The sequence below is a fragment of the Myotis daubentonii genome, chromosome 8 (genome assembly GCF_963259705.1).
Source record: "Myotis daubentonii chromosome 8, mMyoDau2.1, whole genome shotgun sequence".
NCBI lineage: Eukaryota > Metazoa > Chordata > Mammalia > Chiroptera > Vespertilionidae > Myotis > Myotis daubentonii.
In genome coordinates this window covers 9,481,430-9,534,415 of record NC_081847.1, presented here as the reverse complement: position 1 = coordinate 9,534,415, position 52,986 = coordinate 9,481,430, and the positions used below count along the sequence as shown (strand labels likewise).

Genomic DNA, 52,986 nt, shown 5'->3' with positions numbered 1-52,986 from the left:
TTGCTGGCCTGACCACCCCTAATTGCCTCTGCTTCACCCTGCACCCAGGACCCAGGATTCTCTCCCTCTGGCCAGCCGCAGGCACCCAGGACCTGGGCCGGCTTCACCCAGGGTGGCCACAGCCACAGGGGACCGTGGGTGGGTAGCTTCGCATGGGCCTCAGCTACAGGCAGCTGGGACCATGTGGTGGGTGGCTTGTCCCTCTCCTGGGCCACAGCCCCAGGTGCTGGCACCTGAGACTGTGGGGCGGGTGGCTTATCCCTCTCCTGGGTTGCAGGTGCAGACGTAACTGCTGGTGCCCGGGACCATGGGGCAGGCGGCTTGTTCCTCTCCCGGGCCACAGTCTGGCTGGTCCCCAATCCTCTCTCCCCAGTGTTAATGTCTGAGCCATTATGGCATGACAGCATGAGGGTGTGACAGCCATTTGCATATTAGCTCTTTATTATATAGGATTGGTTGATTAAAGGTTCAGTTGGGGTGAATTATTTAAGGGAAAAGCAGTCTTATCCCATGGAAACTGGATACATTCCTTTTAAGGAGATGTTTTGGGGTTTCAGTGCCCACATTTATTAGCCATGTGACAAAACTTCACAACACTCAGCCTCAGTTTGCTCAACAATGAAACGAAATAATTATTCCTCATAGAGGGTTTCTATGACCAAATTCACCAGGGTTAGCACATGGCGTGGCACAGGGTTTGGCCAATAGTGAGCGCTCATCTGCTGACAGCTGCCTGTCTTGGTTTGGACTGTGAGCCTAGGCTACTTCCTGAGCATCAGTCCACCTTGGGGACATGGGCTCTAGTTCATCAGGGAAGTTCCCCTTCACATTCTGAATGGGTTACTAAGAGGATGGTACGGAAGAGACTGGAAAATAATCCTGTGGTACAAATTCTCTGGCCACCGGCCTGCAAATAGCCGGGGCCGACCACCCAAACTGTGAGTGGACTTGGGAACAGTTTCTCTGGTCCCGTTAAGTCTTGAGGTAACTATAGTCCCTCTGACAATTTGACAACCACCTTGTGGGAGACCCAAAACCAGAACCCCCAGCTAAGCTGCTTGTGGGTTCCGAATTCTCAAGAACTGTGGGGAGTGATGGGTGCTTATTACGTAAGCAGCTGAGTTTGGGGGTAATTTGTTACGTAACACTAGATCAGTGATGGCGAACCTATGACACGCGTGTCAGAGGTGACATGCGAACTCATTTTTTGGGTTGATTTTTCTTTGATAAATGGCATTTAAATATATAAAATAAATATCAAAAATATACATCTGTGTTTTACTATGGTTGCAAATATCAAAAAATTTCTATATGTGACATGGGACCAGAGTTAAGTTAGGGTTTTTCAAAATGCTGACATGCCGAGCTCAAATGGTTCGCCATCACTGCTCTAGATAACTTTCTACCCGTTACAAACTGCACCCCTGCCTTTGCCCTCAATGTTCCTTCACTGCCTTCTCTGCCTCTCATTTTATAGCACCGACACCTTCTACCATTTATTCACTAATAGTGTTTATTGTCTACATTTTTCCTTCTAAAATGTAAGTTTTACAAAGGTAGAGGTTTCGATCTGTGTTGTTACTTGCCGTATCCTTAGTGTCTGGTAAATAGGAACTCAATAAACATCTGTTGAAAGAATCAATAAATGAACTTGAGAGAGTACAATGGTATTGCTCTATTATAGTTTAAAGGGAACTTTTAGGTTCAGCTTTTTTGTTTAGTTTTATCTGGGTCTCAGCTCAGGTCTACTGTAAAGTTGGGACATTTCAGAAGATTGGGTTCAGAGAGCTGAGAGGTAAAATTCCTGCCATTTGAAGAATTTTTTTTTAACATCATTAAAAATCTGACTCTTTTTCTAGCTGATTATAAACTTTAGTAAATTTGCCTGCTGGGAAAAGATAGGAGAAATAAACGGCCTGCTGCTCAGATGACTTTTACCTGAATTTAATTGCAGCCATGCGTAGCTGCAGTATGAAGTTGCTTTAAGATTCCCTCGATAAGAAGCGATGAAGAAAAAAGGGTAGCGATCACAATGGGGCTTGGAGGGGGCCCAGAAAACCTTGGCCTGCCTTTGGATTTTGTCTTTATTGGTTTCAGGCGGTTGTCCTCTCTGCATGTCCGATGAGAGGCTGAAATTTCCATCCCTCTTGGACACACGGAGTGTGCTCCAGTTGTCCTGTCTGCCTTACCACGAGAAATGTGCAATTCCTGTGGTTAAATATGCAGTGAAGACTTAAAGCACAAGGCATTTTGCAATTAGGATGAAGCTGCAACCTTGGTGTCAGATTTAAATGTCAACCCCTCCAATCAGGATCACAAGTGAGATTTTCCTCTTTCCGTTGGAGTCTGGCACACCTTCTGTGACATGGCACTAACCAGCATCAGTGGAAACCGGAACTCAGTGTCCTGACAGCGCTTCCTTTCAGGCCTATAATGGGTTCACCCAGGGTCGTTGGGGAATAACCTGTAGCCGCCAGTGCATGTGTGACGCAGTGCAGATGGTATTATTTTAGCTTCTCTCCTCGCTGGGCCCACTGCATGGTAAATCCGATGTCCAAGGTGAACTCTTTGAGCTCCCCCAGGTGCCTGGGGTGCAGTAGGGTTATGTGAATACATGCTCCTTCGTCTCCGTCTCTGCAGAGGATCCAAGGTGGCTGTATATTTTTTCAATCACGGTCTGTGTACCTAATCATATGGACATTGTTCAGCAAGAAAAAGGTCTCTTCCTCTCTCCCCCATTAGCACCATTCTTTCAGTCTGAAGAAATATAAATATTGGAGCATGCTCATGAAAATGCCAGCCAACGCTGATCTATTCACGCTCAAAAAGTGTGATTAAGGACGCTGTTAATGAACTCTGTTTGCCAGAATAACTGTAAATGCGGCCTCATATTTTAGAGCTATTTGAACTGCCAGGAAAAGGTTAGTAGACGGGCCTGAGAGAGTTAGAGGGCAGACATCATTAGGTTAATGAAATTCTATCAATATAACAAAAACAGAGTTGAGCCTTCAGTTTTGCAGAGGATCCTAACAGAGAGACTGCAGTAGTTACATAGCAGCCAGGAGCCATGAGAGCCCAGTGTTCTAACCCACCGCCCTCCCGTCTCCTGGGCACTTGCCGTCATTACCATCACTGGGCCATGCAGCAGATGTTACCAGAGCACATTCTAGGTTCTGGAGACCCAGCAATGAGGAACACATTAAAGGCCCCTCCTCACAGGGCACTCACCTGCTGGTGTGGGGACAGACTATAAAACAATAAACAGGATGATTGCAGGTGGTGATAAATGCTATGAAGGAAAAGAGGCAGGTGCTGAGATAAAGAGAGTGTGGGAGGTGTGGGAATAAACTTTAGATTGGGTGGTTGAATGCCCACTCTCTGAGGAGGTGACATTTAAGCTGAGACCCAAAGGATGAGCTGAATGAAGGGCGTGGCCGGGATGGAGTGAGAAAGGGCCTGGGCTGTGGACAGGATCCAGGTTTGAGGAAGAGAAAGATCAGGCCGGAGACTGGAGCCTGTTGACAAGGGTGGGTGTTGAAAGATGAAGGCGGCTGGTTAGCAGGAGTCTGGGCAGAGAGACGATGGTGAAGAATTTGGATTTTGTTCTAGGGAAATGGGAATCCCTTCCAGGGGAACAACAAGACTTGGTTTCTATTATTTAAGTTGACTTTGGTGCTAGTGTTTGGGGGATGGATGTAGAGGGTCAAGAGGCAAAGTGGGAGGACCATCTAAGAAGCTAATGCATTATCCTATCTAATAAAAGAGAAACATGGTAATTGGCGTACGACCGATACCCTTTTCATTGGCTAATCAGCGAGATATGCAAATTAACTGTCAGCCAAGATGGTGGCTGGCAGCCAGGCAGCTTGAAACTAACATGAGGCTTGGTTGCCTCAGTGACGGAGGAAACCAACGTTCCCCGCCTGCCTTGCTGGCCTCTGAGCTGGCAGTTTAAGAAACTCTGTAACAAATACGCCCAACTTCAGCCAGCAGATTTGCAACATTGTAAGCAAAGGCCAGAAACCTACTTTCAGCCTAGGCCTAAGAGCTGGAGCCAAGCCTCAAGCTAAAGCTGGCCCAGAATTAAAAAAAAAAAAAAAAAAAAAAAAAAAAAGGAAAAAAGGAGCGTTTGGGAGTTCAGTCACCCCCAGCCTGAAAACAGCCCTCAGCCCCTCACCCAGACTGGCCAGGCACCCCAGTGGGGACCCCCACCCTGATCCAGAACACCCTTCAGGGCAAACCAGCCGGCCCCACCTGTGCACCAGGCCTCTACCCTATATAGTAAAAGGGTAATATGCCTCCCAGCACTGGGATCAGCGGAGCCGTGAGGCCTCCCGGCACTGGAATCAGCGTGACAGGGGGCAGCACCCAAACCCCCTGATCGCCCTGCGGCTCTGTGTGTGACAGGGGGCAGGGCCACAACCTCCCTATCCACCCTGCTCTGTGCCTGATAGTGGGGAGCTCCCCCCCCCCCACGGGCCCTGCTCTGTGTGTGACGGGGTAGAGCCATAACCTCCCCCTCGACCCTGCCCTGAGTGTGACAGTGGCCGCGCCCCAACCCCCTGATCCGCCCTGCTCTGTGGGTGATAGAGGGCAGCACCCCAACCCCCTGATGGGCCCTGCTCTGTGCGTGACAGGGTACAGAGCCCCAACCCCCCTGATTGGCCCTGCTCTGTGTGTGACAGGGGTTGCTCCACAACCTCCCCATCGACCCTGCCTTGAGTGTGACAGGGGGCGGCGCCCCAACTCCCCAATCAGCCCTGCTCTGAGCCCGACCAGGGGCTGCACCTAGGGATTGGGCCTGCCCTCTACCACCCGGGAGCAGGCCTAAGCCAGCAGGTCGTTATCTCCTGAGGGGTCCCAGACTGCTAGAGGGCACAGGCCAGGCTGAGGGACCCTCCCTCCCCCCCCGAGTGCACAAATTTTTGTGCACCGGGCCCCTAGTCACAATAATAAAAGACTCAGTCCCCCGCTCCCGCCCCCCATATGGGAATGGCTGCCTGCAGGCTGAGTGTGGTTATAGCAGATTCACCTCATCGTGGCCTGAGGCCCTTCACGGTAGGACCCCTACCTGCTTGTCCAGACTTGTTTTCTGCTACTTCTTATCATTAGTCAATGAAGGCCACGCAGCACTCCCTGGGCCCCCACGTGCGTTTTTATCCCTCACCTTTGCTCAGGTTATTGGTCCTGCCTGAAATAGTCCGCCTATCCATTACCTAGGTCATTCCCACCATTCCAGTTGGAGTTGGGCACTGCTTCCCCCATTAAACCCCAAGCAACCAGGCAAACCTCTCACCTCAGATCTGAATCTGGATCAACAATCAAATTGCAAACCCTTTTCAACCAAAGCCCTGGGGTGCTCGCTCAGATTGTCCATTTCTGCGGCTCACTCATCATCTGTCCAGCCAGGTATGGGGCGGGGATTAGGGATTCATCAGTGAGGTACCCCAGGTGATTCAGACAGCCACTCAGCTCCAGAATACATGATGTCATGCTTCTTGTCTGCTGTCTGCAGCACTGGCTGTCACTGATGTCTGCCTGGGACACGTGGCTTCTTAGTGTTTCTATCTCTGGGTTTGTATCTCTGCTCTGTGTGATGTCAGGCAAGTCAGTGTCTCTGAGTAGGGCTAATGCCCTCCTCCTATGGTTAAGATGAAATGAAATGGTGCATGTGAAGTAACTGTCACTGAGTATGTCATAGCAACAACAACAACACTAAATAATAAGTACATACTATGTGTGGGCCGGCAATATTCTAGGCAACATGTTAATTGCTTTTATGGAGGAAATATTTAGCTCTCTCCATGACCCTACGAGGCCAACTCTATTGCTAGCTATATCCATTTTGCTGAGAAGGAAACTGAGGCACAGTGAAGTCAAGTAACTGGCCCAATGCACATAGCCAGTCAATAAACTGTGCATCACAATAACTAACAGCCCGTGTGCTCAGCTTCCTACGTTAGCCTGCCTTCTACGGCAACGGAAGCTTGCTGAGAGATTTGTTTACTTGTTTACTTGCAGCTTTTAATTAAGGTGGAGGAGCTATTATGTTATGTACCCAGCACACGGCAACTCTAGTTGTATCTCTTATGAATCCCTTTCCTCTTCTTTCCCCTTCTTATCCTATCCATGAGGTTCCATCTTCCAAAGCCTTTCTTTTCCAAAGCAACTTACATGGTCATCGTCCTCATGAAATGGAGTCAGCAGTACTCATTAAAAAAGAGGGTCTGAATGTACCTGAGGCACAATCCAGAGCCTGAGATGGGAAAGGCCCTCAATAAATCATTCCCAAGTGAGGGAGGGAAATTATCCTCTTTACCTCTCTTTACCCTGTTCTTCTTTAGGGTTGTTTCATCTCTGACCTTGGTACCATTGTCTGTGTAATCAATAGAAATTAACTGGACCTTGCATTGAATTTAACACACACACACACACACACACACACACACACACACACACACACACGAACATGTTATCTGTCCCCAAGTCTTTCATTTGCTCAACTCAAGCATCCAAATACCAGCATGTGTTTTGGGAAGTGACAGGCCTGTAGGGCAGTAGATTTTTATGAAGGCACGAAGATAGTTTTAATTCTCTCTCACACTGGCTGTATCTCCCAAGAAGAATTAATTTGGGTTGCTATGAAATTCTGAAATCCTGCCTAAAACATACAGCCTCTAGCAGATGGTGGCTGCTCTTTCCCTATAAAGAGAAATGGAATGCCGCTGACATACAGATGTATTTAATAGGAAATAATAGGACTGAGATTTCCAAGAGCTTGGGCATCTCTTTGTTTGTAAAGGACAGAAAGTTATTATAAATCAGCTTGAGCAAAATCTATAATAATAAAGATGTAACATGCTAATTAGACCGGACATCCTTCTGGACGTCCTTCCTTCTGGACAAAGCCACAACAGGCGGGGGCCAGGGCCAAGGCCCTTGCACGAATTTCATGCATTGGCCTTTAATAATGAAATAAAAGGAATTTATCGTAAGGATTCTGAGGTATCTCACACAAAATCAGGACAGGGATGTGGCCATCCTCTGGGGTAACTGGACCTGGAGACCCACACAGCATGGACATTATTATCTTGCTCTTCTGTCCTGCTTCTCTCTGTAATTCTGGCTCATTTACTTTAGTCTCATCTTCCCTTTCCCAGCTGGCCTCGGGAAGCTCCCCTGGGCTGGGCTGGGCAGCGTCTGGTCTAGAGCAAGTGCCCCCTTCTCTTTCTCATTTCTAGTCTCTTTCCCAAGAAGGCGCCTTGCAGGTGCAGTCTGGATCAGGAGCCCTCCCCTGACTGATGGACCGGGGTATGGGATACTGTGGCACCGTTGTGCCTGCCACCATCATACAGATGGTTGGCAGGAGAAATGGCTTTGGAAAGGGGCAGAGGGTCAGCCTGCAGATGGAGGCCAGAGCTGAAGTGTGACATCAGGCACATTAAACAGTTAAGTGTTTACCAAAAATGCACCAGAAAGACCTAATTTGTACTGCCATAGGGTCCAAACATACCAAAATGTTTGCCTCTGGCAGGAGAGGGCTGTTGTTTTTTTCTACCAAGAGAAATGAAATGGTACTGTGCTCCAGAGGCATTACATGGGAGCGTCAGGACTGAAGCTTTAGATGGCTAGAATGCCCAGATGCATTCTTTAGCTTGTTTCATGCAATACAGAGCCATCTTGATAATAAATTTTCTGGATAGAACAAAAAAATGTGAGCAGAGTGCTGATTATTTTATTTAATCTCTTCCACAGTCTGATAGAGTAATTTTTATTATGATTCCTATTCTACAGATGAGGAAACCGAGGCTCAGAGAGGTTAAGTTGCTCAGGGCAGGGAGCAGAGGAGTCAGGATTCAAAACTCAAATCTCTATCAGAACTTTCCAGCCACAGCAGCCTCAGGAGGACTCTAAATCCCTTGTGTGCCACGTTGTGAGGAGATTGGGAAAGACTTTCCATATATTTTTTAATGTAAAAAAAATGTCATTAAAACAAAAGAATTTTCAGGTGCTAGGATTTAAATATTTAAATGTAGCTTTGTTTTGTGCTCGCCCAGTTCAGGGTATGCAGGACTGCAGTTACTCACATCCAACTGTGATGATGAATGCCAAGTGCTGACAATTGCATTTGGTTTTTCACATTCTTGCCTTCTCTAATAAACTCTCTAATGAAAATTAGGAGCATGAGAAAATACACAACCAAAAATGACAGTCAGCGATTCCATGTAATGATAGAACTGACATGTGAGGAAATAGACATAATGGCTTGATTCCATAGGGCTTATTAATATAAGTGTGTTTGAAAACCATCCAAGAAGTTAAAGAGGGAATAACCCATTTAAAATGAGAGAGAAGTGTCAGGCACTTTCCTTTTTTCATTAGTAATGAAATCCCCTTTGATTCTATGCTTAGCACTGGGAAATAAACCAAGCCTTGGAAATTCGTTCTCTTCTTTCTGTGGTAGGTTGAGATGTCACAGAACACTAGGCTTGGCATGCAAGGTAAAAAGGCTTCTGAAAAACACTTTCCTTCCTGGGACAAGGAAAAAGAAATGTGAGGCGAGTCCAATCCTTGTCCACTCTTACACGCTACTTTGAACTTGGTCATTTGAGTGTTTGAAGCTTAGAGTTGTAGCAGCCACTTGTATGGATGAACAAAAGCCCAAGGTGAAAATCCCCAATGCTGAGGACAGAAAAGAGGGAGAGAGGCTGGGTGCTTGAAGGTATTTTTAGTCCACCCCCTACCCCCACAAACCCCAGAACCAGCTAGCTGCAAATTGCTTGTCATGTAAATAGATGATAGATGGAGAGGAGGAATGGAAGGTTTCCATTTAAGAAAACTATGCTCTTAGACACCGACAACAGAAGGGTGGGTACCAGACGGGAGGGGGAAGGGAGAGGACAAAGAGGGCAAAGGGCGTCAAACACCTGATGGAAGGCAACTAGTGAGCACACAGTAGAGTAGACAGATGTATTGTAAAGCTGTGCACCTCAAAATCTTATGAGGTCATTAGCCAGTGTTACCCCAATACATTTAATTTAAAAAAGAAACTAGGAAAGGAGTGAGACAAAATTGCTGCCTTAAAAAAAAGAAAGAAAGAAACCATTGGTGGGTATTTGCTATTTGGTGAAAGCATCATAGCTAAAACAAGTGGACTATTAAATAATAAAGATTATTGAAAATACAACTATTGAAACAAAAATACATAAGTGTCATATGAAATTCAAATACTGCTAAGATGAATAATGCAAAATGTGTTAGTTCCCTGTAAATCATTTCTGAAGGAAATTGTCATTAATAGTTTGGCACATATGCTTTCTTCCCCCCCCCCCATTATTATTACTATCAACTTTTAAATTTCTTCCAATACTTGTAACATACTATTCATAATGTTTTATGATGCCCTTTTCCACTTAATAGTATGTCTTTGTACAAACTGTGGGTCTCACTCAATCTTTTTAATGGCTATGCAATATTCTGTAGTACATACAACCTTCCGGGATAGCATTTGGCAGGAGCTGTTAAAACTAAAATGCTCAACATTAGTATCTTCAGGAGTTATCCTACAATATATGCCCCTAACAAAGCAAAACTGTCTGTAGCCTAGAATATTCATCGTAGCTTTGTGTTGCCTGTAACAATGACAACAAGTTAAGGACATTGAATATGACTCTATTTTAGTTCTTGATCTCATCTTTTAATTACATGTTAATATTTTCCTGATTGCAATAACATACAAATAGTTACTAACTTGAGTCTGCTTTTAAACTTTCTTTTAAAGCAATTATTCTGCGGCTGTATTTGTGGAATTTTTTGTCACTTTGAAAGCAAAATGCTTTCACCAAGAAAGTGAGATAAAATACTGATTCACCTAGACCTCCCTGAGTTTGTACTCTGTGATTATTGATGGGCTAATGGGCTGTACAGTTTTAATGAGTAGAACATAAATGCAGAGATAGAAAAAGATAGGAGCTTTCTCCTCAGAGTGATAAGCCTTAATTATACTTAACTCCTCAGGTTATTAGCTGCATAACTACCTGTGAAGAATCTATCATCATTCTCATAAAACTAATAAATTTGCTTTTACAGATTGAATATAATTTTATCACTTACTTCAGAGAAAAAAATGATTGAATTTGAAAATGATAAATTCATGTCATTTATTCAAGTATTAGAGCCTTGTCACATTATTCAGTAAGTATTTATTGAATGCTTTGTGCCAGGCACTGTTCTAGGTGCTGGGGTTATAGCAGGAAAGAGAATAGATAAGATCCTATCCTAAAGCAAATTGCACTCTAGTGACATAGGAGTTAAATGAAAATTCTATGTGGATTGCCCTAGCTGAAACTTAGGGGAAGGGGGAAAGTGGCTGCTTGGCACCAACCTGGACATGACTAAATACTTTATATTTTTATCGCAATGAGCATTCTTTCTTAAATAAGTGAGAAGAATTAGTTACAAAATAAAAATTCATAACTATTAGTTGAGTGTTCAATTAGATATTTAGTAATAGATGAGTATTTGAAACTTCCAGTGAGATGTGTAGAATTTGTAGTGGGGATATATTGAAATTTACTTAACATCTACTTTTTATCAGTTATCAACTTAGTGGCTTCAAACAGCAATCCATATTCTGTGGGCTAGCAATTACTGCTGGGCTCAGCTGGCATGGTTCTTCTCTCTCCCACATGGTGTTGGCTTGGCTCATTCAGGCATCTGCATTGAGTTGGCAGGTCAGTTGGGGGCAGCTTGCTCCCAGTTGGCCTCATTCACATTCTGGCTGGGGCTCCTCCATCTCGTCCATGTTTCCTCTCCAACAGGTTGTCTTGGGCTTGTTCAATAGCAACCATGTTCCAGGAAAATGAGAGAAGAGGCAAGCCATTCATTACACGTCGGCTGTATTTGTTGATTAAAGTAAGTCATGAAGCTAGCCAGCCAGATTCAAGAAGGAAAGAGACTCCATGGCTTGATGAGAGGATTTGCAAAGAATGCGTGGCCATTTTTAATCTACCACATTTTGTTATTCTGTTGTTGGATACCAAACAGGTAGGAACTAAATATAAAATAGAACCTACATGTGATGATGTTTTGATCATAATTTGGTATGGTTACATTTGTCTGACAGCCAAATTAGAGTTCTCCCACTTAGATGTCACTGCCATGGCACAGGGAATCAATTCTCCGGTCTCTTCACAGCCAGTTAACCACAACTTATCGTTTCTAATAAACTACACTCTCATTCTTCCTGGGTGAGTTCTGCTAGTCTGTTCTTGTCAGAAAGACACATGAGCAGCAGATCACCAGGTGGCTAGGTTAATTTTTAATTGTCATGTTTATTCCAGTGAAAAATAGATTTGCCTGTTGAGCTGAGAAAAATGGAGATGAGGTGAAAAACGGTGGCTTGAATTCGCTGGAATTCAATTTACTCTCATGGAGGTTGGGCAATTGTCATGTCAATGAGAGGTTGCAAAGCAGGTGGTCTTATACCGTGGTGGGGGGACTATAAATTGACACCCCATTTTCAGGGCACCTTGGATGTTTCTATGACAGCTAGCCATATATCATATTTTAATAGTCCTAACCTGTTTCCTCTCATTGGGCACAGTGAAGGGTCATTTCCCAAAATGCGTTCCAAAGAACACTCATTCCAGTAGAAGAAAGTGAACCAGCAGCTCCAACAGAAGGTTCTCATGTCCAACCTAGTCTGAAAATACTTGATGCCTTGGTCCTTCTTTGAGATTTGCACAATATTATCCTTTGAAAGGCCCTGGGGAGTTAAGCAGTAGAACAATCCACGTAACTGTGCATCACAAAGCTTTCCCAACTTAAGTATAAGGTCTTCTCCTTCGGTCTTCCCAATCCACACACCCCATACATAACACAATTACTCACTTCCCACGCCCAACCTCCTAAAGTGCTCATCTGGGAAACTGTAGAGGAATTTATGCATCAAAATAATGACTGGACTAGAAGATCTCTATAGGTCTATGATTCTGTTTCCTTAGCCAGAGTTAGAATTTTGAAATGTTTTCTCCTTAGCGTCTACCTCTTAAGTAACTAATTTTGGTCATATGTTTTAGTGACTAAATTGTTATAGTTTGTAAATTCCAGGACAGTATAAATTGGTATTTGTGTTGGCAAACATTTCTTATTTTCAATGTAAATATTGAGGTTAATTCATTACAGTTGGACCATGCAGATCTCATCTAAAATCTTGTATGAGGACAGTATTTACTAGTAGCTGTCCCCATCTGCTTCAGTTTGTGTTTAAATAGTTAATATGGTTATAAATGTGCTTGGGCTGGGTAATTTGTCACCTAGTTAGGCATTTTAAAATACTAATTACGAAATCTAATGACTGTGTCTAATGATGGGGTACTTAATAGGAAACACTACTGAGCAATGTCTGGGAAGGTTGAGAGCCTCCTGAATATTTGTTGTTCTTGTTCTAGTCTTGGGAGATCAATGATCTAGACACACATGACTCCTATGAGCCATAGTTGGTGTGTGCATTCTCTCTCCTTTCCCTTCCCCTCACTTCATATTTCCCAAAATAAGAATTTTTTTTTTTTTTTTGCTGGGGTGTCTGCAAGAAGCTGGCTTGATCAGATTTGGGAAGTGGGATAAAAATTCAGAGAATACATGGGAATAGATCCTTTCCTGCCCTCCTTCCAATCTACCATTTTTACCTCAATACCAAGAAAAAATGGAATCAGTATAGATATAGATGTAATCTGTGAGTATGTATGTATCCACTCACATCAATCTTTTTTTTCTTCCATAGGTAGCCAGCAAGAGTGAACACTATAAATGGTTGTCAGGGGCAATGTGCCTTTCCCAGATTTTGTTCTGTGAGTTGAAATCAATCTTGCTGCTATAAATACATCACTATGATCAGCCTGATTAGCCTGGCGGTTATGATTCCTACTCGGAGCCAAATACCTCCTAGCCAAGACCTCATAAACTTGCCAATTTTTTTCACCTCGTTTATTGTGAGAAGTCATTGGGTCTCCTTCCACTGTTGTGCTTTCCTATGATATTTTAGGTATATTAACCATAAACTGAGTATTGTTAATCGACAAAAAATTGAAGTCAGGAAGTCATGGAACAGTCATTCATCATGGGCCTTGACTCAGTGACTTGGAAGTATAACAACAATAAAAGCACTGGCTGTGCAGCTAAATGCCTGGAGGTTGAGTGAAACTGAACCAGAGAAAAAAGAACTTTTAGCTAATCTGGGAGGAACTTCAATATTTGATTTACCAAAAGATGCCTCTTCCCCATCAACATTTCTATTTTGGAAAATAATTTATAGATGCTTTTTTTGGTCTGATAATCTGCTAAATTATATTCATTTAACATTCATGAGACAGTGTTTGATGACATTAAGACCATTGCTTTCTCTGTCAGAGTTACTTTGATTTATGAGGATTCTATAAATGTGTTCTAATATTAGTATTTGGAGTTCGGGAGTGGGGTTATTAAAATAGTGGGTAAGATATAAACCTGGAACTTCTGACAAAGTTATTATTTCTAGACAGAAAGAGCCTTCTTGAGAATGAAGCTAATATAGGTGAGACTAGATGATGTAACTTAAGCCTCTGGATATAGCTATGGCTGGAGCTTATTGTTGCTTACTGCATGAGCCAATATATTCCAGTTTTTGCTTGGGTCATTTTGAACCAGATTTCTCTTTCTTGCCCTCAAGTGTTCTTATTGGTACATTTTCCCAGCACATAACCTGCTCCAGTAATTTTAAACACATCAGTTATCTAATTCAGTTTGAAAAGTAAAATTTCCAGGAAAAAAGTGTTGTATATGTGCTGCTGGAATGTATACTTTTATCATTAAAAAAATCCACCTGAGCCTGGCCGGTGTGCTCAGTGGTTGAGTGCTGACCTATGAACCAGGAGGTCATGGTTCACTTTCCAGTCAGGGAACATGCCTGGGTTGTGGGCTCCATCCCCAATAGGGGGCATGCAGGAGGCAGCCCATCAATGATTCTCTCGCATTGTCAATGTTTCTATCTCTCCCTCTTCCTTTCTCTCTCTGAAATCAATAAAAAAATATATTTTAAAAAATCCACCTGAAATTTTAATTTAAATAATAGAAAAAATCTTTCATTAATATTTAAAATACTGAAATATTATATGCTTTGCAGGATTATGTAATGCAAGCAAAATGAAGGTTATTACTTAACCTTGTGAATTTGTCAGTTTAAAAAATATTTTAACTCCCTCCCTCCCTGTTTTCCTTAGACATTGTCATATTACAGAAAAGATTCAACGTATAAGGGGAACAAAAATAGAAGGTAGCAAAACCTAAAAGTCTGTGGTGAAGGCTAAGCCAAGAAAAAAAGAAGCAAAAGATCGTAGAACATACTGATCTATACACTTATTCAATTATTATTGATCTGTACATTTATTCAAACTTGTAGCTGAGGTACACATTTGGCTTGGAGCTTCCAGCAGGTAATGAGAAAATGGAAACAAATTACTTACCTTAAAATAAAAATTACCCAATACTCAGGAATTTTTACATCTCTTTTATAGGAAGAGAATACAGAAAATTTCATGTAAATACCAGTGGTTCTTATAAAACAAGAGACTATGACATCATAAATCCAATTCAGTATAGCAATTTGGGGTTGGGGTAGAGGTCAAGGGAGTAAACAATTGAAGGAGGTGACATCACACTACAGGAACCTATGGTGACATGATTCAGGAGAAAGTCTTAAAGATTTTCCTGAGGACCCAGGAGAGCAGATGGACCAACTGTGATTCATGCTTTTTCTGGCTGAATATCTATATATATAAAAGCCAAGCAACTGGAATGACGGAACGACCAGAATGACCAGTCGCTATGGCAAACACTGTGGTGGCCAACCGACCTGATCGGGGCCCCAACTGGACCCCCCACAACCTCCTGCTGCCCCTCCCCCTGGTCAGCCTCACCCCTGATCAGGGTGGGGGGCAATCGTGGGTAGGGCCAGCCAGCTGACCTTCCATGGCACCTCCCCAAGGCCAATCGACCCCCATCAGAGCGGGCTGGCCAGACCCCACCCATGCATGAATTCATGCACCAGGCCTCTAGTTTTTAATAAATAGGTTTATTTTTAATAAATTGGTTTGCAAGTGAACTATAAGCTATTTTATTTTTTGTTGTTAATCCTCACCCAAGGACACTTTTCTATTGATTTTTAGAGAAAATGGGAGAGGAGGAGACAGAGAAAAATATCAATGTGAGAGAGATACATCAATTGGTTGCCTCCTGCACATATTCTGGCAGGGCCAGGGAACTTGCAACCAAGGTACGTGCTCTTGACCAGAATCGAACCTGGGACCCTTCAGTCCATGGGCCAACGCTCTATCCACTGAGCCAAACCAGCTAGAGCTAACCTACTATCTTCAGAAATTCTAGCAAAGATACTGTACTTGCAAAACATGTTAAAAAGTTACATGGGAGCCCAGCCATAGTGGCTCAGTGGTTGAGCACTGACGTATGAGCCAGGAGGTCATGGTTAGACTCCTGGTCAGAGCATATGCCCAGGTTGTTGGCTCGATCCCCAGTAGGGGCATGCAAGAGACAGCCAATCCATGATTCTCTCTCATCACTGATGTTTCTATCTCTCTCTCTCCCTCTCCCTTCCTTTCTGAAATAAAAAAAAAATATTTTAAAAGAAGTTACCATGGGAATTTTAATGTCTCTGGGGGCTAAGCCAACATCTGCTGCATGTCTAGGTGCCTCTGAAGTCATCTCTAAAAAGGTAAGACTTGAAATCATAATCCTTGCTGAGAAGGGTAATTTACATTTTGCAGATGCTGTTCAGGGGTGGCTGCCAAGAAGAGATACAAGGTCAGGTGATGACAAAACTGAGAGGTGGAATCTAATTATCAACATGTACTAAGCATATTTTATTCATCTTTTTTCCCTCTGAAAAGTAAGAAAAGAAAACGAGTGTTTGTAAACAACTTCTACACGACTCTCTCCCACCTACCTTCTGGTAGATGTAGGTATGCGTTTCTCTTAGGAGAGAGAAGGGGGAAGGGGGGGTGCCGTGTGGTCTCCGGTGTGGGTTGTGAGAAATGACAAAGTGTGGTAAGTAGGCATAAATGTTTTCTGTAAAGAGAATGCTGTAGAACTGTGGTGGCTTAGTTCTGTAATTTATCCTTAACAAATAGCAGATTAGCAATTGCTGTCTGGGTTGTTGGTGTGCTGGGTTATAGGATCAGCTATGTGGCTGTGGCGATTGGTGGAATTAACTCGAAAAGGTGGAAGTTGAAATTGGGTGACAGGCTGAATGTTTGTTTGGTAGCATATGATCCTATCGTGGAGGGTGTTTATGCGGTTAAAGAATAATGTTTTGAAAAGACAAAAATCTTCATTTTCATACAAGGAAAAAAATGAAGATGGACGAATGTTTTATTACTCCTATTAATTAATGATGGAACAAAGATGTTACCACTCATTCAAAGGAGAATCCAAAGAATGGACAATTATATATCCCATCAGAAATGCTGAAATGAAATTGCTTGATAGATACAGAAGTGATTAGTATCTACAGGGCAGTTATGATTGCATGCCACCAGACACCATGGACATTTCTGTGGGCAAGAATCATTTACGTTACTTTCAATGTTTAGCTCAAAGACAACAAAAGATGGCGATAACCCACATACTGTAGACTATTTGTTTTGGTTTCTACTTTAAAATCTTGCACTTTTCTTGACAATGACTCAGCATAACATGCAAGGTTTATGGAAAAACTTGGCTTGCTGTCAGACTCAGAATAAATGCTAACGCCTTAGCCTGGCCACCAAATCCTTATGATGTGCATCCTGCCTATCTCCCTGACCTTATTTCTAGCACCTTCCCTCTTCTTACTCTGCCCCAGCCCACCACTCACTTCTTTTCTTTTTCTTGAACTTGTCAGAAAACTCCCAAAGTAAAGCATTTGTGTTCCCACTATCATTGAGATATGATTGATGTATAAGCTTGTGTAAATATAAGGTATACAACATGATGATTTGACACATGAATTGCTAACTAATTACCACAATAGAAATAGTTAACATCTCCATCACTTCACATAATGACCGTGTGTGTGTGTATGTGTGTGTGTGTGTGTGTGTGTGTGTGTGTGTGCTGAGAACAGTTAAGATCTGCTCATTTAGCAGCTTTCAAATATATACTACAGCATTGCTAGCTATAGTCACCATGCTGTACGTTATATCCCCAGAACTCAGTCATCTTATAAGTGGAAGTTTGACCAACATCTATTCATTTTCCCTACCCCAAGCCCCTGGCAACCACCATTTTACTCTGTTTCTATGAGTTTGGCTTTTTAAGATTCCTATAAGTGCTATCCTGCAGTATTTGTCTTGCTCTGTCTGATTTATTTCACTTAGCATAATGCCCTCAAAGTCCATCCTTATTGTTGCAAATGGCAGGATTTCCCCTTTAGACCCCTCATGGCTAAATAATATTTCATTATTTACACATATACATATACATATCCCCACAGCTTTATCCATTTATCTGTTGGTGGGCTTAGATTGTTTCCATATCTTGGCTACTGTGAATAATGCTGTAATGAATAGAGGAGTGCAGCTATCTCTTCGGAATCCTGATTTGGTTACATTTCCTTTGGATATATACCCAGATATACACTGGTTTTCATAGTGGCTGTAAAATGTGACATTCCCACTGGCAGTGCCCAAGGGTTCCCGTTTCTCCACATCCTCGTCAACACTTGTTATCCCTTGTCCTTTTGATAATAGCCACTTCAACAGATTTGAGGTGACATCTCATTGTGGTTTTAGTTTGCATTTCCCCAATGAGCAGAGATGTTGAGCATCTTTTCATGTACTTGTTGGCTGTTTGTGTGCATTCTTTGAAAAATGTCTCTCCAGGTGCTCTGCCCATTTTAAAATTGCATTGTTTGCTTTTTTTTTTTTTTGCTACTCAGTTGGATAAGCTCCTTATGTATTTAAGATATTAACCCCTTATTCCTTTACAGATTGCACATATTTTTTCCCACTCCACAGTTGCTTTTTTCATTTTGTTGATTGTTGCTTGTGCTGTGCAGGAGCTTTTCAGTTTGGTGTTGTCCCACTTGTTTATTTTTGCTTTTGTTGCTTGTGCTTTTGATGTCATATTAAAAAAAATGTTGCCAATACCAATGTCAAGGAGCTTATTTTTCCTATGTTTTCTTCTAGGAGTTTTATGCTTCAGGTCTATGTTTAAGTTTTTAATTCATTTTGAGTATATTTTTGTGAGTGGTGTAAGATATGGGTCCAATTTCATTTTTCTACATGTAATTATACAGTTTTCCCAACACCATCATTTATTAGAGAGATACCCTTGCCCCACTGAATGTTCTTGGTTCCCTTGTCAAATATTAGGTGATTGTATATGTGTGAGTTTATTTCTGAGCCCTTGATTCAATCCTATTGGCCCATGTGTCAGTTTTTATGCCACCACCGTACTGTATTGGTTACTATAGTTTTGTAATATAGCTTGAAATCAGAACTTGTGATGCCCCCAGCCTTGTTCTTTTTTCTTAGGATTGCTTTTGTTATTTGGGGTCTTTTGTAGTTCCATAGGAATTTTAGGATTTTTTTTTCTATTTCTGTGGAAATGCTTTGGGAATATTGATAAGAATTTTAATAAATCTACAGATGGCTTTGAGTAGTATGGACATTGAAACAATATTAATTTTTTAAATCCATGAACACAGGATATTTTTCCATTTGTGACTTCTTCAATTTTTTAATTAAACTCTTATAGTTATCAGTGTATAGCTCTTTTACCTCGTTGGTTAAATTTATTCTTAAATATTTTATTTTTTAGGCTATTGGAAATAGAATTGTTTTATTTATTTTTTTAGACATTTCATTGTTTGTATAGAAACACATCTGATTTCTGTATTTTGATTTTGTATCTTGCAACTTTACTAAATTTTTCAATTAGCTTTATCAGTTTTTGCTTGAAAGTTTAAAATATTCTGTATATAAGATGTTATCTGCAAACAAACAATTTTATTTATTTATTTACAGATTGGATGCCTTTTTTTCCCTTCTTTTTCTTGCCTAATTGTGTCAGGCATTATACTGGGCCCAGGGACACAGTTGTGAACAAATACATCTTTTTCAGAATTATAGCTTTTGAGTATTAGGATACATTGTTTTGGACAATAAGTTATCAAAAGGTTTCAAAAAGGGGCTACACTTCGTTGAAAACTCAAAGGGGATATGGGACAAGGGATAGCAATTTCATATTTGAGAACAATATTTCCAGGCCAACCATAAACAAAGGATTTGAAAAGAGAGCATAAAAGAAGAGAATTTGAAAGCAGAAATTAATTGCATTAAAACAAGGCTTGGATCTAAAAGCTGAAATTAAATATAATATTTTTAAAAAGATGTTTTGGGAATGGTAAATTTTTAGATTTAAAATATCTGAATTATATAATTTTCCCTGTTTGTAGACTCTTGACTTCATTATATATTAAATTTGATGGGATGCAAATGCACATTTTAACTTACATGAAGTTGATTTTATAGACACAAGTTTTATTAGATTTTTCTGAGAATGATGACAGTTGAATTTCTGCTTTTGATTTTTAACACCTGTTTAGACAGACATAAATAAAGAATTTGTCAAAAGGAACATATTAACCCAATTAATTTCTAGTTCTGTAGCACATTTTTCCCCCAAGAGAAAATGCATATATCCATCAACACAGATCCACTCTGACAAATTAGCTTTGATCCTTTGTTCACAGCTAAGAAAATGTAATCAGATGTGAACCATGCTTGTTCTTCCAATAGAGTATAATTTTAATGTCTTACAATTTGAAGACTTTAAAAAGGAATCACACCAAAGAAAATTATTCCTTTCAGAATCCAGTAATAGAACTGCCACAAAGGTCAAAGTTATCTAGGAAAAAGAGAGCTAATTCATGTGTGTAAATGAAAGTGGACTCTGGGTTAACATTTAGGCTTAGTGAAACATTGACTTTTGGCTTCTAGGTTTTTATAGATTATTAAATAAACCAGCCCAGAGAATGATTTATTTTATTCAAACTATGCTTGGGAAGCAACACAGCAGCAAAGCCAAGCTCAACTTTTAACTGTTGGTCAAGCCTATAGTTTTTGGTTTGGCTGTCTTGAAATGCTGAAAAAAATATGCATAAGGACTGTGGGGATTGTAGCTACTTTGTAGTTAGCAACAAGAACTTGGCCCATGTCAAATAGGGAGTGATGGCATGTGCCTCTTTTTTAAGATGCTTACTGGGTATTGGTTATCTACTGCTACCTAAAAATTTCTCCAAAGCTGTAGCTGAAAACAGCAACAAATGTTTTTTATCTCACATGGTCTCTTGACTCAGGAATTCAGGAGCGGCTGAACTGGGGGATCTAGCTCAGGGTCTCTGTTGAGGTTGCAGTCAAGATATCAGCTGGGGCTGTGTCATCGGAAGGCTCAACTGGGGCTGGGGATCCACTTCCTAGAAGGCTCCTTGTTGGCAGGAGGCCTCAGTTCCTCAACAAGAGGAGCTCTCTACAGGCTACTTACCTTTTCTTGTGATATTACAGCTGGCTTCCCCCAGAGCAAGTGATCCAAGAAAGTAAAATGGTAGTCATGACATTTCTCATGACTTAGCTTGGGACATCACTGTTTTTGTTTTTTGTCCACACAATGTTTTTATTTTTATTCAACTATAAGCAAACAACAGAATTAACACAACATTTAGCAACTCCAGACTGGCTTTTGTTACACCAATGAAGAGTGATAAATTTAACAGGCACAGACTAACACATTTCAGAGAACCTCTCACCCAGCCCTGCAGCTCAACAGCAAAGGGACTCTCCAGACTGGGTTGTTATTCTTATATCAACAATCTGATGACTACATCATAGTACCGAAATAGGCCCCAAAATGGAGTTTAAATTTGATCAACACAAATCCAGGGTGTGTGACCCTGTACAATGATAAAGGACAGGCAGAAGGAAAAGTCACCCTACACCTCTGTCTGCTCAGGTCTCGCCTGTGAGAGTGGGAACAGGGAAGAGGGGAAATCAACATGCATCACTGACCTTGAGAACACTGCTTGGGCCCCCCAGGCCATGTCCGTCTCCTGGCTTTCCCCTACTTCCCAGCCAGCTGCTCATAGAGTCATTCCATTCCGCCTGGTAACACGTGCCGGCCACTGGGGACCCGAGGTCGTACTTCTTTGCGGAAAGATGCCATCTTGAGTTTGCCACGGTGGTCTCCAGTTGGGCTGCTGAGAATGGGCTTGTCCCATTTGGTGGCTTGGCCTGCCCGAACCAGCCAGACGTAGCGGTGAAGGCCCTTAGGAGGCCCTGAGCCCTCACAGTCAGAGAGGACGGTGCCACTGCTGATATCGTTGCCCTTCATGTTGACCACCAGGAAATGGTGCCATTCCCTGAATTTGGGGTCCTTTCTGCTTGGAGCATCTGGGTCTGTCAAGACCAGGGTGTAGAGTTTACTTGGATCCAGGCCATCCCGTGAAATACCACTGGGCCAGTTCTTAACCTGGGTGGGTGTCAGCACTTTGCCCAGCTCATCGACCTCCGCCCCAGAGTAATTGACCTGCAGCAGGTGCTTTGGCCTCTTGTCCGTTTCCTGCAGGCTCAAGGGCCAGGACCACCAGCATCGTGGGGCTGAGCAGGAGGACAACCGGAAAGATGCGGGGGAACCGGGGGCAGGTCAACAGCCCTGAATGAAGTCCGTGACTGTCTTTTCTGAAGTATCCTATGCAGCCCTATTTAAGGTCAGAGGGTGTGACACACTAGAAAGCGGGGACCACTGAGGACCGTATTGGAGGCTAGACACCACAAGTTTTCTGGAAAGTGGACGATAAGGCAGATCACAATTTTGAGGAATTTTATATTGGTTATAAAGAAACAAAGAAATGAATGCAACCCAGAAGAAATATAGCATTGAGGTATTTAAGAGTAAACTGGTTATTACCACCAGATAAGTTTTTAATTGACCTTGAGATGCACCAACCTTAGACCTCATAGAAACAGTTACCAGTTCTAAATAATTAATGTGCTGGCTCAGAAAAAACGAATATCTCATTCTGGCAGGAGAGTAAAAGAGAAAACAGTCCCTCAGTCTTCTCTGGAATGCATTGGCAAGTGTGTACTTTTCCCCATTCTCAAACGGTAAGCATCTACGAAACTATTCCATTTTCTAGAAAGATGGTAGATTACTGTTGGAGACCAGTTCCCTACACTGCTGTACGTGACTGGACTGTCACAAAATGTTCCTACATTTAACGTTTGAAAATCTATTTGCTGAAGCATTTACTATGCAGTTTGTTGAATTGTCTGCAGATAATTTGTGCAATCTGTACATGGAACCAAGAGGTGTGGATATGCGCAAAAGGTGCAATTATTTACGGACCATTAATCTTTCCATTTACCTTAGATTAATTAAACCTAGAGTCGTAAGGCTGTTTCAAATTACATGATCTTGGACAAATCATTTAAACCTCTCCGGGTCTGTTTTCCCATAGGTGATGTTCACTCACTCATAGGCAGTTCACAATTATTTATCTGTATCTATGTGCCTCCTACTCTTCTGGAAGGTAGGGACACAGAGAGGATCATGAGAGACATGGCCCTTATGTTCTAGTGGGAGACACATGAGATGAAGACAGACATGCTCCCAAGCAGATGTGAGAGTGCTCTGAGATGACAGATCGGCAGGGTCACAGGAGTTCAATGGAGATCAGAAGTTAGGGAGGGCCACCCTGGTCTGCAGGAAGAGATCTGCAGGAAGGCAGGGGTTGGGCCAGGCACAGAACGGCAGGAAGAGTGTTTAGGCAAAGGCATCGTAGGTGCCAGCTCCTGAGGCAGGAGTGTCCTCGATGTGTTTGGGGGCAAAGTGTGCCTTGAATTGAGTGAGCAATGGGAGGGAGATGGAAAGGGAACTGGGGTGAGCTCATGAGGGCCTGTTGTGTCTCACCATAAGGCTTTTGTGTTTGATTAAGAGTGACGCGAGAAGCCATTGGAGGATTTTGAGGAGAGAAGTGACTTAATCTGACATAGGACTTAAAAGGATCCCTGAGGATGCTTAGTGAAAAATGGGTAGTAGGGACTCAAGCAGGGATGGATTCAGCCCACCAGTACATGCAACAGTACTCTTGTGTTCATTGACCCAGGAGAAAGATGATGGTGGGTGGCTGATGGGGAGGAAGGTTTCCAAGTGGAAACCTTTGGAGATATGCCTGCTTGTCTTCCAGACCCGCCCAGACCATTGAATAAGGTCAGGTGTGTAATCCCACCCCTTGCGATGTGCTGCCAAGAAGAGCCATCTCCTGTCCTATTTACTTGACTGCTGCCTCAACCCACATCATGCTCATTTAGTCTTTACAGAACGAGTTTATGAACTATTGATATGTATTCAAGTGAACTTTAACCTGAGTGTGCACCCCTGATTGACAAGCAAACACTATCAGTTCCACCCCTTCCTTATTTGCCCCAGGGATCTTCTAGCTACCCTATAGGTGAAAGAATCCAGACAGCTGCAACAGGCCCTCTTGCTCTTTGAGCAAACGAATTACTATATGAGGAAGAGTGTATGTCTTACAGGTGATTTAATGGACAATTTAGGGCTATTTTTCTGTGCTTTAGATCAGTACTATCAAAATGAATATAATGCAAGACCTCTTCAATTTTATTACACATATTAAGAAAGTAAAAAGAGTCCAATCTTCTTCCATCACCATATATTTAACCCCCTTTTTTCCTTTACCACCCCTCCAACCCCTTTCCCTCTGGTAACCACAATGCTGTTGTCTGTGTCCATGAGTTTTTGTTTACTTGGTTTTCTTGTTTGTTCATTTGTTGCTTTCAGTTTTATATCCCACATGTGAGTGAAATCACATGGTTCTTATTTTTTTCATCTTATTAACCAATGCACCCTAATATATTTAATTAAAAATAAAGTCTTTTTCTTTTTTTACTAAAAAACAAAGATAAAATAGTAAAAAGAAATAAGTGGTGTTAATGACCTATTTTATTTAACCCAATATATTCAGAGTATAATTTCAACATGTAACAGTATAAATATTATTAATGTGGTAGTGTACATTCCTTTTATGCATATGAAGCATGTAGGGTTTAGCTTGTATGTATTTTACAGTCACAGCGCTTGCTTCTCAGGTTAGACTCACTAGGCACATGGTGGACCCCAGGTTAGACTAGGCACACAGTGGATAGTGCATTGGAAGACTTTAGCTGTAACCTCAGTTTATAAGAAAGGAAGGTTTTAGGCAAAGGTTCTCCACAATCATGTGAAGCTCATCTGGGAAAAATTTTTTAATCCTCGCCTCAGGATATTTTTTTATTGTTTATTAAGGAGAGAGAAAGAGGGAGGGAGAGAGAGAGAGAGAGAGAGAGAGAGAGAGAGAGAGAGAGAGAGAAACATCAGTTATCTCCTGTACTCACCCCAACTGGGAATCAAACCCAAAACCTGGCCATGTGCCCTGATCAGGAATCAAACCCATGACCCTTTGGTGTATGGGACAATGCTCCAACCAACTGAGCCACACTGGCCAGGTCTCTGGGAAATGTTTTATACCAAAGCGTGGGCCTCGCTCCTCATCTTTGGTGCTAGTGGGGGCCAGACAGCAATGCTTTAATTTCTCCAGGGGTTCGATGTAGGCAGACAGTGTTGAGAAACCTTCCAAAAGAATGAGGTCACTTAAAGGAAAAGGCCCAAGTAGGGGCTCCACAAGCAGTCTGTATGCAGGGCTCACTTTAAGAGAATCTGTCAAGAACCTCAACTTTCATTTGTTCTTCCTGCAGCCAAGCACGTGCCTTGATTAGAGATCATGCTTCTCTTTTATAAGTTGCCTTCTTCCCAGTTACCCAAGAAAGGCCTGCCTCATCCAGCACCGTACTCTTGTGTATTTCCCTGAAGAATAACATTTCCAGATTTTTTTTAAAAAAGCAAACAAAAAGGAACAAAGAAGAAATTGAAGAGAAGCAGCCTGTAATTGAGTCAGGGCAAGCCATCCTCGCCCTGCACTCAGCCATCCATCTCATTAAGGAGATGCCTGGTAATGAATTTCCTGCTAACCTTCGCCAGACATGTATGTTGTTTTGCTCAGTCGTGTGCTAATAGTAAGTGTAATTACAAATCAACCGAGTGCAACATCTTTATGCTGAGGGCTTATGGTCATAGGAAATCTAAACAAAAGTTTAACATTTTAGTTTCCCTACATATTTTTGTTGCAAAGAAGGAGGTTGATCAATAGTGCATTTTAAAGCAGCGGTTGCCAGCCTCATGGACCACCAGTGGTCTGAGGACCACCTGCTGGTGACCGCTGTTTTAAAGCACAAAAAATATCTTCTTTTAAAGTAAGATTCTGTGGTGGATGTGGAATAGCTGAACAATTTCAGGAGAAGAGACAAACTGTGTGAAATATCTGACTGCTGACAGAGCATTCTTGTTCTTGAGTGGTCTTGGAAATGGGTGATGGTGGATGTCAAATTGGGATGATAGTTTTATTCCTTCCAGTGAATATAAAAGATTGAGGTAACTTTCTAAAAAAGTCAATGCAATACTTTCAATATTACAGAAATGACGTTCTTTTCAAGTTATGATGAAAAGATGTAGTTGTCAATTTAATGTGTCAAGGTATATAAAGATTTAAAAAATTTTTTAGAGGATTAGGAACAAAAAGCAATTGCAGACCAAGATTTGGTATACCTGCCAACCAGCATTTGAGTCAAGTTCTTTCATTTCCTACTTAAATGCCCTTTGCCAAGTTGTTTATCCTCTTTAAACCTCAGTTTCTTTATCTGTAGAAAGGGAATAACAATACCCACCTTCATTAAGCTGAGGTGGGGATGAAATGTGATATAGTAAATTGACATATAATTAAGTACTGAAAGTTGGTATCCCTCATTATCAATTGGCAGAATAAGTGGAAGAAGTGATGCTGATTGTAGCAGTAAAACACATGAGAAACTCAAGCAAGCTTCCCAGGAGAAGTCCCTGCCCCCTCCAGCCTCAGGCAGGCTGGTGTATAATAAGTGTCTGAAAGAACAAGTTGGATTGACGAGGATGAGAAATAACTTGTCATAACTATTAATTCAACTGAAGAGCAGTCCACCATTGACTGTCCCTATCTCTTCTCCACACTCATAATATCCTATGTGGTTTGCAAATCTGGATAATTCTGATCACACACAGACACACACACACAGACACACACACACACACACACACACACACACACACACAATGCAACTGCCAGATCAGTTTCTTTTTTTAAATTAAATATGTTGAGATAACATTGGCTATTAGCAGAATACAAATTTCAGGTGCACAACTTTATCATATGAACTCTGTGTACTCTGTTGTGTGCTCACCACCCAAAGTCTAGTCTCCTTCTGTCCCCGTAGATTTGACCCCTTTCACCCTCTACGTCCTCTCCCCACCTCCCTTCCCCTCTGGTAACCACCATTCTGTCGTCTGTATCTATGAGTTTGTGTCTTTTGCTTGTTGCTTTCTGTTTTATCTCCCGCGTGTGAGTGAAATTACATGGTTCTCGTTCTTTTCCATCTGACTTACTGCACTTAGCATGATACCCTTGAGATCCACCCATGCTGTCGAAAATGGCAGTACTTCCCTTTTTCATCGCTGAGTACTATTCCACTGCCTATATGGACCACATCTTCTTTCTCCAGTCATGTGTTGAAGGACACTTAGGTTGTTCCCATGTCTTGGCTATTGTAAATAATGTGGCAGTGAGCGTGCGGGTGCACACACCTTTATGAATAAGTGTTCTGACAGATACAGGAGATGTTGCTCCTGTGGTCCTGAGGAGAGAGTCACGTAGCCACCAGGTGTCTGTTTCTGGCTGAGCTGTGGGTCTCTTCCTGGTGATTGAATTTTAGCGGGACTATGGGTCACTTCTCACTTCTTTGAATGTCTTGTAATTTGTAAAATAATGTTTAGGTTATGGGACCTGGAGGAAGAGTGGAGGGTGAAAGGGAGTGCTCTCTCCTCTTTCAGCCACATAATGAGTGTTTATCCATTTGAGCTGATCAGGGTTGGGAAGGGCTCTGGCTTTAAGGATTGAGCAGCTCCTGAGATTTTCAGCACCTGAAATCAAAGTACATTTACTTTTTAAAAAAATTGTGGTAAAATATACATAACGTACAATTTACCATCTTAACCTTTTTTTAAAATCCTCACTGGAGGATATTTTTTTCCATTGATTTTTAGAGAGTGGAAGGGAGGGAGGGCGAGAGAGAGACAGAGTCAGAGAGAGAGAGAGAGACAGAGTGAGAGAGAGAGAGAGAGAGAGAGAGAGAGAGAGAGAGAGAGAGAAGTAAGAGAGACATATCGATTGGTTGCCTCCTGCATGGGCTCCAACCAGGGCCAGGGATTGAACTTACAACAAAGGTACGTACTCTTGACCAGGAATCGAACCCATGACCCTTCATTCTGCAGGCCAATGCTGTAACCACTGAACAAAACTGGCCAGAATCATGGTAACCATCTTTAAGTGTGCAGGTCAGTAGTATTAAGAACATTCACCTTGTTGTGCAGTCTATCTCCAGAACTCTTCATCTTGCAAAACTGAAGCTCTGTCCCCATTAAGCAATGACTCCCCAGATCCCAGTAACCATCACTGTACCTTCTGCCTCTATGGATGTGACTGCTCCAGGTTCCTCCTTTAAGTGCAATCGTACAGTATTTGTCTTTCTGTGACTGGATTATTTCACTGAGCATAGCGTCCTCCAGTTTATCCACATTGTTGCAAATGGCAAGATTTCCTTCTTTTTAAGGATGAATAATATCCCATGGTATATATTACACCAAATTTTATCAATTTATAAGTAGATGGATGCTTACATAAATTCATCTTTAGGCTGTTATGAATAATGTTTCTATGGGGATGTGCAAATATCTTTCCAAGTCCCTGCTTTCAGTTCTTTTGGAGATATATCCAGAAGAGGAATTGCTGGATTACGTAGTCATTTCATTTTGAATTTTTTGAGAAAACGCCATACTGCTTTCCACGGTGGTTGTACCATTTTACATTTCCACCAACGGTGCACAAGAGTTCCAATTTCTTCACATCCGTGCTGATATTTATTATTTTCTGGTGTTTTGTTTGTTTGTTTGTTTTTATATTAACCATCCCAGCAGGTGTGAAGTGTCTCCTTTGCTTTTGAGCCTAATACTCAACCTCCTGGGCAACTCGAGTGCCGATATCTTTGATCTTGTCAGAAGTTGAGTAAGACTCAGTTTTTATTGGGGTTCAAGCACGTCAGCTGAGGCTGGGCACCTCTCTCCAGGAGAGCACAGACCAAACGGGGCAGGAATTCTGCACTGCGATCCTGGCAGCTGTCAAAACCACTAGACGTTCTGATGAGACTGCAGATGGTAGGACAGTGGATCCATGAATCTGCCACACTGCGAGGTTGTGAGAGTGTGCAGTCTGTGAGACCACAAGGCTGCAAGCCCCTGACGCTAGAGCTATTCCTATTTCGAGGTGCAAGAGACCCCAGGGCAAGAGCATGAAGTTTCTTCTTGAGTCCAGCCCTCTGTTGGCCTCTGTTTACTCAGCAACATTCCCAAGAGAATTTACTGGGTAAAAGGTCACCTGCAGTTGTGCTTCCTCCAGATTCAAATCCAAAGCCCCAGCCCTCAAGTTCATCCAAAGTTTCGCTGCTTTTTGTTGGTTCAAGAAACACGTGTCCACCTCCGGCATGATCGCTCTTCTCCCTGGCTGCCTGCGCCCGCGGCACCTGGCCCCGGTGTGGAAACACGCTTGTCCTCTCACAAGGAGCTTATCCTCGGTCTTTTCCTTCTGGTTTTCTTTGTAACCACAGCTCTTTGATGGCGTTCAATAAAAACCTGAGTTTTTTCCTTTGTGTATTCATCGGCTGCTTTTTGATTGGCATGAAAGTCTTCCTGTCTTTCTCTGTTTTGATTGTCTTGTTTGTTTGAAAATAACAGAAATCCTTGCAAATTTTCTGGGGGACTGGGGTGGGGTGGGGGGGCTGTGAATTTGTTATAAGCACACCCAGTTGTCTCAGACTTCAAGGGAAAAGGTAAAACCAGGTCTCCTGAGGAGCAAGACTCAGAAAATTATCAGGAAGCAAAGAGGAGGCTTGTTATTATCTTGTCTCTTATTATTTTTATTGAATGTCCAAGAGAGTTAATTTTTGCTTTATTCCCCCTCCCTCCTCCCCCTCCAGTTTCCTCTGCTTCTCTTTGCACAAAGAACAGTGGCCTCCCTTGCCTGGGAGTGAAATCATTTCCAGGCTCTTGCCCTGAAATTAACCAACACCCCAGTGCTGCACTTCAGGTCCCCGGCATGGAGAGTGCGGTCAGCGGCTTTGGTGAGGGTGCACTCCTGGACCCAGCGGCTCATGCCAGGAGGTCAGAGCCTTTTACTGTAAACATTGCCACGGTGACTCCCTCCAGTGCTCAGACGGCTCTTCTCAGAGAGGAAGGATGAACATGTGCCAAAAGGTGAATTAAAAATAGAGCCCTCTACTTCCCTTAGCTCCAGCCACTTACCCCCTAGAAAGGGCCTTACAGTCTTATTTGGACATTGTGTTACAGAAAATAATGGTAAGTGCCTATGAAATGTCTGACATTAATTAGTGTTCATATTAAATGTCAATCTTGTTTTCAAAAACGAATTCAGGGCTGTCTAACCAACCTTTTCTTCAAAAACTAATTTGGGGACTAACCACTTATCTCTCCCAATAGCAAAAACACCAAAAGCCCTCTTACTAACTGCATTGAATAATCAAAAAGCAATTCCCATTTACTGCCTAATGGCTAGATAATTAGACACAAGGAGCAGTTGTCTCTTCCTGTGTGTGCTTGTTGAGGTTCATAATCTTTTTCACTGATTGATTTTTAATCAACAGAAATGTGGAAGGTCTATATTAAATGATTATTATGGGCACCTTCTTAGGACCCCAGGGGCAGAGAGCAGAGTGGAGTGAGTGGGGTGTGACTGAGTGATGTCCCTTCCAAGTCCCCATTTAAGTTTTAAGTTTGGAAGGACCCATTAAGAATGCCAAGAGATGAAAAGAGACTGTCACAGGGAGAGGGCACCTGCATCTACTTGTGCCTGAAGCCACATATAGTTCCATAGGCCGATAAATCCCTTTTGTGGCTTAAAAAAAACTTATAAATAATTTTGCCTAGATGTGGCTTTCACCCTTAGCTTATTCAATGGCACTGTGCATAGGTATGAGACAGAAGGCCCTGTCTTCTCAGTGTTTTCAACATGAATTACTCACCTGTTTATCTTCTCTCAGATACTTGGCAACATGGAGTCTTTGGGGCAGTCACCAGCTTAATGGCACCCGAATAAACTCCGGGCGGGAGGGTAGAGATTTATGCCTACTCATGTTAGCAGCAACATAATGTGTCCATTCAGGGAAGTCCTTCTGGAACTGGGCAGCTTCCTCCTGGAATCTAGAAGCCCGTAAATCAACACAAGGTCCTAAGTACTGAGGTCACGACAGAATTATTGGAAAACATGGAGATTGACTAAAACGAAACACAGGCCACATGCGTGTCCATGAAAGGAAGCCCCATAGTTCAGCCTTTACAAGCCCTGAATGCAATCTACTCGATGACAATTTTCAAGATGAAGAGCTGTGTAACTCAACGATGCACTAAATGTGTGGAAGATTTAGTGCCATCTGTAGTCCACTGTGGTCCTTTGATTACTCACTTATGTCAGCACCGTGCATGACTTACGTGTCTGTGTGCTCCTCATGAACATAAATCCCAGTCTCCCAGGTTTAGTTATATGTAGTTAGATCATTTACCTGATGACATTCCCCATGCGCCGGAGGGAAAAGAGAGACACTTTACAGTGTTGAAAAAACACGAACAGTATTCTGGCACGGAGAAAAGCATCAAGGGCCCAGAAAAACACGACGTATCGTCCAACTCCTGCTAACATACAGTGTGTCAACTTAAACCCTAACAGTAATCTTATTTCAGATCACATTTGCCTGCCCTGCTTCTCACCTTCAGCATCATCTCTTGCTAAATGTGGTGAGGGATGAGGCTGGTAGTTAAGATAGTTCACTAAGTCTTTATTTGGAGTACCCTAGCTTATTGGTGTAGATCATTTGGGCTTAAAAATTAATTATTTGGTTTTCCTTTGCTACCTTTTAGACATGGTATTAGTAAGAATATGTATCAGTCAGTGTTTGCCAGAGGAACAGGACTAATAGGAGCAGATTATAGATAAATGATAGATAGATAGATAGATAGATAGATAGATAGATAGGTAGGTAGATAGATAGATAGATAGATAGATAGATAGATAGATAGATAGAAACTTATTTCAAGATATGAACTTACATGCTTATGAGGGCTGGCAAGTCTGAAATCTGTAGAGCAGGCCAGCAGGCTGGGAATCCTGGGGCTGATGCCTTGAGGTTTGAGGCAAAATTTCTCCTTCTTCAGGGAAATATCAGTGTTTCTCATAAGACCTTTCAACTAACTGATTGGATGAAGTCAACCCAGATGATCAAAGATAACCTCCTTACTGGAAGTCAACTGATTGGAAATGTTGACCTCATCTACAAAATATTTTCACTGAAACACTTAGGTGAATGTTTTATTGAATAACTGGAAACTATCGCATACCCAAATTGACACAAAAGTGAACCATCCCAGGATCTTTGGTTGTAGCAAGACAACGAATAAAACTGGCTTCAGAATAATGGTTAACAAGCACTGAGGGTTAGCTATCTGGCTGGCATTGTTCTGACACTTTACCTGTGTCATTTCATCCTAATGTCTCCAAGCTAAAAATGGCAAAGGTTGGTCTTTGAACTTCTATGCTTTATTGACTGCAAGTATTTCAAAGAAAACTTGTTGACATGTATTTGGATAGTCAAGGAGTACTCCAGCTTTAGGCCTGGTTGGATCCAGAGCTCAGAAGCTATGGTTAGAACTTTTTCTCTTTCTCTATCTGCTTGAGCTTCATCTCAGGAAGGTCCTCTTTAAGGGACCACGTCAGGTTTATATTGTCTCAGCTTAATAACCCAGAGGGAAGAGGGAAAAGAGAGCTTCCCTTTCTGGATGATTGCAACAGAAGTCCTGGATTGACTCTGAGATGCTTGCTCGAGCCACTCACTCGTCCCTTAGTCTATCCTCTTATCAGAAGTTATGTGCTGGCAGATCTGGCGTGGGTCCCTGCTCTATCTCTGAGGTGAGCAGCAGCACTCTGACACCCTCTGAATCCCTTAAGTCCTAAGGCTTAGGATGAGTGTGGGAAGAGCTGGTTCCTCAAGAAAAATCATAGCAGCAAGATTGGAAGAGAAAACAGTGTTGAGTAGGCAAGGAAAACAGATGTCCCCTATAGTTTTGGCCACTGCAGATTAAAAATGTCGTACTTTTATGTTTTTACATTTCTTAGCTGGTCTGAAAGGACTCTCCTCAATCTGAGCCCCATCCTGCCTTGGCCTTCTTGCCTCCCCTTCACTGGCGCTGTCAATGTGACTCCCTTCTTGTCCCTCCCTGTGTCTTTTTGCAGCCTCATCTTTGCTCAGACGTCTCCCCTGCCAGGATTGCTTTTCCCAGACACACCATCTTCTTTCCGCAAACATGGCCTGGCATTTCAGATCTTTTGTGAAGCCTACACCGTGCTTACACTTATTAATTGATTCATCCCTTCACTAACTCTCTCATGAGCACGATTATATTCCAGGTACTGTGAAGTGTTGAGGAAATTGGCCAGGACAGGTCCTTTCCTCATGAACCTCACCTTCTCTCATGGCCTTGGTCATGCCTAGCCCATCTTTGTATCTCTAGAACATGCTATATAGCCCCAAAGGAAAGGTGAAAGTATGGGGTCATGGGTCAGGCAGACTGGGTTCCAGTCCAGTTGTGCTCTCTGAACTTTGGGGAATTTCTGAACTTGTCTGTCCTTCCTTGTCTTCATCTCCACAGTGGGGATAATAATTCCTGTCTTGTTAGGTGGTTTTGAATATTAAATAAGTAAATGTATCTAGAGTGCCATTGTATCTATCATACCATACACACTCAATAAAATAGTAGACAACTATCTACACTAATAAAAGAGAAACATGGTAATTGGCGTACGACCGCTACCCTTTTCATTGGCTAATCAGCGAGATATGCAAATTAACTGTCAGCCAAGATGGCAGCCGGCAACCAGGCAGCTTGAAACTAACATGAGGCTTGCTTGCCTCAGTGACGGAGGAAACCAACGTTCCCCACCTGCGGCTCCAGACCTCTGAGTGGGCAGTTTAAGAAACATTGTAACAAAAACTGCCGGACTTCAGCCAGCAGATTCGCAACATTGTAAGCAAAGGCCAGAAACCTACTTTCAGGAGCCCCGGCCTAAGAGCTGGAGCCAAGCCTCAAGCTAAAGCTGACCCAGAATAAAAAAAAAAAAAAAGGAAAAAAGGAGCAGTTGGGAGCTTCAGTCCCAGCCTGAAAACAGCCCTCAGCCCCTCACCCAGACTGTCCAGGCACCCCAGTGGGGACCCCGACCCTGAAGGGTGTGTGACCAGCTGCAAACAGCCCTCAGCCCCTCACCCAGGCTGGCCAGGCACCCCAGTGGGGACCCCCACCCTGATCCAGGACACCCTTCAGGGCAAACCAGCCAGCACCCAACCATGCACCAGGCCTCTATTCTATATAGTAAAAGTGTAATTTGCCTCCCAGCACCGGGATCAGCGGAGCCGAGAGGCCTCCCGGCACCGGGCTAAGTGTGACAGGGGACAGTGCCCAAACCCCCTGATCGCCCTGTGGCTCTGTGTGTGACAGGGGGCAGTGCCGCAACCCCCTGATCAGCCCTGCTCTGTGCCTGATAAGGGGGAGCTCCCCAACCCCCCTCCCCCCACAGGCCCTTCTCTGTGTGTGATGGGGTAGAGCCATAACCTCCCCATTGGCCCTGCCCTGAGTGTGAGAGTGGCGGCGCCCCAACCCCCTGATCGGCCCTCCTCTGTGGGTGATAGAGGGCGGTGCCCCAACCCCCTAATGGGCCCTGCTCTGTGTGTGACGGTGGCAGCGCCCCAACCCCCTGATTGGCCCTGCTGTGTGTGACAGGGTACAGAGCCCCAACCCCCCTTATGGGCCCTGCTCTGTGCGTGACCAAGGGTGGCGCCGCAACCTCCTCATCGACCCTGCCTTGTGTGTGACAGGGGATGTGCCCCAATCCCCCAATCGGCCCTACCCTGATCGTGACTGAGGGTGGCATCACAACCTCCCAATCTCCCTGCTCTGTGCATGACAGGGGGCGGCCCCCCAAATCCCCAATCAGCCCTGCTCTGAGCCCGACCAGGGGCTGCACCTAGGGATTGGGCCTGCCCTCTGCCACCCGGGAGCAGGCCTAAGCCAGCAGGTCGTTATCTCCCGAGGGGTCTCAGACTGCGAGAGGGCACAGGCCGAGCTGAGGGACCCCCCTCCCCCCTGAGTGCACAAATTTTTGTGCACCGGGCCTCTAGTCTATACTAATAAAAGGGTAATATGCTAATTAGACAGGACATTTCCCAGACATCTTCCAGAGAAAGCCAAGGTGGTGGGGGCTGAGGCAGAAGTGGTTAGGGGCGATCAGGCTGACAGGGGAGGGCAGTTAGGGGCAATCAGTCCAGCAGGGGAGGGCAATTAGGGGATGATCACACCAGTAGGTAGAGGTGGTTAGGGGCGATCAGGCCAGCAGGGGAGCAGTTAAGAGCATCAGGCTGGCAGGCAGACCTGGTTAGGGGCCATCAGGCAGGCAGGCAGGCGAGCGGTTAGGATCCAGCAGTCCTGGATTGAGAGAGGGATTTCCGACTGCCAGTTTAGGCCCGATGCAGGGATCAGACCTAAACCAGCAGTTGGACATACCCCAAGGGGTCCTGGATTGGAGAGGGTGCAGGCTGGGCTGAGGGACCCCTCCTCCCCTTCATGAATTTCATGCACCAGGTCTCTAGTTATTATAATAAATGATCAATATACGCTTGAATGAACACCAGATTGAATTAACCATTCAAGTATCATGGTGCCACTTCTGGGGGGGAGACATGGGGGGAGGGCATGACAATTCAATTTTAACACAAAGATTAAAAAACACCCACAATCCTTGAAATGATGTGCTAACACTATAGTTTAGAAGCATGAACTCTTATCTCCATAAAAAAACTTTTTAAACAGAAGGTGGTTGCTGCTGAGGTGAGTTTGCTGGGGAATCTCACAATTCTTCACAATCCAGACTCTTCTTTGAACAAGTTTTCCTTCCTCGCTGGAGTCAGGATCCGTGACTCCTTTTAAGGCTAGGTAAGGAAGCAAAGTTGATATTTTTCTCCCTCAGGCAATGCAATGATTAATGGAATGTTTGACTGCCTTCTCAGATTATCAACCAAGTTACCCAAGGACTCAGTACCCGCCTTTTAGTATAATTTTAGGCTAAATGAAGCATGCCACCCAACATCTGGAGACTTGGATTCAAATCTGAGCTGCAGGTAGGAGTAAAAGTGGATTTAATTGTCTCTAGTTGCCCACATCAGCAAATCTATCCCGGAGTCCACACTGTCCCTGGGGAGGGCTGAGGTCCTCCCAGTTAAGGCCAGAGGGAAGGTTGTGAGCTGAGCTGGGGAGTAAGAAGGAGCAAGTTGCTTGTGCACCTGGAGACAAACACAGAGATGTTCATGGCGGCCATTTATCATAGCTGAACAGTTACACAGCCTAATTTTCCGTCAACAGGGAACTGGTGAATAAACTGCAGCTTATTCATGCGGTGGATTATGCTCTAGCAGGTCTGCGTGGGCTCCACATTTATAACAGAGATACATGTCAACTGCGTAATGCTGAACAAAAGCATGGTTACCATTTATCTGCACTTTCAAAGAACAGACAACCATACTACACATTGCCTAAGGGTATACATACACATGTATCTATGTATCTGTGTATTGGTATGTATGTATCTATGTATCTATATATCTATCTATATATCTATCTATCTATCTATCTATATATATATATATATATATATATCAGTCTAAAACTTGTACAGTAATTATCTCTGGGGAAGGAAAGAGGGAAAAGGTTTGAGAAATAAGGCTTAAGTCAAATCTAGAATTTATTTTCTTGAAAAGAGAAAGATAAAAAGAGAGCTAAAGAAAAGATAAAAGTGACTGACTACTTCTAAATCTTGGTGAAGTATATATGGTTGAAAAATTATTTCCTGTATGCTTAACATTTTTATAACTATCACCTGTAAGAGAAACAGAAATTTTGCAAAGAATTTTGCACACACATGAATTTTGTGACTGTTGGAAGACTACCACATGTTATTATTTTAGAACTTCTGGGAAGTAGACAATTTAGTCCCCAACTCAATAATGATTGTAGTCATTGCATTTACATCAGCCGTAAAAATAATTCCTGGCCCAGCAGGAATTAGAAATGGGGAGTCACCATGAAGAAAGGCAGCTGGTGGTTCTAAAATCTCTCATCTTTCCCGTGTTTCAGTGGAGGGCTTTGTCTGGTGGTGGAAGTCTTTAAGTTACAGAGTTCTGTTGGCCACCTCTCTCCTTTTCACCCTCCTCTCTCTGTCTGACTTGTCTGAGTCAGGACATCGGTCTTCTCCTGCCTTTGAAGTCAGCGCGACTGGAATGTGTACCATTGGCTCCTGGGCCCCTGGCTTGTGCCTGCAGAGAGGGGGCCTCTCAGCTTCCATGGTTGTGTGAGCCAACCCCTTATTTTATATATGTGTATATATATGTATAAAATGTATATGTATTGTATAGTTATACACATATGTATAGACATATCTATATATACATATGTATGCATATAAATTATTCCTTAATACTCAGACTAATACACCTTCCATCCTGCAATGTTACCATGAAAATAATTTCTAAAATATTGTTTTTGCAAATAAACATATTTATTGTTTAAAATTAGAAAATGTTGAAAAGCAATAGAGAAAATAAAAGTTATATTTTCAACTTCACAAAATAAACGCATTAACATTTTAGAGTGTGCCCACCTAAATATTTTTTAATCTGCCTACCTACCTACCTACCTACCTATCTGCAGTGGGTTGAGTAGTGTTCCCCCATACTAGTATTTACGTCACTGAAAACTCAGGTTGTGATCTTTTTGGAAATTGTCTTTGCAGATGACTCAATTACTGTGGATGAGGTGGTACTTGATTAAGTCATTCCTAAGTTCCATGACTAATGTCTTTATAAGAACAGGAGAAGGCCCACAGAGACACACAGAGGAAAGAATATCATGTCAAATGGGGGCAGGAGCGCCAAGGATGGCTGGCAGCCACCAAGAGCTGGGACAGGGGCGAGGGGCAGAGTCCTCTTAGAGCCTCCACAAGGAGCCAGCCCAGCACTTTGCATTTCCGGCCGCCAAGACTGTGAGAGGATACATTTCTATTGTGTAAGCCACCACCTCTGTAGTCATTTGTTAGGGCAGTCCTGGGAAATTATCCATACATACAGATTTAAAAATGAGAATGAGTTTGTATTGTATAGGGTGTACCCTTTTGTAGCTAGTTTTTAGTTAAGATGTTTGAACCACTTTTCTATGTCATTTAATATTCTGTAATTTTTAATGTCACAATATTTTGTTTTATGGGTAGAAATTATTATTATTTTTTGTCACTGTTCTGCTATGGTTTTGGACTTTTAGGTTTTCCCTAGTTTTTTTATTATAAATATACTGCCATGGTGGATGCTCTCCTAGCTAAGCATTTGAGCTGAATATTAACAAAGTTTTCCTTAGGGTAAAGTCTCAGATGGTAGATTTCCGTAAGAGCCAACTACGCAGAGACCTTGTCTATCTTGCCTCCTGCTGTAGCTATCAAATAGTGTTGGGCTCATAATAGGAAAATCGTTCATTTGCTTCGGCCTGCTGGGTAAAGTAAAAAGTAAAACTGAAAGTCTATGTACACTTTAATAGCTTTGGGAATATAGTGTCAAACTGTATATCAGATAATTTTTCAGGTGTCAAACTAAGGGAATAATTTTTTTCCTGTGTGAACTCATGCAATCTAACTCTAGCAACTAGATATTTTTTTGGTCCAAAGTCCTCTCCTATTCAATAATTACTTTATCAGTCCGGAAGTAGTTTGATATGCAAGCCTCCTGACTCAGTTATTTTAGGCTACCCATGACGTCACCGATTTTTGATGTTGTATCCTCTCTGGTACAAATCGTACCTCATACATTCAATTAGGTCAGATTTAGAGTCTGGGCACAGAAACGAGATATTACTCAAAAGCCTGGCACTTGTTTTGATTTGAGTCATACTTACATTTTAAAAGTAATAAGGATCATGATTCAGTGAATATTTCTGTATGTTATCAGAAGTATTAGTAAAAGAGGAAAGCAAATGGGTAGTTACAAGGATGAATTCATCACCAACTACTGAAAACCATTTTCATCCCTCCTCCACCCAAATATCAGATGGCTTCATTCTTTCAACCAACTGCTGAGACAAGAAATATATTTGAATGATAAGAGACATAAAATTAAGTTCACCCTGTAACATGTACAACAAGAAAGTCTTAGCAAAAGCCTCAGTCTGGACAAAATTCTTTGTATAATTTTTTCAGTGGTTGTTCTAGAAATTGCAACCTACATATATATATATCTTTTAACAATCTACTTGGAATCAATTTTTACCACTTCATATGGAATGTAGAATTTTGACAACCCTATAGGTCCCTGCACTCTCTCCATTTTATGTGTTAGGTGCCTTACATATACCATTTATATACATTGGAAACGCCATCAGACAGTATTATAATTTTACTCTCATCATTCAAACATATTTTAAAGAGTCTTAGAGGAAAAGAATGGTGAGTTATATTTACCATTTCTTTTCCTCTTTCTATAAAAATCCACTTGAACTAGATGTTGGAAAAGAGTTAATAGCATTGCCCCTTGAGTGATCTAGAACAAGTATTAAGAGTTTTGATTACTGAGGATTTTCAATTGCAAGTAACAGAAATGATCACTCATTTGTTTTAACAGAAAGGGAGTTACTAGGAGATACTGGGTAGCTTATGCAGTTGGAAGCAGTGCCCCAAACCAGTCCTTTGGAGACACACTGCCATAGCTGCTTGGGCAGGGACACCACCGTTTGTCCCACTAATGCCACCAGCAATGCCCTGGGATGCTGCTGCTAAAACCACTATTTGCTGCCCATAGAGAATGTGTGTAACTGCTGCTCTTCAGCACACTTGTCTTCCAGGTGTTACTCATTCGTTCCTTACCTTTCTGTTTCTATTCAAAATCTGGGTGTGCCTGATGGCATGTCTTAGCTGCAACAGAATCTAGCAAAGGAAGCATTCAGCATTTTCCATTTTTATGGTAAAATACAGTGTTTAAGGACAGTTTTGGAACTCCAAATTAACCATTCATGGAACTGCCCTACATCCAGAGTCCCTGTCCAATGAAATAATATGTTCCTTGCTGTTTTTGCCCTTTATTTAGTGAGATTTTCCTCTTACTTGCAGCCGAATGCATCCCAAGTGATTCCCTAATTTTCCATCTCTCCTTGCTTCATGGCCTATCTTCCAGGAGAGCATCTACCTACCTGCTATTTTTCTAGCTCTTCAGCATGTTCTGGCTTCTGGGCCTTTTCTCACGTAGCTTCCTCTGCCTGGAATGATGCCTTCTTTCTTCCCATTGCACATGGCTAGGGTCTCTACAAACTCAACTCAGAAGCACCTCAGGAGCCTTTCAGGATGCAGGCTAGGGACCCCGATTTTGCCCACGCAGTCCTCACCACTGCTTCACCACACTGGCTGTGGTTTTCTGTTTGGGAACCAATTATTCTCACTGGGCTCTGCATCTTGAGGAATGATGTCCCAAGATTCCCATGACATCATGGGCAGAGCCAGTTATTAGAAATATTTAACCAAAATACATCTTCCAAAGATCAGTAGTGTCTAGGCCAGCTGTGGGCAAACTATGGCCCGCGGGCCGGATCCGGCCCGTTTGAAAGGAATAAAACTATTGAAAAAAAAAGACCGTACCCTTTTATATAATGACTAGGGGCCTGGTGCACGAAATTCGTGCACTGGGTGTCGGGGGGAGTGTCCCTCAGCCCAGCCTGCCCCCTCTCACATACTGGGAGCCCTCAGGCGTTGACCACTATCACCGTCCAATCGCAGGATCGGCCCCTTGCCCAGGCCTGACGCCTCTACCAGAGGTGTCAGGCCTGGGCAGGGGACCCTCATTTCCCCCATCACTGGTTCTGCCCCCAGCCCAGGCCTGATGCCTCTGGCCCAGGCGTCAGGCCTGGGCAGGGGACCCCCAGCCCCCTCCGATTGCTGGCTCTGCCCCCTGCCCATGCCTGATGCCTCAGCCAGAGGAGTTGACCCTCATCACTCTCCGATTGCCGATCACCGGATCAGCCCCTTGCCCAAGCCTGAGGCCTCCGGCAGAGGTGTCAGGCCTGGGCAGGGGATCCCCAGCTCCCCGCGGTTGCAGGCTCCGCCCCTTCCCAGGCCTAATGCCTCTGGCTGAGGCATCCGGCCCGGGCAGCGGGACCCGCAGCTGCAGCTCCACTTTAGGCCCAGGCAAGGGACGCCTAGCTCCTGGGACTGCCAGCTTCGACCGTGCCCAGCTCCCATCGCTGGCTCCACCCCTACTTCCTGCTATCACTGGCCAGGGCGGCAAAGGCGCCCAATTCTCCGATCATGGCTGGGGGGCCCTGGGGGCCGCCTTTGCCCTGCCCCCCCGGCTCTTAGCTCCCCCCTGGGTTTCCTATCACTGTCAGTGGCAGGGGGCTTCTTCCTGCTTTTCCTTTCGCCTCCCTGCATTGTGCCTACATATGCAAATTAACCGCCATCTTTGTTGGCGGTTAACCGCCATCTTAGTTGGCAGTTAATTTGCATATCCCCCTGATTAGCCAATGAAAAGGGTAGCGGTCGTACGCCAATTACCATATTTCTCTTTTATTAGTGTAGATGTTTACTTTGAATTTATATTAGTTCACACAAACACTCCATCCATGCTTTTTTTCTGGCCCTCCGGTCCAGTTTAAGAACCCATTGTGGCCCTCGAGTCAAAAAGTTTGCCCACCCCTGGTCTAGGCACTAAGAGCTTAGTATTGGGAGCCTGAGTTCCAATCCTGATTCTGTTGTTTGAGTGATGTTACATGAGGCACTATAAGTCTCAGTTCATCTGGAAAATGGGTACAATAACCATATTCCCCTCTTACCTCTGCACATGATCTAATGATGCACATAAATGGCCTAGTTCATGATAAATTCTGTCATCATCCCCAATTCATTAGCTTCCCCCCAGGTGTTTAGGTGTGTACCCAGAGATATGACAATTCTATACATTTAAAACTCTCCTATTTATCTCTGCATCTGGGTCTTGGTGAGAGAATTAGAATCCCATAGCCCACTGACATTGTATTTCAGAACTTGAATCTCAGCCCAGTACATGTCTATGATATTTGAGAAATATGCTTTACTTGGTTTCTAGGCCACAAATACATATTTGTGTGTTTAAAATGAACAACAAATGTTTATGATAGTAGATGCATAATTTAGCCTTTTCATCATTTCATATGAAGTCTAAACTAACCTAAGAGCACTATATTGACATGAGGTAAAAGTTTTGACCTTTAATGATGCTTTGGTATCTTGACATTCTTTATTCACTCTGAAACCTTTGCTAATTTTAAGTTACTCTCTTTGATGATACATGTTTGAGTGTTTATTGAAGCGATGTTTGAAAGGGTAAAAAGAAGGAAAAGAAAGAATAGGAAGGAAGGAAAGAAGAAAGGCAAGAAGGAAGGAAGGAAGGAAGGAAGGAAGGAAGGAAGGAAGGAAGGAAGGAAGGGGAAAATAAAGAGTAATAAAGGAAAGAAGGAAAAAAATTAAATCTTTATTAGTAAGTGAAAGGATATTTGACTAAATCATATGTTATCTTTATATCTGGAATATTATGCAAGCATTTAAAAGAATAGATTTGCTTGAAGGTATGTCCATGATGTAGTAAATTATAAATGGCCATTGCAGAGAGGTATGCATAAGATGTGCATATATATTTGTTCTTATTTGTATGAGATAAAAAAATTGTATGGACAGAGGGACACTACATCATTGGTTACCCCAAGGAGAAAGACACAAAGACATTTAATATTTTTACACTATTTGACTTTGCAATAAACACAGATATATGTTTTGTTTGTTTGTTTGTTTGTTTTTTGTTAATCCTCACTGGAGGATATTTTTTCCATTGAGTTTTAGAGAGAGTGAAAGGGAGGGAGGGGGAGAGAAAAACTTGGATGTGAGAGAGACACATCGGTTGGTTGCCTCCCATATACATCCTGACTAGGTCCCGGGATTGAACCTGCAACTTAGGTATGTACCCTTGACCTAGAATCGGACCTGCAACCCTTCAGTATGTATGCTCACGCTCTAACTATTGAGCAACACGAGCCAGGGCTGAACACAAAAAACACTATTGAGATATTTACCATAAAATTCATCCACTGAAGGGTACAATTCAACAAACACATTTTAGTAAATTTACCAAATTGAACAATCATCGCCATAATCCAGTTCATCAACCAATAAAAAGTCTCATGTTCAAGTACAATTAATCCCCATTCCCACCCTCAGCCCCTAGCTAATCTACTTTCTGTCACTATGCATTTGCCTTTTCTGGACACTTTATATAAATGGGATCAGACAACTATGTGACCTTTGTGTCTGGCTTCTATCACTGAGCAGCATGTGTTTGAGGTTCATCTATATTGCAGCAGCTTGATAAGAACTTTGTTCTTTTTTGTGGCTCAGTAGTATTCCACTGTATTTATATACCACAATTTGTTTACTCATTCACCAGTTAATGGACACTTGGGTAGTCCATTAAGTACAGATTTGCCCCACTTAATTTGTCCCAAATAATTTGGGGCATACATATGCTAGAAAAGGTTCACTGTGTATCTGAAATTCAAATGTAACCCAATAGCTTGTGTCTTTATTTACTACATTTAGTAACTTTACATTCAGCATTTCCACTTCTTGCCTATGGTGGATAACTCTGCTGTGAGCATCCTATCTAATAGAGAGGGAATATGCTAATTGACTGCCCTGCCCTCAAAGATGGCAGTGCCCACAGCCAATAAGGAGGGGTTATGCTAATTGACTGCCACGCCCTCAAAGATAGCAGCACCCACATCCACAAGATGGCCAGCAGGGGAGCAGTTAGGCGTCAACCAGGCTGGCAGGGGAGTGGTTAGGGGGTGATCAGGCTGGCAGGCAGAAGCAGTTAGGGGCAATCAGGCAGGCATGCAGGCGAGTGGTTGGGAGCCAGCAGTCCCAGATTGTGAGAGGGATATAGGCTGGGCTGAGGGACACGCCCCCTCCAGTGCACAAATTTTGTGCACCAGGCCTCTAGTTCACATGTAAGTGTTTGTGTGGATGTGTATTCATTTTAGTAATTTGGAGAAAGGCCTAACAATTAAAAAACACACCCTCCTTTTCTGTATGGATGCCAATAGCACCAGAAATGTAAAAGTCAGTAAAGTAGCCTAAGATGTTGTTAATGAATCTGTTGCAGAAAAAAACACATAAATATTGGGCTCTGCTTAATGATATGCCCACATTTAATACTATGGCGACTTCCTGCTGCTTGTGTTGTTTTATTACTTGCTGGGTTCCTGTGGTTATTTAAGAGGATCATAAGCCTCAGATACCAGACCTGCTTGACATCTAAATAATCGAAGTCCAGCTCATTAAAAGCTGAGATCAATAGCTCGGTGAATGCTTTCACCCAGATTTCTTGGTTTTAGTTCATGAACAGTTTGGGTTTCAGGAGAGGAAGAGATGTGCTATTGTGCTGTCAGGATTATTGAGTGAAGCCAAATTCAGCCAGCACAGTCCCAGCACCTGCCTGTGCCCTGTGAGGTCCTGGACGGGGACATGACTGCCTCATGATGGCATGACTCACCCTCTCCTTTCCTTCGATTCATGTTCAATAGCCCTCATCAGAGAGGCCTCCCCAAACCGCCCTGATTGAAAGAACGTCCCCCTCCCCAGAACTTTGCCCCTGGCCTTACTTCATAACTAGGGTCGATAGATTTAGCAAATAAAATCCAAGATGCCCAGTTAAATTTGAATGTCAGATAAATAACAAATACTTTGACTAAAAGATTATTTATTGCTCATCTGACATTCAAATTTAACTGGTTGTTCTGAATCTTATTTGGCAATCCTATTCCTAACACTTAATACAACATTATGTTATATATTTATCTGCTTCTTTATTTTATCCTGGGCCTCATCCTAAGGGAACGTGGCTGCATTAAATCCACTGGGTTGTCCCGACAAATGACTGCGAATTTGTCAGTTTTAAACAGCAGAAATTTGCTTTCTCCCAGTCTGGAGCTCAGACGTCTGCCCTCCAGAAGTCTTCCTTGCCTCTTCCAGCTTCTAGTGGCCCTTGGCATTCCATGGTTTGTGGCCAAATCGCCCAATCTCTGCCTCCATTTCACTGCCTCCTTCCCTTCACTCTGTCTTTGCTCTTTTCTGTCTCTTTTAAGGACACCTGTCATTGGATATAAGGTTCCCCCTAATCCAGGCTGATGTCATCCTGAGATCTTCATCTTAATTCCACCTGCAAAGACCCTTCTTCCAAATAAGGTCACATTCACAGGTTTGGGGGGGGACGTATCTTTGCAGGAACCACTATTCACCCCACTATTGTGGAACACAGGACTTTGACAATATATACAGAATGGATGAGTGGGGCTCAATTCTATTCCACAGACACCAACTGAGAACCTGTTGTGGACTGAGGAGGAGGGAGCTGGGTAGACATTTCTGATGTAAGCTTCCAGCGGGACATTCAGGTAGGGATGTCTAAGAGCTGAGAAATGGACTTTAAGGCTATACCCGGACACCAGCGGCGTATGGATGACACTGAGGCACCTGAGCCACTACATGAGGAAACTTCTAGAAAGGGGAGCAGAAAGTTCTAGAAAGGGGAGCTGAGGCTGGCACCCCAGTGAGCGGCAACCATGCAGGGTCTGTGCCTCCGACCTCGCACAGGCAGGTCTCAACAGCTGAGCGCTGGCCCTGGAGCCAGACGGCTGCTGGTCAGGACGCGCCGCCTCGTGGTGGGGAAAATTGCTTTGACACCTGTACAGACCTGAAGAGCCCTTAATCCCACTGTCCTGCTCCCTCTTGCAAACTGGAAGCCAATTGGAATTTGCAGGAGCCTCATGACCGAGAGATCGCTGTCCCTAACATCCCCGCTGAGTTGCCAGCTGCCAGCGTGGCCCGGGCTGAGCAGGAACACGTGCAGCGTGTTGTTAGAGGGCTGCTTGCTGGATCTTCCACGGACATTCCCAAACGAATGTGAGCGCCATCCCTCCCGACTTAACCCCTGTGAAGGGGATATTCCTATTTCCAGGGCTGACTTCGTGGGAGTGTGACGGGCAGTCACACTGAGCCCGTGCTCAGAAGGGCCTGGGACACATGAAGGCTTCGTTCAATGCTCTGTTGTCGCCTTCTTCAAATACCTAATACTTTATAACCAGGGACGCTGTATTTTCATTTTGTGCCGGGACTCACAAGTTATATCGTCAGTTCTGCTTTCAACAATGTGGGGTTCGTTCAAAATTATTTGGTTTTCTTTCAGGCACTTGCCTTTTGGGGAGGGAACGAGCTAGGAGGCTTGTCCATCTAAGCACATGGATGTCGGGCCAGTGGATCTGACCATGACCCCAGCACGCCTGCCTCCAGTGGCCTTCCTTCTTTGGCCCGTTTCCTCACCTATGGAAGGGAATCGGTAAAATCTACCCCCTGGGGTGGTTACGAAGATGGAAAACAGGCATACAAACAGGTCAAGCCCCGTTCTGTGCCTGACGGAGTCGGGGTTCCCTACAGGGTGTTGCTCTCAGAAAACCTGAGTTAGTGGTGTGAGCATCCAGCCCGTATTGAGCAAGTGCTCATTGCTCGCCTGCCATACCCCAGATGAACAAACAGACCCAATTCCTGGCCCTCCAGCGCTTTCCTTACAGGGGTGGGGAGAAGACAACTTAAAGAGTGTGCAAGTAAGTAACAGCACTGCAGGCAGTAATCAGCGTGAGAAAGGAAACGAAATCGCTTAGAGATAAAGTGGACCTGGGGCAGAGCTGGGCGGCGGTGGCTCTTCTGGACGCTGGGTTTAGGGACAGCCTTTTCATAGAGATGCCTCCTGGTGCGATGGGAAGCCCAGCATGTCTCTGCATGGGCAGCCAGGGTGAAGGGGTGAAAGCGGAAGCAAATTTGGAAAATTGGGGTAGCTCTCACTCATAATTGTAGCCAGAATGACTGCAGCAAAGTATGTTCCTGGGTTGACTTCATAAATGTCGCCTGTGACCCTTACAATGCACAACAGACCATGCTGAGGGGGTGGGGAGGGGGATATGGAAATGACCCCGGCATAGTCCATTCAAGGAGCTGGCAGTATAATTGAGGAGACAAACCTATGTAAATAATTGCAGTGAATAAAAGAAGGAGTGCTTGGAGAGAGTGAAATAAGGTATCTATTAATGTCAGGGTTTCAGATACAAACGTTGTTTTCATGGGTCGAAAAAGGTCACTTTTAAATTGTTTCCTGGGATGACGCTGATGAGTTCCTCAAGGATTTGGGGTTAAAAAACTGGGTAGAGAAAATTCTTTAAAAATGCTGTCTGCTAAGGAGTGGGTGGAAAGAAACAAAAGATGAATACATTCCAAAAATAGAAATGCAAATATGTATAACCCAGGAGTCAGTGCTGCAACTCACTCTGTTTCTCAAGACACAGCTAAGATGGGCACTACACCCCGCGTGATCTTTCTGTGCCTGCAGCGTCCAGGGTTGCTGCAGTATTTCTGTAAGTGTGTGTGTGTGTGTGTGTGTGTGTGTGTGTGTGTGTGTGTGTGTTGTGGGGGGGGGAGGGTCTTATGTTCCACGCTCACATATGCACATGACTTCTTTTTCTCGTAAAGTTCCCAGCAGGACCTGCTGTTTTCAATACCTGTATCAGTCAGCAGTCTCCCAAGAAATAGAACTAATAGGAGCCATTTCTACTCCAACCAGTTTTTATAAAATAGTTCCCAAATCCTGTAAATTCCTCCCCCCCCTCTCTCTTTATGCATCTTCCTATTTAGAATTTGTCACTCATTGTTCATAGGAGAATAGCCAGCATTGTTTTTAAAACCAGGGTGTTTGTGTTGATGATTTTTATAAACTTACATAATGTATTTAAAAATACAAACATATTTATATATCTGCACATTTATTCATATATTGATTTATCTTGCTTTTTTATGTTTGGTGATCTGATGGCTTTTAGTTTTTTTTATTTATTGAAAGCTTTGAATCATCTCAAGATTAAATTTTGTATTTTCTTCTTGTTGGTGAAACAAACAATGAAAATGCATTACTTATTGGCCTGCAGATATAAGTCTCAACTCCTGTAAGATCCTGGAATTGAAGATCTATTTCAGAGATGCTTTTGCTCCAATAACCTTTTTCTGGAGTTGCTATATACACATTTCTCCTCACCACTGATTCAAAACAAATACTGCTCCAAGAAATAAATAGGCTATTTTTTAATAAAAATAAGATATAACCCCAGTAGTCAATAAGATTAACAAAGGAATTTAGTTATCTCCTCAGCAAATTAACCAGAATGACTTGGCATTAGTACACAGAACCTTCCAATCTATAGAATTTAGAATCATTTTCAAGTAAGTACAATTTAGCATTATTCCTTAGCCACACATTTTCTCTTGTTTTAAAGTAGAAGTTGCACCCACTGGTATGGTTGTGGTTGAGCGTTGACCTGTGCACCAGGAGGTCATGGATCAATTTCTGGTCAGGGCACATGCCCAGGTTGTGGGCTCAATCCCTAGTGTGGGTGTGCAGGAGGCAACTGATCGATGATTCTCTCTCTTCATTGATGTTTCTATCTCTATCTCCCTCTCCCTTTCTCTCAAATAAATAAAAATATATTAAAAAAATAAAGTAGCAGTTGCTCAGTACAATATTTATATATATGTTTACTCCTGAAAAAGCCTTAACACCTTGTCTAATAACCTTTTATTTAAGGAAATTACATCATTATAATTCAAATCCTTCATCTCACTCCAAAATGTACCAGCATGGTAAGATCTATGTGTAGCAAAAATTTCTTTGACAACTCCTATATTGACTTTATCATAAAATTATATAGTACATGTTTCTGAATATTTGCTACAATTTGTGATGATAAGGTAGTTGTTAGATGTAGTGAGACAGTTAAGAGTTCTAGTCACCTGAATTTCATGAAGAGGGACCATGTTTATAAGTGAGAAAACTCATTATTCTAAGTATGCTCATTCCCCCAAATTAATCTATAAATGGGCATTTTAGCTGGAATCACAATAAACGGGATTTCTCAGTGGACCTAAGCATGTATTATGAAATTCATTGGGAAGAATAAGAAAAGGTCTAAAACTATTAAAAAAACACAAGATATCAATACTTATTTCAATGTATAGTCATTAAACAGTTTAACCTAATGGCTTAATAAACTTAAAGAGTTTTTGCATCAGAGTTTGCCTTAGATGCCGAAGGAAGAGAGAGAGAGAGAGAGAGAGAGAGAGAGAGAGAGAGAGAGAGAGAGGAGGGATTGAGGACTGGGGAGAGCAGGAAATATTTGGAGGCAGTGGGCAGGAGGCATGTGCTACCTCTTCTCTTGTCCTGGGCATTAGTTCGGGATGTAGCCTAAGCTTGCCAGGGCCCAGGTGGCGCTGATTCAATGAGATTTGCCAAGAGGCGGAGGGGGGGGGGGGGCAAAGACGCTTCGTTGCCTCCATCGGTTGATTCTCGGTTGTGAACAGGTAGGGCTGTCCTTGTGCAAATGCTTGGACTAGTCCTCCCTAGATCGTTATCAATAGCAAATGAGCCTTAAGAGGCATCAGAGAGGTTTTCTTTTCCCTGAGGAGGGAGCCCTCCCCAGAGGCGTGCCCGGAGCTCAGGTCGCTGTGCTCTGTGTCTGGAACAGGCCCAGCCCGCACCTGCCCAGCCGGGGTAGCCTGTGAGTCGGGCCGACAGTCCTGATGAGAAGTGTGACACAGAACGCAATCCAGGCTGCTCCTGCGGGTTTATTGGCTCTGCAGTTTCTACAATAAACTCTTAAAGATGTTTTGTCAGGAAAAGAAGCCGACACGCAGGAAACATAATTCTGTAATGAGGCATTATTTCCCATCGCCCAATAAACATGACCTGTTTTAAGTATTACACATTATAATATCAATAAAGCCTTGGTCCTTTAATATCTATTTCTCAAATCTTCCCCTTTCAGTACCCGTACTGGGAAAGGTCAGAGCCGCTGTCAGAGCCGGTGACAGAGAGCAGCAACATGGCAGTTCTCGCAGCGTCAGGGACCGTAAACTCTCTAAATTGAATTGTAAAAGTTTATAACTAATAAAGAAACTCTTTTAGGTGATTTTAATGTTCTTTGGTCCTTTGAGATATTCCACAGATGGAAACAGATGGGAAGGTCATGAGGCGGGTGAGCATTCGCATCGTAAAATGCAAACACGTTTTTCTCTGCCTTAGAGATGCAGAAGGTAGTCACGCTAACGTTATAGGTCACCATCTAATTTCTAAGAAGATCAGACACTTTAGCAAGACAATCTACATAAAGGGGATGAGGCTTCTGTTCTCAGAGAAGGGGAGGAGAACAGCCAACAAATCTCCTTTTGGTAAAATAAAGATGTAATTCTCATTTTCTCCTTCACCTGACCTTGACCAGTTCCATTCTTGTGATGGGTCAGGCAGGGTTTACCCAAGAAAAGGATGGAAATTTATTATTAGCAAAGAGTAATTTTAAAAAGAAAATTGATTTCTAGATGACAAAAATTATTCTCAATATATTTTTATTAATTTCATTGAGGTGACATTGGTTAATTAAATTATAGGTTTCAAGTGTACCAGTTTATAATACGCCATCTGTATATTATAGTGTGTGTTTACCATCCAAAGTCTAATCTTCTGTCACCATATATTTGGCCCCCTTTATCTTTTTCTGTGTTCCTCCCAACCCCATTCCTCTGATAACCACCACACTGTTGTCTGTATCTATGAGTTTTTATGTTTTTGTTGTTGCTTTCAGTTTTATACCCCACATATGAGTGAAGTCATATGGTTCTTGGTCTATCCATACCATGGAATACCAATAGGCCATAAGAAAAGATGAATTACTGTCACTTGTGACAACATGGGTGGATCTTGAAATATCATGCTAAGTGAAAAAAATCAGATGGAAGAGTTTAGAGGCAGTGTTTTCTAGAAAGATCTTTCCTATATCAGAATCTCCCAAAGGGCAGAACTGGACTTAGAGTTCTCTGGTATGACATCCAGGATGATAGGTGCCTAGAGCTATAAAGCAAAATAAATTTCACTACATTTGGCCTAGAAAGCTTTCTTTGTACTCACATGGGCTCCTTCTCGGGGTTTTGCTTCTTACTGTAAATTTGGTCTCCCTTTCCAATGTGGTGGTCACTGTGTCGGCCAGGTCTCACTTTATTCCTCAGGTAATTGAAAACCTAGCACCCTCATCAGTGGGGGAAAATGGAGACTATTAGAATCTCTCCCTTTCATTTATGTATTTACAAGCCCACTTTATAATGCAAATGTTAGAATCACATTTCGTAAAGTTTAAAAACCAAGTTATCCGAAGGTACACATAGTTATGGCCCAAGTACTTGATTTTATTAATACCAATGGAGTGTTAATCGGTTTGGGCTATAGTTATGAAGTTGCTATTTAATATTTACTGAATTAAAATAGAAGACAAAAATGTGAGGTCTGGGCCTGGATTTAAGTCACATTCCTCTAAAGCAGTGGTTCTCAACCTTCTGGCCCTTTAAATACAGTTCCTCATGTTGTGACCCAACCATAAAATTATTTTCATTGCTACTTCATAACTGTAATGTTGCTACTGTTATGCATCGTAATGTAAATATCTGATATGCAGGATGGTCTTAGGCGACCCCTTTGAAAGGGTCGTTCAACCGCCAAAGGGGTCACGACCCACAGGTTGAGAACCGCTGCAAAGCAACTGGTGGAAGCCTGAGACTGTGAGCTCCTGGAGTCCTGCAGGTGTGCGCGTCCTACTCCAACACCAGGTGTCCTCCCACGTATGAAGTATGTATTAAAGGAGAACTGATGTGGGCAAGCCTGGCAGAGAACACAGAGTAGCCATTAAACACATGTAAGTTCCCCCTTCGTGCCCCTTTTAGGAGGCTCTGCTAGGCACAAGCAGAAAGCAAGATATTTGCGAGCTGCCTTAACCGGTTTGGCTCAGTGGATAGAGCGTCAGCCTGTGGACTGAAGGGTCCCAGGTTCGATTCCGGTCAAGGGCATGTACCTTGGTTGCGGGCACATACCCAGTAGGGAGTGTGCAGGAGGCAGCTGATCCATGTTTCTCTCTCATCGATGTTTCTAACTCTCTATCCCTCTTCCTTCCTCTCTGTAAGAAGTCAATAAAATATATTTTTTAAAAAAAGATATTTGCGAGCTTACGATTTAAACCAAGACCTGAATCCAAATCTGCCACATCCTAGCTAAGGTGACGACAGGCAATTTGCCGAAATTCCCAGAGCCCTGGTTTCCCCATCCATAAAACAGGGCTGAACATATCTATTTCTCACTGTTATCATAAGGATCAGATGAGATACTTGGTGTGTCTATTTCTGTCACACGGTAAGTATGCAGTAAATTGTTAACTGTTGTGATTTGGCAACTAACATGTTTACATGACTCTGACTTATTTATGTTCATGAGAGCAAATACCTAGCAACATGTTTAAAGCAGCTTAAGAATTCTGTCTGTTTCATCTGTCTACATCTAACTATTTGGTTCATAAGAACACACTACTTGCAATCTCAAACGAGAGCAAATCACATAGCCCACAAATTCCTAAAATGTCTCAAGAGCACACCCCCACCGTAAGATGTCGTAACAAAGTGGGTCACCAGGAAAGTGTTTTGTGTCCAGACGGGATTGGGAAAATCCTGATGAACAAAAGTCAAGTTCCTGTGTTTATTTATTGCAGGACTTTTCCTAGCCTTGAATATACAAGCATGCATTGTGATTTTCCAGAAGCAAATAGCGGAGGCTGAGTCTTCTAACTTATTTGACCAGTGAACACATTGTCATGGGGTGAGGGTTATTCAGAAAACATGTGGGAAAAGGGTGGCATAGCTGGTTTGCCACCCACTTGCCAAGTGGCGTAAGGTGTGCTCACAGCAGATAATCCAGCTTGCCCAGGGCAGCCATTAGGAGCCATCCCCTTGCTTTTGAAAGCTGGATGTCCCCCCACCACCACCCCCACCGCCAAATTGAATTGCAGCCTGTGAGGGAGAAATAAATCGCCTCCCCACTGTTCACACGTCTGCTCGGTCTGCAAATGCTAGGAAATGCTGTAAAAAGAAATGTGAATTCCTGCAGTAATAAATATGCAAATACACATTTCTCCAAATGTGGCTGGGCATCACTTCCCCCTTTTACCACCTCAGAGTCACCTAACCAGGCTGGAATCTGTCGACAAAGCATGCCCAAGCCTCTAGCTGACTTCTTTGGCACGTGAGCAGTCTGTTAGCATGCATTCCCAGGGGCTCAGATGAGGAACTCTCTATCTCCAGACACATGCTCTTTCTCCCTCCTCTCTCCTCCCCTGCCCCTGCTCCCTCTTTCTCTTTCCTTTCCCCCATTTCTCATTCCCTGGCAGTTTTGCGACTGGATGGGCAAATTGAAACTCACAGAGTCATCTGCTTTCCACACACCAGAACCTTGTCAATCCCATTCTGCGCCATTGGCTGAGCAATGACTTGAAATTTGTTATCCACAATTTAACCCTTTGTCCCCAGCCTACCATTGACATCAGAGGAGGTTCGCCTGCAGCGGAGTGAGGCCC

The 52,986-nt window shown here is 43.0% G+C and overlaps 1 pseudogene; it reads right to left on the bottom strand.

The window, feature by feature from the left end:
• Window positions 1-20,882: 20,882 nt before the first annotated feature.
• Window positions 20,883-26,650, bottom strand: LOC132240139 (phosphatidylethanolamine-binding protein 1-like; annotated as a pseudogene).
• Window positions 26,651-52,986: the final 26,336 nt, after the last annotated feature.